The following is a 72,089-nucleotide window of genomic DNA, read 5'->3' on the forward strand; positions in this document are numbered from 1 at the left end:
AGTTTTAAATAGGACAAAACAGGTATTTTAAAGGAAAGGAATTTCTAGGGCGTTACAGATATATCCCGAGGTCGCCCGTTCATCACCTGTCCATATGAATAAGGAACACAATAAATCGTTCATGTCTCTTATGTACATCTTAACAGCAACAACCACATATAAGAAAAGAAGAACACCCAAGCTCTCAACTACAGGTAAACAGGACTAACCTCTCTGCCCAAACCAACTCAACATCTAAGGAAAAATCTTCTCCCTAGCTCAAAGACTCTACAGCTGAAGGCTGAATTCAACCACATGTATACCTTAAGAAGTTAATTACACAACCTATGCCTCTAATGTACATCTTAACACCAACAAGCACATATAAGAAAAGCAGAAAACCAAAGCTCTAAACTACAGGTAAACAGGAGTAACCTCCCTGCCTAAACCAACTCAACATCTAAGGAAAAATCCTTTCCCTAGCTCAAAGACTCTACAGCTGAAGACCGAACAAAGCTACATGTATACCCTAACAAGATAATCACACAACCTATGTGTATGTCACCATGGCGAAGAGCACAAGCTAAGCATAAAACAGCAAAATGGCAAGAATTAAACATGTCCATAAAGAAGCACATAAATATTGCATAAATCACAACATTTAAATCCTCAACATGAACCACAAACTACAGAGAAGGCCACAATATACCACAGCAACAAACTATGAAAATATAGAAAACATGTTGCATACAAGCAAAGTATCATGAAATTAAAAGAACTAACATAATTACACAACCTATGTAGTTATCACCATGGCCAGAAGCGACACAAGCTAAGCATAAAAGAACAAAATGGCAAGAGCTAACCATATTCATAAAGAAGCATATAATATCGCATAAATGACAACATTTAAATCCTCAACATGAACCACAAACTGCACAAATGGTCACAATATTCTATCACAACAACAAACCATGAAAATATGAAAAACATGCTGCACACAAACAAAGTATCATGGATTTAAAAGGACTAAACTGATACATACAGGAACACTTCTTTCTTGAAAGACGAAACAATTGAATCTGATAAAAAAGAAACATACAACATAACATCAGTGTTCACAGGCTGAATCCTCAACATGAACCACAAACACAACATGTAAAATAAACTCCATACTCCACTTAGCCGACCACCAAACCAGAACAGGAGCACCTCAAGAAACCATTTTTTGAACGTATAGAAGGTCAGACAAGGTAACCAAAACTCAGGAAGCTTACCTAGCAGCAAAGGAAAAGAAACCCGCAGTACTTCACCAGCAAACAAAGGCAACATAACTTGCACACCAAAGCAGCTGAAGACAAATTTGGTATATCCATTTATGCAATCCAACTGAAGTAATGAAAGTGTGTACAATGAGCTAGTTTGTTAATTATAGAGTTTAACTTGAAAGCAATTAAACTAAAAATTATACCTCAACCTCAAAATAGAGAAGTTTGTTAATTATGGAGTTTAACTTGAAAGCAATTAAACTAAAAATTATACCCCAACCTTAAGGTATGCTCCCACCTTTTAGAGTGCTCCTTTCTTCCTGCCTTGACTCACTGAACATACACCCTATTTATAAACCCAAAATATATATTTTTTTGATTTTTTTGGGTTTCAAAATTAGCTAAAACGAAAAAAATAAGCTCTGCATACCAAAGCCTTTCAGATGACCACAAAAGCTACTAGAGCAAAAGTCTTTAACATAAATAATAAAGTGATAAGCCATTTTTATCATTACCAATACAAAATCACCCACATAACCAATAGACAAAGGGAGTAACCGCTGGGTTTTAAGCTGACTCCGATAGATCAAACCTACCAAATCACATCCCCAGGTGTTGAATGTCAAACTCAACACAATAAACCTTAAAAAAAAAAAAAGACATTGGTAACTGCTAGCACGCCTTATTAAAATTTGAGTATGGCAGCACAGTCCAAAACAAAAGCAGCCAATAAATTTTAGATTGGATTAGACTAAATCCTCTACCACATAAATTCAATACAATTAGCAAATGAAACCGGCAAGCTAAGTGTTCACTTATTACAAATACAAATGCAGCTTAAAATTAAGCACAATTTCCAATTCATATTATTCCAAACTAAACAAAGTGATTAAAACAAACGACAAATTTGCTCATGACAGTATTTGTATTTGCTCATCCCTAAATATATTGAACAATTTACTTAAAATCAGCACATTATGTGTTCACTAATCATGATCTTTAAATTAAGCACAATTTGCAATGCAAATTATTACAAACTAAAAAAACTAATCTAAAGTAAATCCTCTAGCACAAAAAACCAGCATACAATAAACACCATCAACTTTAAATTTAGCACAATTTGCAATGCAAATTATTACAAACTAAACAAACCAATCTAAACTAAATCCTCTTGAATTTTAACACCATCCGCTAGATTAAAATTGCAATGTAACACAACAAAAATTATTAGAGGAAATTCTTGAATTTTGACACTTAAATATACTGCTTACAACACAATAAAATAATTCTGAATTAATTCTGTTATCAACAAAATTCAGCACTACAAATGAATACAAATTCCTAAAACGTTCCTAATCCTAATACATTCTTATTCCTCTATACATGCAGAACACCATAAGGGAATTCATCTGTACATGTGGAGCACCACAAGGGCAACACCTATGCAATCCAGCCGCCACCTGTACACAACAAAGAAGGCTAAGTTAGCAACCCAAGTAATCAATGGCTAACAGAACACCAGCTAAGCATTTTGGCAGAGAGAAGAATGGGAGCTAACAGATCGCCAACAAGCATAAGGGCAAAATGTACTTATACTTTTTGAGGGGCAAAAAAGTCACTACACTATTACTAAGGGAATTTCATATGGCAAACTTCTCACTTTTAATAGTTATGGATTAATATATGCTCATGAGCGTCATTTGAATATCATACTACATACATTTTAACTCTAATATTGATAGATGTTTATTCGAATTTGATACATAAATGTTTATTTGGAAATTTCTATATTCATACATATATTAATGTATGTTCATTCACATGTTAAAAAATGTTCAAAAATAAATAACCTATTGTTCATTCATCATAAACCTTTGATGATTCAATCTATTTTAAAATATAAGATAATCTTATGGTAATTCATCCACATATAATATCAATACATATTAAGTTGTATTTTGACATACAAGGTTATTATTAATGGCCATTTACATATTAATAGATATTCATTTGGAATTTTGGATTTTGATATATGTTCTTTTTCATATTAATAAATGTTCATTTAAAATTTAATACATGTTCATTTAGATTTTATATGTTTTCATTCTCATATTGAAAGATTTTCATATCTTTATAGTGTGTTCATTTCTGAATTCGTAATTGTTATTCATACATAAATGTTCAATTTTGAATCTTAGATTTCACGTACTTTTGTTTGGAATGTGTTGTTATTATTATTTTCTTAAAAAAACTTGATCTATCTCTTATTGTACAGGATAATCAAGTAAGGCTGCGAAGTTGAAAGCGACATACATATTATGACCAAATTATATTTTCATGGAAAACACACAAATATATTATTAGAGGTATAACAAGGAGGATATTTCAGTTTCATGTTTATAAAATAATTACATGTAGTAAAACTATATAGAAATGCGTTATTATTGTAATTAAATTAAATTTATTTTATATTGGAAATTAAAACAACTAGCTCGTCAAGTTAAGAAAGGCAAGATGGGCATAATATAAAATACACCTATCACTCCTTCTTCTGGGCTATTTGGCTTATGTGTAATCAATGTATTTTCAAGTAAGCGCTTTGGTCCCCTATCACAATCTTTAACTTCTCTACTGATTGGGTTTCTTGAAATACTTAGGCCGGGTTTTTCAAGGTCAGCTTTCCTCCTCCTGTAGGCATCGTTTTCCCTTCCTCGGAATTGAACTTCTTGGTCTAGTTGTCTACGTGGAAGTCCCACTGACCCCCTGCGTTGTTGTCTACTTTTCGATGGTGCTTGAAATTCTCAGGACAATAGTGTGGGTGCCGGTTGGATTTTTAGGTTGGCTCATTCGGATAGGGTTCTTGGTGGATGTGTTAGGGCAGGTAGAAACTCGCTTACTCTTCAGGCGAAACTACAAGCTAGCTTATGGGCTCTTAGGCCTTCTATCCGAAAGGGTTATCTTCGCCTTCTCATCTATACAGATTGTGTTACTCTGGTTTCTCTCTATCAGTTGGCTCGGATTATATTTCTTGTGTTTGGCTGCTTTAAGATATTAGGGAAATTCTTCCACAGTTATCCGTTTGCAGGATTTATAAGGTTGCTTATGATTGAGTTACACCCGCTCATTGGTTGGTTGTGCATGCTCGCTAACAACAATACCTTTGTTGGTCCATTCAAATTTTTATGTGTTGTTATTTTGTGCGTAAAATCCTCTTTAAAAACTAAAACCGAACCGGTTAGGTACCTCCTCAAAGGTTAAAATCAAGACTTCTCTTTTAAGTACGAACTCATGCTCATCTTCCCTTTCTTAACTTGACGAGCTAGTTTGGCTATGGTGGATTAGGGCGTCTTCAATTTCAATTCAAACTCTTCAAATACAATTCTTTTCAATCCCAAAATTTTCCCAATTATTACCAAACAACTGTATACTTGATAAACCCCAAAAATTGTTTTGCAGAAATCAGGCAATTAGTGAAGCTATTTTGAGCTAATCCTTATTCAATTGATCATAGATTTGATAAATTATGTCTCTTCCTTCAATAGAATTTGCGTATTTGACTGGTGATTTTCTTCGTCTATTGAAAGATGGAGACCCTAATTTGAAATTGCCAAATCCCGTTCCTGTTCTTCGCTTCGTTTTCGAGCTCGTTTCGTCTATGGTTTGTTTCTATTCTTTTTCTGTCAATTGAATTGAGTTGAGTTGAGTTATTTTTTTGAAAATTTGAATTATTTTCTAAGTTTAATTTGTGGGTTTTTGATTTTTCAGGTATATGGTACTTTGCCGTTTCAGAAATGTAAAGCGGCGTTGGATGCGGTTGAGTTTTCTGATGTTATTTCAGAGGAAGAGTTAGGTTCTTATTTCGCGGATATTGTTACACAAATGGCTCTTGATGTGAGTACTTGATTTCCATTACTCGTATTTTCACGTCGTAAAGTCTATTATAGATTATGGAAGACTGTACTTTAATCAGGAAACATTGTATGTATTAGCTCGTATAAACTTTCGATTATGACCTGCTTCTTCCTGTTTATTGTTAAATCCTACTCATGTGTGATTACATGTACAATATCCATAACCATTGGTATAAACTATAAAGTATAAACCTGTACTCACCTTTGTTCATCATCTAATTGGATATCTAAAACCTTTAAATACCTACCTATGACTAGGATATCTCATTTACTATTGATCATTTATCAATGTAAAGTATTTCACAAGTATAAACCTAAGAAACCTCATGAACTTTGAGTTTTGTGGCTAAAAGAGTGATGAGTAATATTAATGAGGTTGACATCATATAGGCTTTAGATTAAGGCTCATCAGCTGTCAAGAATGTTGACTTCCATATTTAAGCTTGGATTAGTCTATCTAATTTTTGTGGGTACAAGGTTTTGTTGGGTTGGCAAGCAGTTATGGGCCAAGTGGGTGGGCGAATGAGAGGCGGGTTGAGCTAGATTTGTGGTAGGTGCGGTTTCAAATTTACTAACCTAATGACTATCTATTGTGGGTGTGGTTTTGTATTCATATTCGCCTACTAGGCTACTACCCTTTGAAGTCGTAACAATCCACTTGTGGAATTCCAGAAATTGTATCCACTTGCTGTCCATATCTCCTTTGTTTACCATCCTTTTGATTTTTTAGAGAGAAGAGGGGGATTGTAAGGTGGTACGATCCCTTCTATATTGATTGACCATGCCATATGAAATGGGGTATAAGTTACCTTTTATATTGAATACTCATTGTATGCATTTATCTCTTAGTTTCACTTGCTCTCATGATTGGTTGTTATACATAGAACAGTAAGTATATTTTCTTAGGTGAAATTGATAACATCAGTTATACAACTAGGGTCATTACTATACGCTTGAAATTTTACACTATTTACACACTCCTATGATAATCTTTGATGATTTAGACCTTAGGGAAACCCGAAAAACGTAGTCTTGTGGGATCTTGTTAGATATGTCTCTATATGAAAACATCATTTTTTTTACTAAAAGATAATTATAAGTAAGTGATAATGTAAGACATGGATTGACAAACATGAAACTCCAAACATTAATTAAAACTTAAAAGAATGGAGGAAGTATTAACTAGAGATTATCCCAACTATTTGGGTAATTTCTCTAACCAATCCTTAACTTAATAATAGTTTATATTTCCACATTTTATGTTTTGAACGGTTCTACTTAAAAAATATTTTTTAACCCCTTTGCGTATATTCTGTCTGAAGTCTCTTTATCTATCCACATTTACTTCTCTCCGCCACATCCTCCTAGAACCCAAACTATCTCCAATTTCTAACTCACTTGAACCACCACCTTACTTTTGCTTCCAGCCAATCTCCGCACACCTACCTTCAACCTTGCCTTTGCCTTGCATAGCTTAGACCTTGCAAATCTGACAAAACCCAACAGGAATTTAATTTCTTGAAAGTTGAAGAGAGAGAAAGAAGATCAAAAAAGATAGAGAGAGATAAGGAGATTGAAAGAGTGAAAATATGGGGGAAGATGGAGATGAAGATGAATGATTATGAAGATGGATTTTGGTTAGTTGAATTGAAGATTAAGAGTAGATTAATTAGATTAGGTTGGTTCATTGGTAGGTTGGGGTGAATTCAATTAGGTGAGAAATCTGATCGTAGTTGGTAAATTGTGTGTTAATTGTTTAAATGAGGGTATTTTGTTCAATTTGATAAGGTTTTTTTTTTTTTTTTTTTTTTTTTTTTTTTTTTTTTTACTAAAAGAGGAAATAATTTTTTTTTGTTGCACATAATGTTAAGCGTCCAAGTAAATGTTGCACATAATGTTTAACGGAGGTGGTAGAATAAATGTAGTAATCGGATTGCATTCTTAATATCAAATAATCTTGAGTGAATTAGCATGAAAGACGTACTTGTTCTTTAATTTTGAGAAATAGAGTGTTGTCTTCAATAAACATTGATGGGGATGTTGGAGGAGAATCATAAATCCGCAGAGGGGACAGGAGCGGAGGAAGGGGAGGAGAGAAGAATGAGAGGAGGAAGTGATGTTGGTTGCCCTTCTACAAGGGCAGGTTGGTGGCTTCATGAATCTGGGTAGAGACTCTTCTCATTGTCAAAAAGTTGTTGCAGACTGGCAGTAGGAAGGGGCTGAAAGCGGAAGGGACAATTGATAATTGTTTCGGCACCATTGACACTGGAATGTAAGGGTGGGTGATGGTTACGTGGAAGATACAATGTGGAGATAGAAGAAATTCTTAGAACCTATTTCATCATTTCAAAAATAAAAAATAACCCCATTTAGCCGTTTACAACTCACATGAGACCATGTTGGGAAGATACTTTTATAGTTGAGATTGTCCATATTTGATCGAAAGATGGGATAATCGAATGTGGAATGACTATAATTTGGGGTGATGTTGTCAATTTTCCCACTTTCATATGGCTTCCTATATTCTTTTGATTATGTTAATGCCCATTATGTACAACTGCTCATTGTTTTTCTTATCATTTTGATTTTATTTCTTTAACTGATATCCACAAATGTAATTGCATGCAGCTTACCATGTCCGGAGAAATTCGTGCTCGCCTAATCAAACTGGTTAGTTGTGCATTTGTTGAATTTGCTTTTTTTAATATTGGGCTAGTGATGATATACTCCTCCTTCCAAGCCTTCTAAACATGTCCATTGAACATCATGCAGTTTGGCATTTGATATAGCTCCTCCTTGTTTAAGCCTTTTATGCTCTCTATGGGGTTACCTGAGCTCATAATGCATCTTGTTAAACTCATTTGTTTGAGTTTTTATTAGAGAAAGAAAAGTTGAAAGAATTTTGAGTAGACTTTTTAGGGACTTGGTTAGTCTCGCCGTAATATACTTTTATTTACCTTTCCCATATACTATACCCTTATACCAAAATTTGTGCACTTAACTAGATTTTTATGCTATTAATGTCATTATATACTCTCCCTCTACTATCCTTATGGCCTTAATTCCAGTATAAGAAAAAATAGAATTGGGCACTATAATATGGGGCAAGGGAGTAGTTATTTTACAAACTTGCTGTTGGCTATCTGATGCATCTGCTTTTGGGTTGTCTATGTGATGCTTAAGCTAATTGCATCAAGTGTAACCTCATGTACTGTGTAGCTATGCTTATATTAAATATCCCAGTTGGTTGGAGTTTTGTAGATTACATAATCCCTCTGTATTGTATCACTATGTTCTATTCTTGCATTATTAATTTTGCATTACTAAGGGCTTGTTTGGTAGCATTTTCATTTTCCAGATTTTGGTTTCCTAAAAGTAAATACCATTTTAGTTGTAATAAAAAATAAAACTAAGTTACAGTTATTAAATTAAGTTTATTTTAGGCTGCCTTCAAAAATTAAATTACATAAGCTTGTTAAATTACAACATACAGAATGTGATTGTCGTCATCTGCGCACTTTGTCTTATTCACATGTGTTAAGTTTTTCTTCAACTCGATCCTTGAAGCAAAAGGATGAGTCTGTTCAATCAACGGATCACTGATTCGTTACAGTTGAGAAAGTCTGAGATAGTTTTGAAGCAAAACATCACAGGCAAATTTTTTATGGGGTTTATGTAATTGTAATAGATTATCTTTCTCTTTGTTTTAGTATTTTACATTTTTAGTCGTCAAGATTAGAATTGCAAGGGGGGAGAGAACATGTACAAAATCGCCCTCACCATAAACAACATTTCTGGCCACTTTTAGCAATGATTGCTGGGGTTAATAAAAAAAGGGAAAAAAACCCCAAACCTAATCAAACCACTTAATGTGGTTTTTTGATTTTTGCTTCGGTTTCTTTGTAATTGCTTGGAATTTGTTGTTTTCAACCATTTTACAGAACATGTTTTGTTTCCAAAATGTTAAAAAAACATGGAAGACTAAAGTCTAAACACCAAATATTCCTGAATACCCTCTAAAATGTTTTGTTAGTTACAACTTTTGTTCTATTGGTGTACTTTGCACATAGATGAGTTACATGAATTTTCATCTAAGTTGAGAAGTCCTTTGGCTTAATCGTTGGCCCCCTCTTATTACACATCTGACTTTGAATGTAATTGTCTGTTTGTGCTCTGGCTAGGCAAGGTGGCTCGTGGAGTGCTCACTAGTTCCAGTGAGGTTTTTTCAGGAGCGGTGTGAGGTTTGTTATTGCATTTCTTGTTTCGATTTTGTTGAAGAAGTATATTATGCTATAATTTTTTACTGTTTTATTGCCTATGCTTCAGGAAGAATTCCTCTGGGAGTGTGAAATGGTCAAGATAAAGGCTCAAGAACTAAAATCTAAAGAGGTTTGCAGTTGGGTTATTCTTTTATGTTTTGTCATGCCATCTATCTGTGTTCTTGTCATATATAATTTGTACATACCTTTGTATACATCTGTTTTTTTTTTTTTTTAGTTTTAGTCTGTATGAAAGCAATTCTATTTAGTGTTCTAGCTTACCAGGGTTCATTAGTTTTGATTAGTCCATCTCTCTCTCTTCTTTTAACAATTCTCTTTATTAGATGCAATGAATTTAATATCCACCCACCATTATTTACTTGCTTCTCACTGGGTAGTTGATTGGATTATTAATTCATTATTATGGGAGTTCTAATGTAATTGTTTTCAAAGGTTATCTTGTTTGACTAAATGACTAAGTTTTCAAATTAGCAACCAGTAAAAGTGCTTATAAATCAATTGTTAAAAACAAAAGTACGTATTTGGTGAGACAGTTACTCAGAAAACAAAAATTGAAGCCTGGTGTTCTTTTATAATACTCTATACCATTAAGTTTGATTTTGGCAAAAAGTACTCAACTCTCTCTCTCTCCTTTTTTTTGGTTAGTAATATCTCTTACTGGGATTAAAGGCTTTATTTTTTTTTAATTTTTTAATTTAATTTAATTTAATTTTTATTTATTTAAATTTTTGTTTTTGTCAGCAACATCTCTTATTTAATTGTTGTGTTTGTTGTTTCAGGTTAGAGTAAATACTCGTCTGTTATATCAGCAGACAAAGTTCAACCTCCTTCGAGAAGAGAGTGAGGGCTACGCCAAGCTGGTATGTATCCTGAGAAAAAAAAAAAAACATCAACTGTGATGATGTCGATTATGGGCTTCATTGGTCAGAGTTTCTGATAATAATTAGTCCAAGCAATGTACTGTGAATGAGTTTGTTTTTTTGATTCAATTTACTTTTTTTATAAAGGTAAAATTCGAATGCTGAAATTAGATTAGTTGTGTCAAATGAAAAAACCACTACTCTGCTCCTTGTTTTATCCATGTCTTCAGACATTTTCATAATCTTCTTGTCACTATTTTACTTGGATTTTTTATTTTTATTTTTGTTATTTAAATTAAGGACCCTCTTTCTCATTGTCCATATTGATTGCAATTCTCATCAATTTGGAAGGAAAGAGAAGACGTTGTTAAAGACCTTTACTTGAATGTTTGTTTCATGTGATTTCTTTTTGTGCATTGAAGCAATTATTTGCTGCATGATCTGCCCTGTGTGAGATTGTTTGAATTATCAAAGTTGCTGAGGATTATGTCTTGAGAATGTTGTAATTGCATGACAGTTAGCATGTTCATCATTTGTGTTTCTCACTGCTGCTTATGCTATATGCTCTAGGTAACCCTTCTTTGTGAGGGTTCAGGGGATCCTAACTCATCGTCCTCAAAGATTGGCACTATTAAGGTTGAATTCTTTCCCTTTTTGTGATATTGGCAGTGTTATTATATTTCTGCTTGAGCTGACCATGTTAATTTTGCAGTCCTTGATTGGTCACTTTGATTTGGATCCAAATCGTGTTTTTGATATTGTAAGTTGGTGCTGATTTTCACCTGAAATAGGCCTATGCATATGGTTTTCTATGTTTTGCATTTTTGATTAATTCTATTGTTCATCTTTTTAGGTCATGGAGTGTTTTGAATTACAGCCTGACAATAAACTTTTCTTGGATCTTATTCCAATTTTCCCTAAGGTGTCTAATAAGTCGTTATATTTTGGTTGGTTAGTGTTGGTTTTCTGTTTGTGGTCAAGGCTTACCAATTACCATGTTGCCAACTTTTTGCAGTCACATGCTTCTCAAATTCTAGGTTTCAAATTTCAATATTACCAGCGTATGGAAGTTCAAAATCCTGTACCTTTTGGACTGTATCGGCTTGCTGCTTTGCTTGTCAAAGAAAACCTTGTTGATCTTGATAGCATGTGAGTATTTGTGTCCTAAGCTGAGTATTCCAATGGTACTTTTATGTTTGCTTGTGCCTTTTCTTCTTTGTCTCCTGTTTTAAAAGATCACTGTTGTACTTTTTGCAACTAATGCCCTTTTGGCCTTTATGCATAATAGGGGTTAAAAAAGAAATGAAAAAGGCATTATTAGTCTAAATGAGGAGAAAATAATTGACTTAAGTGTCTCTTACTTTTATTCAGGAAAAGAGCGTAATGTGTATCTTCTTGTTATTTTTTTTGTCTGGTTGCAATTGTTGCCCAACAAATTGCATTGTACATAGATTGTTGACTTTTTCTTGAAGCAGAGTGAGGATGAAACTTTCCTTGCAAAATTTCTAGTTATACTACCTTGGTTTAGTAGTAATCGCAACAATTTGACTTTTGCACTATTCATATGCTTACTTTGACTATAGTTCGTAATAATAGCTAAATTTAAAGATACAATTAAATAATGTGATGTAGTTTGCATACAGCAGTATACAAACGCTTGTAGACTTTAATAAAGACTGCACTCAAACAAATATAGACTTGGGAGCATGATTGGTGTGGAATTATTTGTAACACTTTTTTAGTGCCTATATTGAATTTCGATTTTGCTATTACAGTTTTGTCTGTAATGACTCTATTATGTTGGTTTATGCACATTTAATGATTAACTCTATGCATCTTACTCTGAGATTCCTCTACTACTTTCAGTAGAGGTTGTCTGTGGTATGTAATTATTGGGATGCCAAATTATAGTCATGTAGTAGTCCTTCTCTCTTCTGCATTGTGAGTATGTGATTTTAATTTAGGATGGATGTATCTCGTCTCCCTATCTCTTTTGTCAATAATGACTAAAAAAAGGTACTGTTAGATAGTCAGGATAATCACTTTGGAAATTTTCGGTTATTATGTTCTGCTTTTGGCTTTTTTTTATTTGTTTTATTTCAAGTCCCTGTTCGCTGCTTTGAGGTCTCTCACTCTGGATATAATGTATTAATTCAGCTGGATGATGTATAATCAACAATTTAATATTTGCAGATATGCACATTTAATTCCCAAGGATGAGGAAGCATTTGAAACTTTCAATGCTATTACAACGAAGCACCTTGATGAGGTTTGTTATCAGATTATTAACATGAGTGGACACCCCCCCCAACCACAAACAACAACTAAAGAAAAACAAATCTGCAATTTGTAATGGGCTATTGCCTATTAGTTATCAGCAAATGAGGAAAGTTGGTAAATGTGATAGGGATATTACTTTCCTGGAAATTATAGAAGCGAATCAAATGGAAGGTTTACTTGGTCCTTTAGTTTGTGACAGATAGAATGTATTGTTCTAGTATGTTTCATCCTTAGACATATAGTTCCTTTTTCATTTTTGTTCTACTCACTTTGCTTTAATTTATTTTTCATACTTCATTTACTATCTCACATCTCTTACCCCACAATAATCACCTTTCCACATTCTCTCTTACTTTATTCACCTTTTTCTTACGCCATCCACTATATACATTCTTTTTCTGTTACTTTATTCTACTTCATCTTACACCCATTCACCTTTTTCAATAATTTTTTAGCTTGAACATGAAAGAATGAAGGTAGAACAAATCTAATAGGGACAAGCTGCAATGCCTTTTCTCTTAATAACCTTTCTATAAACACATAATATGTTTTGTACTATTTACTTTTTGGACAAGCAGGACAAATCTGTAGGCATTGGTTTAGAGGGAATTTTACCTATGGACAAGTTTTTTGCATCAAACCTTGCCTGAATGATTTGGCATTGGTTTAGAGGGAATTTTACCTATGGACAAGTTTTTTACCCATTATAAGGTGTTAGATGCCTTTGTTCGTAATCTTTGAAGCCTCTAGCATTTTGAATTTTACCAAATGTAGAAAGAATGGATAAAAGGATTTTGATTTGCAGTTTTTTCCTTCGGTATACCTAGCTCTCACCGTGACATATAGCATGAACCTTGGACTTGTTACTTTTATCTTACACAATCAGTTAGTTGAAGTTGGTGTAGTCACAACTTAAAATTAAGCTACTTGTTGCACATATGGTTAGTGATTTATCCTTTGTAGTTTGCCGTTAAAAAATTAATTTTGATATGTTTAAGTTTTATCTTAGAAAAAGGTGAGATGATACTAAATAGTATGTGTTATGTGTTAAGGGATATTAAATAAATGATCATATAGTGATTAACAACGAACACTTTAGAAGGAATGTTTTTGTGAGCGCTTAAATATTAGTTTGTTCACTTTTAGGCCATGTTCTGTTCACCTTATGAAAAAAAAATTTCGGTAAAAATAATTACAGTTCAATAAAAGTAAGTAAAAATAATTTTTTTTCTGTAAAAATCAGTAATTTCAAAGTACACATATAATTTTATTCAGTTTAGTAAAAATAATTTAAGCAAAAATAAGGTGAAGAGAACTGGGCATTAATCAACCAAATCCACAATCTTGTTATTTATATTCACCTTTATTCACCAAACCCCGCTATCTTGTTTTTTTTATTCACCTTCCTAAATCTTGTGCAAAAGTCAAATGGGACTTCTACTTGGGGATGGAAGGATGAATTTTATTTATTGCACTGGTGATTTACACTCTAAAAATGAAGATGTTGGTTATGATCTCTAAATTGAGTTGTTTCGATTTTTTTCTTTTAGACTTTGCTGCGTTATCTAGGATGTGTTTCATTGTGTTGGCTCATTGTATCAGGCTAACAAGATTGGAAAAATAAACCTAGCTGCAACGGGAAAGGATCTTATGGATGATGAAAAGCAAGGAGATGTGACTGTAGATCTGTATGTCGCTTTAGAAATGGAAAATCAAGCTGTCAATGAATCTGTTTCAGAGCTCGAGGACTGCCAAACACTAGGCTTGCTTACTGGTTTCCTTCTTGTGGATGATTGGTATGCGACTTATCATTACCTCCCTAATGGAAAGAGGGAAACATGCTTGTCGTTTCCCTACTTCGACATTTTTTTCATCGTTCCTTGCACTTAAGTTTGTTACAAGTTACTAGTTTGTTGTTTGCTTTGTTGTGCTATTGTTATGGTTCAATTGTGATTTTAGCTTAATGTGGTAGGTATGATTTGTCTTTTTGCTAACCATATGAGCCCCAAACATAGGCCTTTTGGTTTTGTAATTTTTTTTATTCCAGGTTGCTATTAGATCAATTGTCTCTTTAGCAAAAATACACAAATGTCCCATTTCAAAATAGGTTAATGAAAATATAAAAAAATTAAATTAATGGTTTGCATAAAAAATATTTATATTTATAAACCATAATTGCCATGTCCTAGTACCTTTGGTCAAATATAAGATAGTCTGCTTGCCCTAAGCTTTTTGAATTGCCATATTAGACACTCGGATCCATATCTGAGTCTCCATAGGATAGTGATTACATATTCCCTATCTTACGGCAAGATCTTTATTTGGGTGAGATTTATTGTTTAATGAAGTATTACTTCTATTGCATTTGGGAGGAGACATTTACTATGCATAATGCATTTTCTTACTGTTCCCCTTCTCATGGAGGGCCAAATCAATATGGCTGTCATATTTCTTCTTCTGTTGTAGACTATGTCAAGTGAGTAAACTAGTGGCACAATTGTAGCATGTGCAAACACACTAAATTTCATGGAAAAAGGATAAAAGGTGGCTTATGTAAAACAATGACTGGATATGCTTGGTAATAATTTGGAAAGGGGTTTTGTATCTAGTTATCTACTGTATAGGTTGGTGGAGGCATGGAGTGACTTTTTCTTGAGGAGTTTGATCTCAATGGATATAGTGAGATGATTATACTTTATTTTAAAGTGATGTTCTCTCTTTTGAAAATTTAGTGTTCACTTGGGTATTAGGGATAGGAAGGCTCCTCAAGCTTCTATTATTTATTTATGTTGATAAGCAGTAGTATTGACAAGATCCTGCTGAAAGTGTACATTATATATGGTATTAGATTGCTTGCAAGCCATTATAATATTTAAAGAGGAGAGAAGTATACTGATCTCTTAGGTTCGAGGACTTAGAGGTTCTTAATTACTGAATCGTGGAGGATGGGTAAATAGTGCTTAATAAGGTATAGACTTGTCAATCGGGTCAGTTTCTCAGGTCGGGTCACTTTGGGTTCAGGTCAAGAAATGCTCTACCCCTAACCCATTGTTTTCGGGTTTGGGTTAACCCAATGGGTTTAAGAACTAATTTTTATTTAATTCATTTTTTGCTTATTATTAGAAATATATGATTTTTCAAGCTATATTTGCGGTTTATTTTTCAATTTTGTTAATCGACATTTTCACCATTTATCATTTTTTTCTATTAATTTCTACTACATAATTTAAACCATCAGATTTGTCACCAAAGGAAGAAGCCAACATTAAATATGTGGAGAATAATCTCATGATATAATTTCTTTATATCACTTAATTATCTCTTCAATTATATAATTAACATTGTTAATATAGGTGTATATAATCTTTTTGATTGTGTAAATAATTTCCTTATATAGTTGGTTATTATCTCTCTTACCTAACTTAAAGCATTACGTTATCTTCACTATCTTTGTAGTACATAATATGTAGAGCTTATCAATGCAATACAATTCAACCTTAACATATAAAATAATGATTTAGTGTAAAGGACGTTGGCTGTATAAAATTCAAACTTAACACCATCTGATAGCGGTCAGTGGAGGTTGGTGTGGGCTATGTGGTTGGTGATGTGGTTTGTATTATGCAAATGCAGGTTGTGTAGGTTGGTTGGTTAGTGTGGCTGTGTGGATGGTGGTTGGTATTGATCTAAGAGAGAGAGAAGAGTGTCTTTAAAAAAAAAAAAAAAAAAAAAAAAAAGAGAGAGAGATAAGAGAGAAATGAATGTCGAATGGTAGATGGATGATCAAAATCAATCAAAGAACAAGATATTCATTTTCCAATAAATGTAAATCTTAAATTTTTTTTTAAATAAAAACCCCACAAAAACGGATCAGCGGCTCAGGTCGGGTTTGCCCAACAAATTACGGGTTAAATGTGTTCAAGCAAAGTCGAATTATGGGTAAAAAATGTTTAAAACCCACAAAAAGCGGGTCGGGTCGAGATGGAAAGATAACATCATATTTTGGTAGAGCTTGCTTGAGCTTGTTGCATATCTGGTATCAAGATTTAGCTTCAGTGTGTCAAGAGTCATCTTCTGAGTGGAACTTCAGTTTTCTTGATTATATATATATTACAATGTAGCTTGAGGGTTTCATGTATATTGTCTTTTCCTTATGTTGGTGATACCCCTCTTGGTGTGTTATCATGACATCAATTATTTAGTTAAATATATACAAGTAAAATATGCATATTGAAGCACTTACTGATAATTTTCTCAACTTTTTTTTTTTTTTTTAATTTGTTGCTTGAATGAGCCCATATCAGATAACCCACTTCTGGCCTTCTGGCTTCCTTAACAGCATTGGTTCCTTTATTGTTGTATTACAGGTATCATGCAAATATCTTGTTTGAGCGCCTCTCACCTCTTAATCCAGTGGCATATGCTCAGATTTGTGATGAGCTGTTCAGGTACACAAAGACATGTATCTTGTTTCTGTTGTTTGAGATTGGATACTTTTGATAATTTCATATACTGTCTCCATCTGCTGTTGCTGTGTTTAATATAACATTTTATGCGCTTAGTACTTCAGTAGACATGAATACATAAAGTCTCTGCTGATTGCTGAACATAATGCACACATGGCAAATTTTCCGGCATACCAGTTTTGACACGAGCCGGCTTATCAGTTTTGACATGAGCTGACTTAGACCCTGGTTCAGGGTATACAGCTTAGACCCTTGTAATAACACCTTAGTGTCAACACGCACAAATGAAATGCGTCCTTGTGTTTTGACCTACAACAGGTGCTGGTAAATGCCAGCCGCCTCCGGCAAGAAGAACGTCGCAGCACCACAAAGCTGTTTGTGAACAGGCAATTGATGAGAAGACTGGAGTTATAAACAAAAAAGTTGACCAAGATTTCTTTTAATTTAACCTTACCAGGATTTAAAAGTTAATCTGACCCCTAAGTTATTTTTTTTTTATTTTTATTTTTATAATTTGGTAAAACCTGACCCCAAAATTAAAAGTTGTAATTTTATTTTGAATTCTAATGTGCTAGTCAGTTGAAATTGGTATTGGTTGTTAAGATCCATGGCAGATATTTCTGTATACCTTCTTGGTAGCCCCACTTTGCTGCTCCCATTGTTTTCCTTTTACTTGTTTCTATCTCTAGCATGATTTTAAATCTTGGATGCAGTCACATGTCACAATCATGGTATTGGTCACATAACCACTTCCGCGGGCAATGTGGATGGAATGTGGCTATTGCGGCCTAATATTTCGGTCATGGAAAGCTTAAAATCCTTTACAATACGGTTATGATGCGGTGATGTGGCTGAGATTTCATAAGATGATCCCTAGGGGCTGGACATACCTATGAATGTGGAGACATCAGCCCTCTACAGTCTGACATTTGGTTTTAGATTGTATCTCATGCTTTGACTTTTATCAGAAATCATTTGTATGTTAGTGGCTCTTTAACTGATAAAGGTTGTGATCTCAAGGCCGTAATTTCTTCATGTAGGCTAATGGAACATAATTATTAAAAAAATGTGCACTCTTATATGTGTGTTCTCAATCTGCCTTAGTGTAAGTTAATTTCATACATCACTTATATGTAGTCTTAATCTTTTCCTAGCAGTGTCTATGAAGCATTAGATATTAAGTCATCTCAAAAAGGAAAAAGGCTTTTTATCTGTAGATTTCAATGATAGTATGATGCTATTAGTTATGTTATTGGTGGGCTAGTATTATTAGTATGTTTTACATAATTATTAAAATCATCATCGTCATTAGCACCACCATTATAATAGGTACTCGTATGACGGTGGTAGTAGTGGACTTTGGGCAATAGTAGTAGTAAGTGAGTAGTTCATGTTTCAAAAGTTTTGGAGACATCTTTTATATTTTTGAAATTAACTTATAAAGATTAAGTACTCAACCTGCTAAAGTGCTAATTTTTTTAGGTCTTAATCCATTTGTCACTTTTACTGACTTTGTACATTTAATGTATTTTAGGTTGATTGGAAAATCAATTTCCTCAGCGTACGATATTGTCCACAAAATGCATCTTGAGAGCTTCATGAATGGTCCAAGACTGTTGGAGAATGCAGATTCTTCAAAAAGCTCTCTTATTCTGCTACCTAAAGAGCTTTTTGAGATGCTTACCTGTGCTGGACCTTATCTGTATCGTGATACTTTATTGCTGCAGAAGGTTAGTGTTTTGTTTGCTTTTGTTCTTCAAGGTCCTTTTTGTTGTTAAAGCTTACTAACAATATGCTGCATATGTGTTCTGTGAAGATCTGTAGAATTTTAAAGAGTTATTACCTATCAGCTCTTGAACTCATTAGCAAAGGAGATGGAGCTCCTGGACCTGTTGTTGATTTTAACATTAATCCTCGCTTGCATCTAAGAGAAGCAAGGTCAAGAATTGAGGAAGCGCTGGGATCTTGTCTGCTTCCTTCGTTGCAGTTGGTACCTGCAAATCCTGCCATTGGCCATGCAATTTGGGAAGTGATGAGTCTTCTTCCTTATGAGGTGTGGATTATATAAGTAGCCTAAGCTGTTTTTGATTATTTGGCATTCTTTTGACTTATAATGAATAAGGTTGAATTATGTAGACAAGTGATACCTTTGTTTTGATTAGGCAAGATATCGTCTCTATGGTGAGTGGGAAAAGGATGATGAACGGATACCTATGATTTTGGCAACAAGACAAACAGCTAAGGTGTGCCCAATTACATGTTTGAAAATTATCAACCCAAAACAATAATGTATGTCTAATTCAAATTTTGATTTGTATTTCTAGTTGGACACAAGGAGGATCTTGAAACGGCTAGCAAAGGAAAATCTAAAACAGCTTGGTCGTATGGTTGCTAAGCTTGCTCATGCCAATCCCATGACTGTTCTCCGAACAATTGTTCAACAGGTGCCTCATTATCTTTTTCTAGCAGCATATGTACTCATTTAAATTACATACAGTATATTTTTTGGGGAGAGTTTCACTCATAATGCTCTTGCAGATTGAGGCCTACCGAGATATGATCATGCCAGTTGTAGACGCATTCAAATATTTGACACAGGTGTGGTTGATCAACTAAGGCCATATTATTTTTTATTTTATTTTTGCATACCCTCCTTAAGGTTGTTATCGTCTTTCTGAGAGCAGAATTTGGAGCTTTGTGCTGTGTGGGTTATGTGGAGGGGTTACTAAACTTTTGATTTTGGATGACTATATTCTTAACCGTAAGACCAATACATAATACTGAAACAGTTGGAAGTTAAGATCAATTTAACAAATTACTTTTAATTTTATGACATCATACAAATTTTCTTTTTGAGTCCTTAAGCAATAGCACATGGATTACTTAGGTGTGTTAGAATTAGCTCTAAAACTAAGTTTGAAGTTACTACTTTGATAAATCATTAAATGGTTTTAGTTAGCAATCTCAAAAGTCCAACACGGTTAGTGCAACATGAAAACAGGAAATATTTTTATTTTGCTTGTGAAGGGGCAATGTAGACGATCAAGAAGTGGTTCTTTCAAGGGGGAAGCAGTTTAGTCTGTGACCAACCCGTGGCTAACCACGACCTACCTGCGGCCAACATTTGTGTGGATGTGGCTTTGGCATGGAGATGAGTTTTCTTATGGATGAATTTCTTGCTTGTTTGTTATTAAGTTTCCATAGTTTTGTTTATTTAGGACTAAAGTAGTTATATTGTATTTAATTGTAATTAATTTAGGAAGATAATATTTAGTTTCTTAACATCCTTTGAATTCTAGGTCTACCACAGACTTTAGAATGCATAAGACTTGTTGAAGGGTTAGGTCTTAATGCCCTACAAAAAGGGATCATGGGTCTTTTCTTTTCAATGCACATCAACAAAGGGAGATTAACAACCCTCTTAGGCTTCTAGATTAGGGGCCGTTGGGTTAGGGGTAATTATAAAGGGAAAAGGAATGAACAAGGCTAATTCCCTTTATTGTTGTTTGTAATCCAATTTTAATCATTCCCTTTACCCTCTTCATTCCTTCAAAGTTCTGTACTTTGATTCCCCACACCCCCCATGCTATTTCCATTCCCTTACTTAAACCACCACATACCATCACCACCACTCACACACCGTCACCACCACTGTTCACCAACACTGCACATCCACCACCACAACTCACTGACACTACAAGTCCCACCATCATCACCCTGCTGGCACCACTTACCCAAAACCTATCTCGAAACTAGCCCTCCAACCAACCCAAAACCACCCCCGTCGTCCCAAAAACTTGTCCTCACCTGCAAACCACCCTTATCCATCCCATAAACCACCCCTTCCCTTAATAACATACTCGCCCACTCGAAATCAACCCTCACCCATCTAGAATATGCAAAGCCCTAAAATTCGAAAATAAAATTCAATGGAAGTGTACCTAAAATTATGATTTTAGATGTTTAATTTCAACCATGAAAACTCTAGTTCTAGAGTTTTCGTGGTCGAACTTGACCATTAAAATCCCAAATATAATGTAATGAACTGGAATTCACACCACCACAATTATACTAATTAACACAAATTAAGGCAAACCTTGTTTATTAATTGATAAAGATTTGAATTACAGATTTAAGGGAAGGTAAGTATAGCTTTAGGCTATAACTCTCATGGTAGCTTGAGGCTATTAATCTCACCAAGGGTTCACTCAATTTCTGGATGGTTGCTACTAATACAATTACCTTACATACTTAAGCTACTCTCAAGCAATTACAATTTCCTAATATTAATTAAAGTTGTCATCTAGTAAAAAGCATAACAAAGACATAGCATCAAAGTGTATAACTCCATAGTGCTTTGTCTTCCTTGTCTTCTTTCCCAATTCGGCTTGCCACCCAAAAGCTACTGCTCTTCATGTCTCTCCCCATTCTGGTCTTGCTGGTTGACTTTGTCTGTTCCTCCCTCTTTACCGTTGTGAGTGTACTGCTCTTCATGTTTCTCCCCATTCTGGTCTTGCTGGTTGACTTTGTCTGTTCCTCCCTCTTTACCGTTGTGAGTGTTGTTGACCTTGGCCTGCGCTGATAGCCTGATACACTATGATCAGTGTTTGGGCCCTCCTTGAGTGATGGACCGTATGAATTATTGGGTCCATAACATATGACAATGGTGGTGGTAAGTTGAATAGAGAGAAGAACGGGGCGGTGGCGTGGTAAAATGAAGGAGAGTGGCAGCGGTAAAGAAGGGGTGGCGACTATTAAGGTCGGTGTGTGGTGGTGGGTGGTGGTTATGAAAGTGAATGTGTACATGGTGTTGCAAGGATGAGAGAAGGAAGATATAATAAATTACCAAACATCTGATATCAAAGGGAGTTACATTCCATTCTCTTCCATCCCTTTCTTTAACTCATTCTCTTTTCCTTTGGTTAACCAATCGCCACCTTAGTGGTCTTCGGTGGCACGGGTTGCAATAAGTGTTGCTGATAATTGTAATTGATTTGTGATCGTTGGTGGTTTTATCCCCTATTAGTTTGTGTTTTTTCCCTACTACTTCTGAGGGGATTTTCACATTAAAGGTTATTTGTCATCATCTTTTATATTACACACATTAATTTGTTATATATTGCCTATTATTTGTGTTTTCACTTCCACTGTTCTCAACACAAATTACAAGGGCACTAAGCATTGTAAGCAAATCACGTGCTTTTCAAAATAGACAAGTATGATAATTAAATTGAAGGATACATTATGAATTAATCAGTATGATCAATAAAATAAGGATAAGAAGAATTGAAACAGAGAGGCGATTTAATTTGAAAATAAATGAATTGATAAGGGCCCTAAGAAATTATGAGTTGTGGTCTAGAATTCATCATTCGAATGAGCCGTGAAATTTCTTGGAGGAACTTGAGGTATTGTGAAACCAGGGTTTATCCGATTGAAAATGTGTTGAACTCTGTTAACTGATAGATTTTAAAATTGACATGGGGGTTGATCCTTATACGGATATAGGAAAACTAGTTTAAATGTGCTCTTGAAAAATGTTGCTTTCCAAGCTCTTTTGCTCACAGTCCTCACTCACGCAATGTATATCCCCTCTTTCAGCTAGTTTGCGCTCAGACGTGGAGTGCAGACCTGCCCACAGGACTGTTTCTTGTGTTGGGTGTAGGTCTGTCACATATCAGCTTTACAAAGCACTGGGCATAGGTTTTTATTTTTTTAATTTGTTTTCTGTTTTGATTTATTTATTTATTTATTTTTATTTTTATTTTTTAAAATTATAATCTAATATATATATATAAAGTAGGCATTTTTGGGAAGCATTTAGGGTGCCACATAAGCAAAAGTATTATTTTGACCAATGAAAAATTAGATTTATATTTTATTATAGAATCGAAAAATTCATTCGCCATAGGCATTTTTCACAAGCATTTGGGGTGCGACATAAGCAAAAGTATTATATTGACTAATGGAAAATTAGATTTATATTTTATTATAGAATTAAAAATTCATTCGCCATATGCATTTTTCGAAAGCATTTGGGGTGCCACATAAGCAAAAGTATTATTTTGACTAATGGAAAATTAAATTTAAATTTTATTATAGATTTAAAAAATTCATTCGCCATCTATGCAAAAGTAATGAATGAGATTTAAGAATTATTTGAAAACAACAAACAGTAATTTATAGTTTAAATTATTTGAAAAAACTAAAAATTATCTTTGATGTTAGGATTTAAATTATTTAAAAAACATATTAAAAATTATCTTTTGATATTAGTGATATTTTCATAATTTATTTCAATAAATCCAAGTAAATAATGATCGAGAAAAATTAATCAAATCATTTTAAAAATTAATTAAAAAAAAAAAAAAAAAAAAAAAAAAAAAAAAAAAAAAAAACTACCTTACATTTATGTAAAGAAAATTAGAATAGCAAAAAAAATAAAAATTGTTAGATATTAAGATATTACAAGAAATATACATAAAACTGTAGTTTAATCTATTTCAGCCCTCATAAAAAGTAGAAGTATTGGGTATTTCGGTGAAATGGACAGACTTTTTAGCAATTCTTTGGCCCCCCCTTTTTTATTTTTTTAATTTGAATCAATTTAAGTAGGTCTCCCTCTTTTTTATTTTTAATTTTTTTAACGGCATAGTTTTACCTTCCTTCCCCCCCCCCCCCCCCCCACCCCCGAGTTTTGGGTGGTTGACTTGAATTTGTTGCATTAATTATATGTGGGTTTGTTGGGGAAATAAAAATTACTACCTCTGTTATTATTTGCAACTTTGGAGGGTTGCACGGACTTCTAGGCAAAATTTGTTTGTGAGTGTTAAATTGAGAGAGAAAGATAGAGATGCATGTGATGAGGGGGGAGAGAGAGAATGACAACTGAAAGGGAAAGAAAACTTTTGTTGCAATATTGCAAATAAATATGATGCATTCATTTTTGGCAAGTGTTGCAAATAATATGAAACGGAGGTAGTATATAAAAAAGAGACAGTGGCTTAATAGTTGATTTAATAGTATTCCTAGGGACCATAAGAGGAGTGATACACTGGAAAAATGTAGAGTTTTGCATTAAAAAAAAGGGCCTCCTTTGGAAACTATTGCATATTAAAAAAACGAGTAAAGTTGAATCATCAGACATTATGCACGGACGAGGGAGAGAGAATTTCTTGGTGTCTACAATTGAAATCTTGTAGATTGATCTGTACTTGGGTGTCTGTTATGAGAATAATGCTCTTTCCTATTCAATTTATTTTGTGACATCCTTGATTTGATCTACACTTGGCTGTCACTGTCTGTAAAACATGGGGATATATTACAATTTAGGTTGGGTTAGATATTTGGTTGTCTTCCTGTTGAGGTAATAAAGTTGTATTTCTATACATTTACTGCTGCTCTTCTGGTTTTATATCTTTTCAAATTATTTTCTTGCAGTTGGAGTATGATGTCTTGGAATATGTTGTGATAGAGAGACTGGCGCAAAGTGGTCGTGAAAAGCTTAAAGACGATGGGCTTAACTTGTCAGATTGGCTTCAATCTTTGGCTTCATTTTGGGGACATCTGTATGTGGGCTTTTTGCCTTTTTTTTTTTTTTTTTCGTGTGTGTGTGTGTATATTCTGTTTCCGAAAGTTCCACTCGATTTTGGTTTTGGGTTGAAGTAAATTTGACTCACTTTTTCTTTATTCATTTTTTGTCAAACCCCTTTTACTACCTTACCTCTCTTTCCTGCACTATTTACCCCCTTCTACTCTCTGTCACTTATTTTATCCAACTTTTTTTGTTGCATCCACCTCATGGTTTGAAAATGCGGTTTCGGTCGCGATCACGGAAACGGTCACGGTAATTCGGTAACGGACTTGATGCGTTGGTCGCGGACTTCATCGCGGTTGTCGCGCAATAATTTTATTTTATTTCATTTTTAAGTTTTATGTATATTACTGTTCAAAAAAAAAAAGTTTTATGTATATTAAAAAAAATTAAATTAAAAAATGGACTTTTCCTAAATAAAAATACAAGTAAATAAAATATGGACTTATTTCTAGACTTAAGCATAGTAGCTGACTATAATAAGGGGGTTGGGGGTCACGTGGGAAAGAAATAAAAGGGGGTGGGGGGAAGAGAAGGGGTAGTCAGGTGGTGGGGTCAAGATAAAAATTAAAGAGGAACTAAAGAATATTCTAGGCTAACAGCTGTCATACTTTATTATTAAAAAAAATAAAAAGAAATCTCTTTTATTTAGCAGAAACAGTCGACTTTCATGGAGATGCTGTAAATCCTCGCCGGAAAAGTGGTTCTATAGTTTAAAGTTTGGATTTTTCTTTGAATCTCGGTAAATAACGTTTGATGCGGCCGATTTTCTGTTCAAAACGGCCATACCGGCCAAAATCTCGGGGTTTCAAAAAACAGCGTTATGAATCGGGAAATATCGGATCGGCAACTTTGAAATCCGTTACATCTCGGCCGATTCGCGACGTAACGGCCGAATTTTTCCACCATGATCCACCTGCTTTTTACTCAATTCTCTTAGTATTTTTCCTTTTTCTTACACCCATTCACTTTTAATAAAATTTCCTAGAAGCAAGAGTCTACATTACATAGTCAAATATTCATAAATGGAGGGAGTATTATATTGTTTATGTGCATATTTCTGAAAATTCTGATTTCTAGGTTTCTTAGTAGTGTTTGATAGGAGTTCTATTCAAATATACTTTTTGCTGGAAATATTCGTATGATTTATTAATGAAAGCTTGCCCCCTGTTAATCCGCTATAAATCATAAGACTGTATTAGTGACTATGACTGACACAGCTGGAAGTTACTTTGGGTATAATAGTTTTATTACTAGAAACATGTTTCAGCATCCCAAATCTCGTGTAAATGCCCTGGCTGATTGTTATAGACTAAGATTAGTCTATTACACTGATATCCTTTCAATGCTTGCTTCTAGGCATATCTGAAGTGTAAGATCACACAGCTATTTTGATAAATAATTTCCTTGCAGAGGGTATCAGGGTGATAATTTGTGGCTTGGCAAGAGAGCTTCCTTATTACTTGTTATGGCTTCTCAAACTTCCCACTAGGTGTTTTTGGCTTGCTGCTATGTGATTAATGTCTGAAGTGGGGTCAATGGAATTTCTGGGCTTCTCTTTCTTAATGGTCTACTTTTTAAATTAAGTCCATGTTATGATCAGGTTTCAAGATGTCAGATCTATTTGAGGAATTGAAATATTGCTATATTTCTGGACTGTATGAGCTGTAGTGTTTCCGCTGAATGAGATTAAATGAAGCTTATGTAGATACTTTGAGATTTGTCACTGCTGGAACTAAATACTTGATGGAGCCGTTTTTAGTGAGTGGGTGGAGTTGTGCTGGTAAATTTTTTTTGCCAAATTTGGAGTGGACTCAAAATATAAAACCAACATCTGCTCTCCATCATGTTTCTGTGGTTTGTAGTTTTGGCCTCTTTTTTTCCGCCAAAAAATCTCGTTGGTTAAGTCCCAAGAGAGAACTTGCTTTTGTTTAAGGGCATTTTTTTTAAAAAAGTGGCACTCAGACTAGATGTGCGGAGAAGTGGTTGGTCTGTTCAATGTCTTACATATGGTGGTAATTTGCGAAAATCATTCTTCATTGCGTTTCTGAAAGTTTTAAGGTATCCCAGCTGTAAGTGTGCCAGCCTAGGAATGGAAAGTTTGTTTTGGATTCATTACTTCATAAGGGTTCAGTAGGCTGGCTAGTGGTGAGTTTATTTCTTCTATTTAAAGGCACCTTATTTGGCTGGTTGACTTTGTATCTTTTTGGGAAATGGTGTGTTTGTGTAACTTTCTTCTGCAAGTGGGTGGCACTTCACAAGAGGCTTCCATGTATTGGTGTATCAACAAACTCTCTGACCATATTCGAGTTTCTAGATCATTTGAAGGAAGCTCATAGGAATAAGTCCTAACATTCTTCTTTGAGCTTGACTTGTGAAATCATGGGGTAGATGATCTGCCTACTTTTACAATAGACATGAAGTCCTTCTGAAGCGAAGAAAGGAGTGAAATGGAATAATTCAGTAATTAAAGTGCCCTTTAATTTTTCTTTTTACTAGTTCTATATTAAACCTCCGTTACTTCCTGGTTTGACAAGCTGTTCCTAAAACCCTAAATCTATGAGTGATAAGAGCCAATAACTTTGGATGTCAAAGATTTAAGGTCTGTTTCGCTTAGTTGGTCTATTGTTGTATGCCCTGGCTGTGTGGTGTGTGTGTTGCTCTTGGTTGAGAAGATATACAGAAGTGCTATACCAGTTGGTTTTGTGATTATTACTATTCTTCTTCTGTTCTCCATTACCATGGCATGTAGATTAACTCCATCAAAGTAGGAGCTGATTTGTGTTTTGAGGAAGCAATTATTATTGAATTTTGGAAGGATTGGGATTTTTGGATCTGTCAACAAAACAAAATTTAGATTGTTGAAGTGCGATGATATATTCATACAACACTGACTGCAAGAGAACAACTGGGGAGGTTAACTATCCGTTCACTATTATATATTTTGGGGAAAACCCTTTCCACGTTGGAATCCTTGTTTCATTTGGAAATCCTGGTGAAATTTTCTTAACATTGTGTCTTTTTGACATAAATAAATGGATAATATGTGGCGTCTTGTTTGTTTTGTTGCTAGTTTTGTAATGTCTACTTTTTATAATTCGGCAAAAAGTGTTACTAGAATTATTTTCTACATTGGCAAGTGTAAATATATAAAGTGTAAAGAACTAATGTAGCTGAGGTAATATTTACCATCAAAGTACACCATATGATGAATTCTTTGAATCATGTTCCTTTATACTATTTTGGGCTATATTTGGTGAAATTCTTTATTTAATACATCCTCTGTTTCACAAATATTGAAGGTTGTACTTTAGACAATATTCTACAGTCCTCTTTTAACTAAATATTGGGATTTACATTCAAGGAAAATCAGTCATGCGAGGTCTTGTCGAATTACTCGCAAGTATCAACTTTTTATAATTTTTATCATTATGTATTTAAATATTAGAGGTTAGATGTGTTTTGGGAAGCTTGATTTTCCGATGTTGGAATGTTATGAGAATTAAAGAAGTATTTCTTTGTCATTGAACAAAATTCTGAATTTTGTTAATGCAGTTTATTATTTAACTGGAAAAACATTTGATTAAATTGCTGACTTACCGAAGTTAAGCTATTACTTAACAAAAGACTTTTCCTTATAACAGTATAGCTGGGCTTTTTCTGCATATATATGTTATATCAGCCTCATCTATCTGTTGAGGCTTTTTTGATGCACTCTCTAACAGAATGCTTTGTTTTTCTTACTTTTACATCATTAGCACCTACTAAGTTGTAGTTATAGGATCTAATTTTTTGTTATTACCATGCTTTTTTTTTTTTTTTTCCAATGCCTAAATTTGTTCCTGATTTGTTGATTGTTACAGATGCAAGAAGTACCCTTCAATGGAGCTGAGAGGTCTGTTTCAATACCTTGTCAATCAACTGAAAAGGGGTAAAGGAATTGAACTACTTCTACTGCAGGTATACTATGTTTTAAAGAAGTCTGTGGACATGAATAAAATTAAAGAGACTTTTTTCATACATCTAGTAATGCTCTTTCTAGGAGTTGATACAACAAATGGCAAATGTTCAATACACGGAAAACATGACTGAGGAGCAGCTGGATTCCATGGCAGGTGGAGAGACTTTGCGATATCTGGCCACTTCTTATGGCATTAGCCGAAACAATAAGGTGATGATTCTAGAGATGGTTTTTCTATTTGAGATAAAACAAGTGTAATCTGTTAAAGTATTACTAAGAGTGTAAGCTGTTTTGGTAGAAGAAAAACTGAACACATGTGAACTTTTAATATAGTAAGGCTTTTTAAGAATTCTTGTTTGAGGCAGTGATTAATTTTATGTTATTATTATACTTCGTATAAATTAATAGTTGAACAAAAAAGAATAATTGTAAACTTGAAAGGGGGTGCTTTTGTAATTTTTTCCCATGATAATGCTTAGAGCTGGTGGTTTAGGAGCCATTATTATGCAAAGAATTCAGGTAGATTCATTTGCATCCCATATCTGGACCTTAGTTACGGTTTAATATGTGATATGGTTCATTCGAAAGCTGTTTATACGGTGATTTTGCTTTATAAGATTGTATTAACTAAATTTATTATGAATATCGAAGAAAATTCAATTCCTGGATGTTTTGTAGTCCTACAGTAAATTTGTAATGGATTAACTAACCAATAACTTGTATTTATATAGGTTGTTCTGTTGTATCTTTGGGTGGGTCTGGTTTCTCTTATTTTAACTTGTAGCTCTTTGCAAAGCTAATGCCGTCTTGTTAATTTTGACCTGTTGAAGTTACTACCAAGTACACTGATTGGCTCTTTGACTTTTAACTTTTGTTTTATTGGTTTTTGTTCTAGTCGGCTTATCCTTTTGGTTTTTCAAAAAATATATGCACTGAAAAGAGTCGCCTGTTTACCTGATAGGTTGTGATAGGGGGGTAGGGTTTTTGGCCATGTTATTCGTACAAAATTAGAATTGTCAGACATGTATACATCTTCGAGTGCTAAGGCGCAGGTATTTGTGGTGAAATGTAGAGCTATGAAGCATGGGTATGATGACTTTATGTCGTTTCCCATATCAGGCACGGGAGTGGGATGGGTACAAGTCGGGTGCACTGGAAATGTGTGCCCAGGATGTCTCTTGAACAAGGGGAAAAATTAGATACTGCATGTTGGATAAAAGTGGGTCAAGGCTTTAGATTAACTTTTCTAATTCGAATTATAAATATTGTGGTAGGTTGGTATTGTCTTCCCACCCCAGACTTTATTATGAAGGAGTATTTCTTGTAAGTATTATAATAGTGATCACCAAAGAAGTAAAAAAATATATGTGAGAAACAGATATGACGGAGATCCCTCTATGACAAGGGCCTGTATTGAGCCACTAACATTGAACCCAATGCCTGAATTGCTGTCCTGATAATAGGTTAGTTCTTTGCATTTGGTCAGAACTCAATATTTTTAAACCTCTGCTCGTTCAAGTTTCCACCAAAGGGGGCTTTGTGTTACAATGTTATTCTATCTTTGGATGTATATTCTTGATTCTAGCGATCAGTCTGTAGAATGTTTTTATCAATGATCTTCTCACTTGTCTTAAATTTGGTGCTTTCACCTGATATTATTTGTTAGGAGTCTCTTTCTGTTCTGTTGACAGTCTCCCTTTTTATTCCCATTCTGTTTTGTTGTTTTGTTATTGCTTGCTTTTGAGCTAACTTGGATGGTTTTTACTTTGTATGTCCCATTCTTTCTGCCACCAATCAATCTGGTTATTCTAGCAAAGTGTAATTTTATCCACTTGGGGACTTATTGGAGATACTGATGTGTTTTCGTGGTGACGATCACATATCTTGCAGGCACTAGTCAAATCTACAAACCGACTAAGGGATTCCTTAGTTCCAAAGGAAGAACCAAAGCTGGCTATTCCTCTTTTGGTGCTAATTGCACAGCACCGTTCTCTGTAAGCCATTCTTCTCTGCAGTGAAGTATTTTCTCTACGTTCCTTTGTTAGGCTGTGTGTTTACTGTTAGTACCTGGGTTGGTGTTTTCTTTAGCAGCGACACTGTACCAAATGTATCTTTAGTTGGGCACTCATTGGGTTTTGACCGTCTGCTAGTTATTTCTATCTTGTACAAGGTTTACATGTCCTTGCTAAATTGTTTTTATTTTTTTATTTTTTTAATTTTTTTTATTAGGAAATTCTCAATGGTAACCATGTGGTTTTGCATATTCTCAATGGGAACAAAATATTTGACAAATTCTCTTAAACAACCTTACTTGTTATAAGTTTCACAAATATAACAATATTTTTACAATCAGCAACTAATTAGCTTAATTAAAAAAATTAGCCTCATAATTAACATAAAAAAAAAAAAAAAAAAACCGCACCTCGCTCCCACGTTGCTCCCACCGTCCACCGCGCGCCAACACATACTACCCCTGAAACCCCACGCCGACGCCGGCAACACCTCACCTCAACACCGAATCACACTACCCAGAAGCAATTTGCAGCTCCAACTCCCTCCACTTAACACCACAATCACCCCCACCTCACTGTTCTCACCATTCGCCCACGCAAGCAGCGGCGCTGCTCCACCATGGCTGAAAGCCTCCGGACGACAAACTGCCACCGATTCGAATAGTGCAGCCCCTCAATGTATAATTAACAAAAAGCCCCAATTTGATTTACTTTTAAAGCGGGAGCTTTTCATCTTGTTCAACGGCTGCGATTCATTCTAGATATCCAAGGGCTGAGATTCTTGATGGTAGTTGATGATGAGGCCTATTGATGGTGATTAACGGTGCTGATGAATATGATGATTGATTGGTGATGAAGATAAAAAAGGGGAGCAGTCGAGAAGTGAAAAAGGGGCTGATTACTTTTGTTTTTTATTTCTTTTTTGGTTAATTATTTGGTTTTTATTTGGGATAATGTTAATTATTAGGCTAATTATTTTTTATTTAAGCTAATTACTTGTTAAATACAAAAATATTGTCATGTTAGAGACGCTTATCAAAAGTAATGCTATTTGAGAGAATTTGTAAAAAAATTTGTTACCATTGATAATGTGCAATTTTGCATAGCTATCAATGAGATTGATTTACATAGCTATCAATGCTTATCATAAGTAATGCTATTTAAGCTTCTTTTTTTTTTTCTTTTTTTTTTTCTGCCTTATTTATTTATATGTTAAATCTTGTGATGATTGATTTACGTGGGTGTATATGTTTTACTTTTGCAGGGTTGTTACCAATGCAGATGCACCTTATATAAAAATGCTTAGTGAGCAATTTGACAGGTGCCATGGGGTACTCCTTCAGTATGTGGATTTTCTTTGTAATGCTGTCAGTCCAGTAACTGCATATGCACAACTAGTACCTACTCTTGATGATCTTGTTCATCTATACCATCTTGATCCAGAGGTACGTTCACTCTTCAAGATGACGAGGGCAGGGGATTTCAATAACTGGTCAATTATTACTGTTTTATATAGTTTTATAAATAATTAATACATTGTTTTACATGTTGTAGGTTATCTTCTTGATCTATCGACCAGTTATGAGGCTTTTCAAGTGTAAAAATAGCTGTGTCTCTTGGCCTTTATGTGATCGTGATGTGCCAAGTGATGCTGGCGAACTGGTTTTGGATCTTGGACCTCCACGCAATCCAGTGAGGTATTACTTTCTCATTGCCTGTATCATTTGGTTTCCAGTTGACCAGTTGTGTGCATTTCAAACGTGTGATGTCTTTTTTCTCATTGTTGACAATTGTGCCCTCTCTAGTGCTATGAGGTTCCGATCAACACCTTTGATCCTCACGCCAGAATGCCATCCTTTTTTTTTTTTTTTTTTTTTTTTAATTTATATGTTTTGTATATTTTGAAAATCCAGTGCATCAATTGATTGTAAATTCTGCAGGTGGTCTTTTCTTCTCGATACAGTTAGAACTATGTTGCCAGCTAAAGCATGGAACAGCCTCTCCCCAGATTTGTATGCAACTTTTTGGGGTCTGACATTATATGACCTTTATGTTCCTCGGAGTCGCTATGAGTCTGAGATTGCAAAACAGCATGCTTCCCTAAAGGCTCTGGAAGAGCTCTCTGATAATTCAGGCTCTGCAATCGCCAAAAGGAAGAAAGATAAAGAAAGGATTCAAGAGTCATTGGATCGTCTCACAAGTGAGCTCCAAAAACATGAAGAGAATGTCGCTTCTGTGCAAAGGAGGCTTGCAAATGAAAAAGATAACTGGTTGAGTTCTTGTCCTGATACATTGAAGATAAACATGGAGTTTCTACAACGATGTATTTTTCCACGCTGTATTTTCAGCATGCCAGATGCCGTTTATTGTGCAAAGTTTGTCCATACTCTTCACTCCTTGGGCACACCTTTTTTCAACACAGTCAACCATCTCGATGTTTTAATCTGCAAAACTTTACATCCAATGATATGCTGCTGTACTGACTATGAGGCTGGTAGACTTGGCAGATTTTTGTTTGAAACACTAAAAATTGCGTACCATTGGAAGGTAGCTATTTTACTATAATTACATAATTTTGTTGTTTGCTCCCGATTTGGATTTTAATATGTTGGCTGTTTGGTTTCAGAGTGATGAATCAGTCTATGAACGTGAATGTGGTAACATGCCCGGGTTTGCAGTTTATTATAGATACCCCAATAGTCAGCGGGTTACCTATGGCCAGTTCATTAAGGTGAATTTCAATCTGGGGCTGTGATGGGTTCTTGTTTTATTTCAGTATTCTTAGATTTTGGCTTGAGAGAATTTGCTTATGTTGACGCACATGTGTTCACGAACCAATGCACTGGACACTTGTGTTTTTAGTTGAACTAGTTGTGGATATGTCTTCCTCAACACCCCTCCTCCCTCACCTGCACCTGTTTTTTTGTGTGTGAAAGTGTGAGGGTTACATAAAAGAAATTCCTAAAACACAGGCTACAGGGTGTGACTTATATAAAATAGATGTATATATGATAATGTCAAACAAAGTAATTTTAATAAGTTCCGACAGGCTCACAAATGCATATAATGTAAGTTTAAATAAGGTTAGACAAGTCAATCAAGTAGAAGTAAGAACTCCCTTAACAAATGAGTAGTTGTTTAAATAGAGGAGGATAGGGGGGGGGGGGGGGGTGGGGTGGGAGAGAGAGAGAGATAGAGAGAGAGAGAGAGAGAGATCATGTTGAATAATGTGGAGAGTTTTGAATTAGTGATTTTTTTTAATAATTTTTTTATTTACAGTTTTTTTTACCAAACCCTCGAGTTATTAGCTTATTGTCTTTATACCCTTGGAAATTTAAAATTTTCCATATACGATATTCCCCCGAGTTTTTACAAAAATGCATTATATAATTATAACGACTTCGAGTGGAGTTTGTTTGGTTATGCCTTGAAACCACCCCAGATCCCTTATCTCACCCTCAGATCTCCTTCCCGCACCCCTTCATTAATAGTATGATTGATTTTGGGGTGGGGGAAGGAGATCTGGCTGGTTTCGGTGGTGCGGGAAAGGAGGGAGAGGGTAGTTTCGGGGGTAGTGAAAAGTAGGGAGAGGGTAGTTTCGGGGGTAGTGGAAGGTAAGGGAATGTAAGTGAGGTGGTTTGGGGCATAATTTATTCTAATGACGAACAGAGCCATTAAGGGTCAGAGCCATTAAGGGTATATAATGCATTATTTTTTAAAAAACTCGGGGGTATATGGTGCATTTGAATAAATTCAAAGGTATATGATGAATAAACTGAAAACTCGGGGGTATATGAAGAAAAAATCGTTTTATGTATTTATTATTTTTTTCTAATTTTGAATATTGTGAAGAGTCTAAAATTATTAAGTCTAAAGCATGTAAGAGTTGTACCTATCTTTTTTTATTGCTTATTCCATGTATATAATACAATCAAGCTTCATCTTCTAATCCTCACATTTCTCCTTTTATTTTTCTTTAAGCTATGTCAATCCATAGCATATTTTTTTATTATGACGTCTTCTATTTGGTGATGGGCAGTGACTAATGTTTCCATGAAAAGCCACTAACCATTGTGTATGGTAACTATTTCCTTACTTTATAATGGGACAGGATACTCATTTGCATTTTCTTAATGTGAAGGTGCATTGGAAATGGAGTCAAAGAATCACCCGGCTGTTGATACAGTGCTTGGAATCTGCAGAATATATGGAAATTCGAAATGCACTCATCGTGTTGACAAAAATAACAAGTGTATTTCCAGTCACTAGGAAAAGTGGAATTAACATTGAGAAACGAGTAACAAGATCTTTGAACATTTCTGAATTTGTGAAGCTGATGTTTGTACAAATACATTTTAAAGTGTATTTTTCTTGCCATTTCTATAGGTAGCAAAAATTAAAGGTGAAGAGAGAGAAGATTTGAAGGTTCTAGCCACTGGTGTTGCAGCTGCTTTAGCTGCTAGAAAGGTAAATAAATTGGGCAGTGCAATGGAGTAGCTCATAGTCACTCATTATCTTAAATAATTGTAATTTATACAAAGTACATTCGGTTTCAGCCGTCATGGGTTACTGAAGATGAGTTTGGGATGGGATATCTTGAACTGAAACCTGCACCGTCTGTCGCACCAAAGTCTTCCACAGGTAATGGTTCTTCTCAAAGTGAACCTACTGGGGGAAGAGTTTCCTCTGAAGCTCAGCCGTTGGATTCAGGGAATTCCCTGAAAGATCAAGCATTCCGAGTGAAGATTGCAGATGTCAAGTCAGAAAGACCTGAAAATGTTTCAGGAAATGCTAAGAAAGGTGGTTCACTTGCGAATGGGTCAGATGTGCAGCCAACGGGCGCGCAGGTAGGAGTATCACGATCACTAGATAGTCAAAAGCAGGTAGATGAGCCTTCAAACAAGACTGTGGATGAAAACAATGCCAAAGGAGTGTTAAAGTTATCTACCGACAGTGAGGTATTGCCTATATTCTCCCTTAATCGTTACACCAGTCCTTGGTATCCACTTAAACTGGAAATGAAGTATTAACTTGAAGCAGAAACATTTATTAGTGGCTTTCTGTAACCTTAGTTACCTTAATCTTTCAAAAAGTATCCCACTTAAAGCCTGGCATCTTGGTAAAAGAACCCGTTCAAATTATTGTCTAGCTTCCTTTGTATGCACTTTCTAATTGGTCTCTTAGTCCTAAGAAAGCCAAGATTATTACCTCATTTCTATGGTAGCATTCCCATACATTAAGTGTTTCTAGAGCTTACCTTAGTTGACATCATGGTTTTTAGAATTGTGATTTGAAACTTTGAATCTTATGATTCTATGTTCTCAAAATATGCATCAATTGCCTGATCCCGATTCAAGTAGTATTGTATAATTTTAACATGGATTTTTTGACTTTTACCAAAAAAAAAAAAAAAAAAAAAAAAAAAATCACAAAATTGTTTTTTACTACCAAAAAATTTAAAAGTTTTATTTTACCACCAAAAAAAAAAAAATTTAAATTGTTTTTTACCACCTGCCGTAAAAAACCTAACGGAATTTTTTAAATTCTTCGATTTTCGTGCCAAACACATGGTCTTTAGGGGTTTTGGGGGGCATTTTGGTCCTTTGGATCTCATTTGAGGTTAGAATTGACAAAAAATGATTGGAAATGCTTTCTTTTGCGTGTTTAAAAATACCTCGATTTTTGTGAAACACACAAAATGAGGCATTTTCGATCAACTTCAAATTGGACTCAAAGAGCCAAAATGCCTAAATGTTTTGCGCACGAAAATCGAAGAATATTTTTTTAAACCGTTAGATTTAATTATTTTCTTGAAGATAGGTGGTAAAAAACAATTTTTAGAAATTTTTTAGGTGGTAAAATAAAACTTCTAAAATTTTTGGTAGTAAAAAACAATTTTGTGAATATTTTGGTGGTAAAAGTCAAAAAAACCTTTTAACATTATAGAGTCTTAGGATCCTATGATTTTATGATTCAATTCTACAATAACAACCTGTGATGAAATCACTTCTACATGTTATTAACTAATTAGTTTCTTGTATGATTACATGATCTAGAATTTAATTGTAACAAATTCAAAGCTACGAAATACTAGCAAGCCATGTATATTATTCTATACCTTTAATACCTTAACATAAAGAGTTGATGTTGTCGGTGCTAAAAATATGAAATAAGAAAGATAGAGCGGCTAACAGAAAGAAAGTTTTTGGGAAAGACGTGCATACTTAATAATCAATGGTATAATGATATTTTTAACAAATACATAATACGTTCTGATTTTAAATAGCTTTAGCAATCCGATGTATAGTCCTGATTCTGACAACTTTGCAAGGCATACAATTAAACTAGATTCAATGAGTTAGTATGTTATGTCCTGAACACTAGCAGTTGTTATGGTAGAAACAAAATTCTCTTGTTGCAGAGCACTCCTTGCGAGTCGTGTCCTGAACTCTAGCAGTTGGTATGTGTGTGTGTTTGCATCCCTTTGGTAAAACTGCTACTTATAGATTTTAGTTTATCCATAAACTTGTTTTTGATTCACTAAACAAATCACTTCCTTATGGCTGCAAGCCTGCAAATTCATTTTTTCCTTGAGTTATGGGAAATATCTACCTGTCGCAACTATCATGCTTTGTTTGGGAGCATTTGGGTTAGATCATTAATAAGATATCTGTTTAAGAAGTCTTCTAGGATTAACAATATCTTTGGTCAATTAAGGCGTTCAACATTGGATTTTCTTGTCTTGTTTAAGTCTTAGGTCACAAATTCTGCACAGATCCTGATCTATCATCCCTCAATTGTCAAAAAAGAGAAAAATTAATGTCTGATTTGGATTATGTTTGTACAGCAAAAAACTGCTGCTAAACGTACCTCAGCTGGAGCTGGTTCAAAGCAACTTAAACAAGAGCTTAAAGATGAGGCAAAGTCAGCCAAGGTTGCTAGCAGAACAGGTGGTGCTTCTGCAAGTGATAGAGATCATGGAAGCCATCTTATAGAAGGGAGGCAAACTGGGCAAGCTGCTGTTTTGTCTGCATCTGTTATAAATGGTAATTCAGCTCCTTCATCTAAAGGCTTGGCATCTTCCACTAGAGTTGACTTAGAAGCTAGTGAATTGCGGGGAGAAGTTGGATCCACAAAATCCTCTAATTTAAGGGGTTCTTTGAGGGATGATGGCACAGATCAATCTGATTTTCCTCGGCCTTCACATGCCCGTTCAGCTCACTCTCCGAAGCATGATACTGGTGGGAGGGCTGTAGAAAGACAACAAAAAAGAACTAGTCCTGCAGAAGAATCAGATAGGCTTCATAAACGGAGGAAAGGTGATTCTGATGTGAGAGATACGGATGTTGATGTTCGATTAGCTGATCGGGAGAAAATAGTTGAGCAAAAAGTAATCGACAAATCCTACTCTTCAGAGTTGGATAAGTCCGGGACTGAGGAATCAGCTTTAGGTTGGGTTGCTGATAAACATGTTGATAGGACAAAGGAGAAAAATAGTGAAAAATATGAGAGGGACTACAGAGATAGATCCGAGCGCAGTGATAAACTCCGGGGTGATGATATTTCTGAAAAGGCAATAGACAGATCAATGGAACGGTATGGAAGAGAGCGCTCTGTCGACAAAGTACCAGATCGGAGGATTGAAAGGGGTTTTGATGGCCTTAATGACAAAACCAGGGATGAAAGAAGCAAGGATGATAGAGTTAAATTGCGTTACAATGAAGTATCTGGTGATAAATCTCATAGTGATGATCGGTTTCATTGTCAGAATTTGCCACCTCCACCCCCTTTACCACCTCATGTGGTTCCGCAATCTGTAAATGCTAATCGAAGAGATGATGATGCTGAAAGAAGATTGCCAACCACTAGGCATGCCCAAAGGCTTTCCCCTAAACATGATGAAAAAGAACGTAGACGGTCAGAGGAAAGCCTGTTGACTGTGCAAGATGATTCCAGGCGTAGAAGAGAAGACGAATTTAGAGATAGAAAGCGTGAAGAACGGGAGATTTCTTCGATGAAGGTATGTAATGACAATCAATCATTTGCTGTTACTAAAGTCTCAATTGACCAATTATTGCAATGAGTTTTAGCTAATTAATAAAATTGATATTCCACATTGACCATTTATATTTGGAAATCTCATTATGTAAATGTTATAAAATGTTGGTATTTAGAATGTATAAATTGAGATGAATCTAAAAAGATCCCACATGTATATTTTTCTGTATGTATAAATCACAATAGACGGTCAAAGAAGTTCGTGAATAGTGTATAGTCAACATGGAGCAATAATTGTGGAACAGAGGTAGCATCATCAGCTAAACTAGACTATTGTGGCCTTTCTATATGCTTAATGTTATGTGTTGCTATAGTGGGGATGGCTGCTTGCTATCGATGAACTTGTGATGTGTCAAAAACATGCTTGCACAATTATAATATTATAGGTTTACTTGATCTGTAATACAGCCATAAAATTTTCTTTTTTTGTTACTTGATTTGTAATACAGCCATAAAATTTGCTGTAACCTGTAAGGCACATGTGTAGACGTGTAGTTGCCTATATCTTTCATTAATCATTTTTCTTTTATTTATCTATATATTTTTTTTCTTTTTCTTTTTTTTTTCCCTTCAATCTTTGGAGAAGTGACAAAAGGGAAAATATGAGTGACAATTAAAAGAAAACTGGGAAAAATCAAGTGAAATTAATTTCAATCATAAAAGATACATATGGTCAACAAACCTTTTTATACTACCATGCTTGGTTTTAAAAAGCGCTAGGCGCAAAGGGTCCTCGGAGCCTAGGCGCGAGGCACAAAGCGGAGGCGCGTGCCTCTTGGATACGAGGCGCACCTTAAGTGCCCAAAACCTTATAAATTACTTCTTTACCAAGATATAAGCCTTAAATAATCAAAGTAACATATTATAAATGCATAAATTAACAAAGGCTAGGAAGCTCGGACTCGGGTACGGGTGTCAGACTCGGGTATGGGTCCAAGTGTCAGACTCGAAATATTATAAAATTAAGGATCCGCGGACACGTTTTAAAAGAGTCTAAATTTTGAATTTGGACTCGGGGACACGACAATTTAAAAATTTACAGAGTTTAAGGTAAGTAAAATTAGGTCAAAGTAAATTGTTTACAAAAAATAATAAAAATAAAAAGGTCAAAGTACAAGTATAAGTACAATATTTATTATTCAGCTGTAAAAAAAGAAAAACAGTAAAAAAACAAAAGAAATACAGTAAATAAATCACGTGAGTCTCCCACCCACCCCCACACTAACTTACTATTTCAATTTTCAAGACTACCTACCCCACCACTCCCATTAAAAAAATGAATAAAAGAAATCAGAAATGGCAGTTGAATGGTCGAAAACTCAAAGAACCAATTTCCCGTTGCCGGCAAAGAAATTCGGCAAGTTCTTGGTGTCGGAGTGCTCGTTTTTCACTTTCGATCAAGAAACCTAAGGTTTAAGCTCTTGGTTTAGTGAATCTGCCCTTCTATTTTTAGGGTTTATGATTGACGAGTCTACTTTTTCACCCAAGGATCCGACCCGGATTCCGTGTCCGCACCCGGGTCGCGTCGTGTCGACACCGGTACGGCTGGGTGGTTGGCCGAGTCCGAGCTTCGCAGAACAAAGGAACTACAAGATACCCTTAAAAGGCGCTAATGGCATGAAACTCTTTAACTAAAAAGTAAATCACACATTCAACATAAAAAGTAAATCAAGTAGAAAGAAAAGCAAACATAGTAGGTCTTCAAGCGTGTTATATGGCATACTAAGACACTAGTAATCCATCTCCTCATCCGATGAATCATCATACACATCCTCCTCTTCTTGATAAGAGCATAATCTCCACTAACATCCTCTTCCATCTCATCATCATAGTTCTCATTATCATCATCATCATCATCATCTATCACAATTGAATGACGTGGTTTAGAAGTGGAGCCACTAGCAATTCCCTTTCCTTTATCAACTTTTGATGCTCCTCTAGTAGCATAGAAAGGTTCATTAGCTCCGGAGGCTTTACTAACAGTACTCCAAGTCAAGTCCTCCCCTTCAAATACAAAATCATTCTCCTCCTCCTCTTCTTCCATTCTTCCAAGTAGCCACTCATTGCTTTCATCAATTTCATTTAAGACAATGGGATCAATAGTGTCTTTCCTCTTGTATCACCGTTGCAATGCTCGATTATACTTGACATTGACTTTGTGCCAATCGATTCCTCTTTTTAGAATGAAGCTGTAAAAATAGAATAATATACGCTATATAATGTAATAAAATAAAAACATATTAGGTAAATCAATAAAAAAGAAGGTACAAACCTGTTGAAAAACACCCCAATTTCTTTCACAACCTGTAGCACTATAAGTGAGGCTTAGAATTTTGATGGCAAACTTTTGGAGATTAGGCGTTGTTGCACCATAAGCCGACCACCAATCCGCCGGAGATTTGGTCTTCCTTTGCCTAATTGCCATTGTACGACCAAAGAGACCGGTAGCATTCTTAAATTCATCCAACTCTGCAAGCATTTTATCTTGAGTTTCCACAACCGAAACTAGCCTTTCAATACAATCATACAAACCTTTCAAAACTTCCTCACAATTTACATTTGCGGAATGATCACAATGAAGTTTTGGATTTAGATAAAAACTCACTGCATGCAAAGGATGATGAAGTTGACTATTCCACCTTTTATCAATGATCTCAAATACCTTAATGTAGTGCTCTTCTCTTAATTCAAAAGTCTTCGCTATAGCCTCTTTAGCTCTATCCATGGCTTCATAAATGTATCCTATTGGAGGCTTTTTCTCCCCATCAACAAGTCTAAGCACCTTAACAAGGGGACTTGTTAGCTTAAGAGCATACACCACATTCTTCCAAAAGGTTGCTTGCAAAATATAAGTTGTAATTCTCTTTCCTCCCGCTTCCTTTTGCCACTTGGAAGCACTCCATTCTTGAGAAACTTCTCAAGTTGCCTTTTTGCTTGTGAAATTGAGCTAGTGTAATGAAAGATGTTGCAAACCTAGTAATTGATGGCCTATGCAAATTTCTTTGTTGTGTGAACTTTCTCATCAAGTTCACAAGAGAGGTATGACTATAAATATAGCCATTGATGAACATGCACTTCTTTAGTGCATTCAAAACTCGGTAGTTTGCCAATGTCTTCTAACATCAAATCAATACAATGAGCAGCACAAGGAGTCCAATAAAGATGAGGTCTCTTAGATTCAAGTTTTTTTCCTACCACAAAAAGAAAAAAAAAAGTAATAAATAAAAACTCACGAAGCAAAACAATTAGTAAAATTTAATTGAACATATCACAAGAGTGACAAGACTATTTACTAATTCATACCGGCTTTGACATAATTGGATGCATTGTCCGTCACCACTTGAACAACATTTTCCTCTCCAATTTCATCCACCATCTTATCTAGAAGTTTATACAATAACTCTGCATCTTTCACAACATTTGAAACATGTAAGGATCTTATGAACACGGAACCCTTAGGAGAATTGACAAGAAAGTTTATAATATCCTTTTGGACAACCGAATCACACCATCCATCTGATAAAATTGAACAACCTTTACTTGCCCACTCTTTCTTGTTCTCCTCTACTTGCATCTCAACATCTTTCACTTCTTTGTTCAAGATAGGAACTCTAAGCTCATACATACTTGGTGGTTTTAATCCGGGACCATATTGACCAATAGTTTCAATCATTGCTCCAAAGCTATCATAGGTAGCCGCATTGAATGGAATTCCTGCATCATAAAACCACTTACCAATTGTCCTACAAGTTTTCTCCCTTAACTCCTTATCACAAGCACCAAAAATTCCTTTCCTTTCCTTCCTAGCTTTCATTTCTTCTTTAGGAGCTGAAGTGATAAACATATCCAAAGGATCTTTGTGCCTAGGTTTTTTAACAACTTTTTCATGTTTTGTGACAACATCTTCCTCTTCTTCATCAACATCATCCGTTTCAAGTTGGGACATGCTCGGCATCATTTGACTATCCACTTTTGCTTGAGCTTTGTTTAGCATAAAAGTCTTAACTTCCTCTCTCACATGTTCGGGACATTTAGGACATTTAGTGACATTTCTAAAGCCACCAACTAAGTGTTGTTTTAAACGATGTGCCCCACCCTTTTGTCACTTTACCACAAAAACTACAATGCCAATTAACTCTATTATTAGGTTCCAGTTTTCCATATTTTCTAGCCGTGTCAAGATCGGAAGATCCAGTGGAAGGAAGGGACTCTTCATTCATGTTCCTAGAATCAGAAAACAGTAACAACATAAATATAAACAGAGAAAAACAAGAAAGAAAAGAACTGAAAAAACAGAGCAAGTAGAAACTGGAAAGAAGGAAAAAAAAAAAAACAGACAAACAGAACCCAGAAAAAAAAAAAAAAAAACAAAACAAAACAAAAACAAAAACGACAACAGACTACAGAGAACACGAAAAAACGAAAAAAAATCAAAAAGAACAGCAAGCTAACCTGGTTTCCGGCGAGATCCACCAAAGACCGGTTGTTTCCGGCGAGAATCGGCTGGTTACCGGCGAGACTCGGCTTGTTTCCGGCGAGAATCGGCTGAGACCCAACGAGAATTGGCTGCTTACGGTGGCTAGGGTTTTACTTTTCAAAAGATTTGTTTTCTCTCTCTTTGATTTCTTCTATTAAAGCCTGTTTTTTTTTTTTTAATAAGTTAAAGCAGCACGTGTCTCAAAGCCTCAAGGAAGAAGCTCTGAAGCGCGCGCCTCCTGGACTTCACCACGCTACAGAGCTGAGAGGCGCTTTGGAGGACGCCTCGCTTCGCCTCGCGCCTCAAGTGCGCCTAGGCGCGCTTTTTAAAACTAAGCTACCATGTTACTGGATTTTTTTAGATTACCTACAACAAAGCCTTAGTCCCAAAAATGATTTTGGGTCGCTAACATGAATCGTCATAAAGAACCATCCGATGCATTATTGACCTATTCAATACAGGAGATTATTTTAATTGACCTATCAATTTTTCCTACGTGTGAAATAACAAGCTATTTGGTGTATTCAATAGCATGGCTCTGGTGTTTATCATTGAGACTGTCATTAAGCAGCCTATTGCATAACAATATGTGAAGAATTAATTATTGGATACATAATGTTAAATGAGTTGTTCAGGACAAGACTTATGTTTCTACTTTTTTAAATTTCAAAAATAGTGATAACGGGATGTTTTTATCGAATTCATCTTTCTATGTACTTGTCCAATCTGTTTTTTGTGCATCTCGGCTACTTCTGTTAGTTTCACTATTTAGGGTTTTTGTTGGTGCTATATCTGGTTAGTGGGTGTTTTGACATTGTCACTTGAATGAGTTAGTTTCTACATTTTCATGCAAACTTGAATGGGCTAATGACTAAGTTGTGGGGTTTTAGTATGACATTTATTCTTTTTTGTGCAATTTCTGGCAAACATAATGGATTCACTAACATTACTGATTTCTAAAATATTTATTGAAATGAAATGAGCTTATTAGGAAATCATAAAGACCATAAGTCCATAACAATGTTACGCATTGATTAATGTGGAACTTAAGAGATGTAAATTATATGTACTGAAGAGGATTTCTGCAATGCTGGCGTTTTGTTACGTCCTGGTTTTTCATATCAACTGTTTTTTGTGTCATATCATATTGGCAATTTGGCTAATGTTGAATGACTAATTGTTTAATTGTCATTCCATAATGGTATTTTTGGCCATTAGCTATTAGATATGAATACTAGGTCGAATTTAGTTTTTGTGGCCTTGTAGAAAGGCATTTGACACATTGAAAAGACAGTAAAATGAGTCCCTCTGCTGCTAAATTTTCTTTTCAAGGTTATTTTTATGTGCGCCTCATTGTTTCCTACTACGAAATGACCTAATATTTTCATTGTTGAAGGTAGAGGAGAGAGAAAGGGAGAAGGAGAAAGAAAGAGAGCGGGACAGGGATAGAGCAAACCTTTTGAAAGAGGAAATAGATTCAACTGCAGCCTCAAAAAGACGGAAACTTAAAAGGGAGCATATTCCTGGTGGGGAACCTGGTGAGTATTCCCCGGTTACTCCACCACCCCCAATTTCCATGGGCATTGCACAAGCGTATGATGCCAGGGAAAGAGGAGATCGAAAAGGTACAATGGTTCAGCGTCCAGCATACTTTGAGGAACCAGGTATGAGGATGCATGTGAAAGAACCACCAAGCAAGATGGTACGACGTGATGTTGACCCGTATCCTTTTTTTGAGTCTTCCGCTTTGATTTACAAATGTTACCAGATTTTATACGTAATTCTTTGTGCACTCTCATAGTCTCATGTTAGTCTTTTCGAATATAATCCCCACTTTATGTTATTTGTGCTAGGGCTTCACGTGGAAATTAAGAATGTTAATAAAAGTGAATAGTAAATTGTAAGAGTGAGGGAGAGAGAGAGGGAGAGGGAGAGGGAGAGAGAGAGAGAGAGAGAGAGAGAGAGGAGGGGGGGGGGGGGGAGGAGGTAGGGGGAGAGAGATTTAAGACATCAAGTGAGAACTGTTTTTGAACGCACTGGAAATTTTAATAGTAGTGACTTTTTGGAAATTCATTTTAGTAAAGCCTTAAGAAACATTAAGGGGAAGAGTATGTTAGGGATGAAGTGTTTTAGCCATTATACAAATAAATTAATTAATAAGGTAGAAACTCATACTCCTTTATAAAGTAGAATTTATTGCGAAAATCTGTCTTTTCTTTGCTTGCCCTAGTCTCGTTGCAGCTATTATGACTGCAATTATATTATAAATTTACTAGGGAGCCCAATCAGAAGAATGAAGAACTGTAAAAGCTTGCTGACTGCTGAAGAACTTAGTTTTCTCTTTGAAGGTTTGGGATGCCAGTTCTAATTCTATTGTGCTCTAGTGTTTGTTCTACTAATCTGTAAAAAAATTACTGCGTTTCTATGGATAATTACTGCATTCTTTATCCTCTGACTTAGGGATTTTAATGAAGCGAGCTGAAACTCAAGTTCTACTCACTAGGTTGAAATTATGAAGCTTGTCTCAAATTTGATTTTTCAACTCAGATTTAGCTCAAACTCAACTCTAGGTCAACTAGAAAAAGAATGTTTACATTCTGTTGCTAAAAAATTATGAAAATATTTCATGTATGTTAAAAATGCATAATTTTAAAATATTTATGTAATTTGAATCAATATTTAAATTATTTAAAAAATTTATCACATTGATTTTGTTTGCCTTAATAATAGAAATCAAAGATCAATAAGCAGTGCTAGACGACCATTCTGAAATAATTGAGGGCAGTGATCATCATGCAGCTTCTTGTTTACACCATAAAATCACGAGGCATTAACCTCACACTGGTATAAACTATAAAATGTAGGTAGTTTACCTATTGCAATTTATTGTAGATTGAGTTAATGATAAAATGTGTAGGTTATTTGAGTATGTCAGAAGTTTTTGCTGCTGTGCCATTGTGACTATATCACAATGATGCATATATTAGCAAATTCTGTATGTGGTAGGTACCTGTGAAAGTATAGTTCTATGAGGTGTGGCTACCATATACTTCCTCCATTGTACAGATATTGCACCATATTGACTTTTTCACTGTTCACATGCCCTTGTTTATCCATTTATTGTGATTTATACGCAAGGAGAATTGTAGAAGTATATTGTTAGATTTGTCTGAATTTATACTTTCAAAATATCAATTTTGTTATATGCTTATTGTGAATTAAACTTATTAATCGTCAAAGTTGTGTGTTTGGAACCGTAAAACACTACATGGCACAATATTGTAGAACGGAGAAAGTAAAATTTTGAGCATGCTGCTTTTTGAAACAAATACTTTTTTTTTTTTTTTTTTTAAACATTTGAGCAAATACTTTGTATCACTATCTAATAAGAAATGCAACGATAATTGTTTAGATGGTGCTTGTCTTAACTATACTATTGCTTTCTGTATTTTTATTGATCTATGTGATCCTTTAGCTGTATACTGTTTTATACCTTAATGAGCATGTGACAGAATGTACGAACGTGATTGGGAGGATGAGAAAAGACTCAGAGCAGAAGCAAAACGCAGACACAGGAAATGATTTCAAGCGATCAGAATGTCTGTTTTCATTGTGTTGCTGATTGAGACCAAGTGTCAGTAATTTCTTGTTTTATCAGATCACCTCCTGCGATGTTGAGGATTTATCCAGTGTTTAAATTCTAGTAAGAATCTGCATCTTCAGTTTGACTTAAATGTAGAGAAATCTCTTATGTGAACAGTATTGTAACTGGATCTATAAGTTGTTAGAGCAATGTTCTGATACTAATTACAATTGTAACATAGGGGGATTTGGAATTTCCCGAAATTGAAGTTTATGAATGATCATTGAAATTCAGCTAATGGGGATGAAGCAAAGTTGGATTCTCTTGCCATTGCTTGAGAACTGCTGTGCTAGTGCATGTGTTAACCTCCATATTGCACAAGGGAAGAGGACATATTTAGGACATATTGGAGTTTGATCCTGTGGTAGATTTTTATTTAAAAAAAATTCTGTTCTATTAGCTATTTAGTCACAAATTACTCCAATAGAAATATGTTTCCTGTTTTGTATATACATGTATATTTAAAAACCGGCAATTTTGATATTATTTATGGCTTATCTTATTGCCTCTATATATAAGTGTTCATACATTCTGAAATAATAATTAGCTGTTTTGTTATTTCATTATAGTTTCTCTGTTATTACTTTTTACTCTTTTCTTTAGTACTTTTTCCAATTACTTTCAACATTAATTTGGTAAGAGTTTGAATGTTGAAATGCTCTCCTCACCCTTCCTCCCCTATCTCTCCTCACCCTTCCTTCCCCTCTAACTGAACTTAAACAACAACCACAATCAAAACCACACCTACCAAAGCTATCCCTTCAACCATAGCCACCGGCCAACAACTAACATTCGTTGACGCTTCAGAAAATTCCCCCATACTTTCACCGTTCTTTTAATATTGCACCACTTGCCTTTTAAGGAAACTTCACAAATATTGCACCATTTTCATTTCAGGATAAGAAATATTTATGTTCACACTGCAAATACCCAACATATCCTTTACTTTTTCATACTTATTCTTTATATCTTAACATTACATGGACACTTTTGTGTTTTTACCTTTCTATCTCTTCCTTTTTCTCACTATTAAAATCATTATGCCCAACTCGTATGATGCAAAAATTAAAAAAAAAAACAGAGGAAGTATTAAACATGGCCCTGCCTCTCCTTGTCTTACTCTCATTTAAAAATTCTGTCATACTAAGCATGGCCATGACCCTACCTTTTTAAAGTCAGCATCATGTATGTATTAATAAAAATAAAAAGCATGTTAACAACCATATATCCGATTCCTGGAAGTTTCTGCCTTCCTTTTTTCATAATAGTTAACCACCAAGTACCAAACTACAATCTATTCGGATCCCAAATGTTTTCTGTTTCGAGGAAATTACAAGATCTGAAGCACAATCTTCTCTCTAGGTGTGTTACTCATAACCAACAGTGGGGTATTGAATGGCAAGATTTGCAGAGTTCGGTGATTCTAGTTCTTTAAACTTACTGGATTCGAATGATCGGAGTTCCCTTCTTATGCTTCGAGAGGATAAGGTTTCTCATGTTCGGACCTCCTTCCTATTTTGGAAACAGCGCTGTAAGACTCGATGGGATGCTTTGGGGGAATCCCATTCCCGGCTTCTTTTTAGATCGGTGCAAGCACGTCGCCGAAGGAATAAAATAATGAGTCTACGAGATGAGAATGATACTTGGATTTTGGACCACTCTGGGATATCTACACTTTTGGAGCAACATTTTTCATTAATTTATAACTGCCAAGATACTTCTCCTACGCCTGCTCATTTGGGAAAGCCTGGATATCCCAACTCTATCAGCTTCAAATCATCAGTTTCTTTTGACCCCTTTTCCTTCTTATGAAATTAAGGATGTTGTGTCCATATTGGTGATGATAAATCGCCTAGCCCTGACGGTTTCACGGCTAATTTCTTTAAGTATCACTAGGCCCCCAGATCATAGAGGCTATTCAGTATTTCTTTGCACATGGATACTTATTAAAAGAGTGGGATCGTACCTTTTTGGTTCTACTTCCTAAGGTGGAACATCCGGAAACGCCCTCACAGTTTCGTCAGATGGGTTTATGTAATGTGCTTTACAAATGCATTGTGAAATGCTTGACGAAAATGCTGCAACGGGTCTTACCTTCTCTGATTTCGGATTCCCAAACGGCCTTTGTTCCGGGTGAATTAATGGCGGACGACAATCTGCTGGCACATGAATTGTTGTCTTATATGTCCACTTCTTCTTCTTCTAAGGTGTGTTCAGCAGCCTTGAAACTAGATATGAATAAAGACTATGACAGGGTGAATTGGGATTTTCTCTAGGATATACTCCGCCGATTTGGGTTTCCTCTGTATTAGGTCCACATTTTGTAGCACTGTATAACTATGGTATCGTATCAGAATTTAGTTAATGGTGCTCCCACCTGTCCTTTTCATCCTTTTAGACACCCAAATGTGTCTCCCCAAACCAAACCCAGTGATGAATATCTTTCACGTTATTTGACTATCGGAACGAAGTGAAAGTGTGAAAAGTCTAGTGATGAGGATGTTTTTATTAAAATATCTCTTCTTTTTGTTTTTGAAAATATTTCTTTTCTTACCCTATATATGAAAAACGTCTAGTCCGGTTTAGTTTGGTTCATGATAAGGGTCCAATAATGGTGTAGTTAGATGGGGTTGAAAAGACCTTTCCAACGATATATTATAAGCCCAATTCCGATGAATAATGAGGAAGTTATGGCCAAAATACTAAATTGGGCCCAAACCGGATTTTACCTACGACCCAATGATCATGTGGAGGGTCCAAAGGTTTAATCCTATTCCTAAACTAATTAGGATTAATTAAAAGCTTCTATGAGTTTCTAAAAGATCTTAATTATCCTTTTTTAAAAGATAAAATCAAATAATTTGAAATTGAATAAAACTTTCCTTTTTTAAGTCCTAATTCTATTTGAATTTAAAGATGTTCAAAGACAGTTAAATATTATTTTTGTGCCTCATAATATTTATCCAAATCTTATATGGTTGGATAGATCTTGAAATTATCTTTCCAATGATATATTATAATATTAATTCCGAGCTATAACGAAAAAGATATGAATGGAATACGAAACTCTATTCAAAACTGACACCCTTCCACTATTTTGGCCATATCTTTTTATCTACAAAATATTTTAATCTGATTCCAATTGGGTTGGAAAGTAGACTTCAAGAGCTTTCCAACGACATGTTATATGACTTATTTGGACTTCTGGATCAAAAGATATGATAAAAAAAATCCCCAATAAAGCTGTCCCAGCGCCAAGCGACAACCAAACGACAGGTCTGTCACCTGGCGCTGCTACCTGTTGCTTGGCACTGCTCCTGTCATCTGGCGCTAAATCCTGTCGTTGACGACAGAAGGTCTTTTATTCTGAATGGGACTCGAACTCCTTTCTTTCGATTTCCGGGCTATTTTTCTATAAATAGGGGTCGTATCTCCCCGTTTTTATTCGTTGACAACAATCATCTCTCTCTATTCTTTCTTTAAAGCTAGAAGCTTTCTCTCTCTTCTAAACCATCCCTCATACAAAATTCCACATTCATGAGTTCTACACACACCTAGCTATGTTCAAAGTTGCCTTCGCCCTAGACGTGAAAGGTTTAATATTTCTGAGGGTTTGGTCCCAAATCTCTGTTTCAATTATTTAATTTAATTGTTTTGTTTATTATTTTCCTTGAAGTTACTGACGTGTGTATTTTTTTATTCAAAAGAGATACAAGGCATCCAATTAAGTAATTTAATTGTTATTCTTTTGATATAGAAAACATGCTTTGATTATTTTGATTCTTAGTATCATGTTAGGATGTCTTTTTGCTTCCTAGTATCATGTTTAGGGTTAACTAAAATTTCTAATATCATGTATATTTTATTATGATGCTTCCTATTTCTTTCCTAATATCATGTTAGGGCTAATTGATCTTTATTGTTTAGTGACATGCTAGGGTTTGTTATTAATCTTGTTAGTATCATGCCTAGGATCTTGCTAATATTATGCTTTAATGAGATTGAGATTATTATGATGATGATTGTTATTATGTTGCTTGATATATTTTTATTGTTATTGTTTGATCACGCCTTTTATGGATGTTTAAAGGGAATTTGTACTTGTAATCACGCTCAATAAGATAATTAATAATCTTGTTTAGGCTAATATGATTATAATTCAAGTGATCGCCAATAACAGTTTTGTTTGTGCATTAAATTCAACCAACATAGATAAACAGGTTTAGGGTTAACCTATTGATTGCATGTTAGTCAGAAAACGCACATGAATACGAGAAGAATAAAGTAGAGGCCTATTTAGGGCAAGTTCAATCTCTTTTAGGTTGGATTTTTACCTTCATCCCCGAACTTTCAGTCATGGTTTCAGACCTATAGGAGTTGACGATCTCATGGATCGTTAAGGGGTGTTTACCGGGGTGATCAGATGATAAACTTACAAAAATCCTTTGTCCGATTTATTTCCAACACTCCTGATGATTACCGGGCCTATTTAACGTCTAGCCTTCTACAGGATCGCTTTTCTATAGGTGGCTATTTAGGTCTCCCGATTGATTTATGCCGCAGTAAATGCAATGACTTTCAGTTTATGGTGGACAAGGTAGTTCGACGCCTGTCGTCCTCTGCCTCTGTTAACTTGTTATCAGCGGCTAAATTGGTAATTATTAATTCGATTTTAGTGGCCTCTTTCAACCATATTTTCTCAGTGTTCAAGGTTCCTTCTACTATTTGTGACCGAATTGATTCTCTTCTCTCCCGGTTTTGGTGGAAATCTGGTAAAGATTCTAAGGGTTTGGCATTGACTTCTTCAGCTGCGGTGCATCTCCCTAAAGGGTTAGGTGGTCTAGATATTCGCCATCTTCGTTCTTTCAATTCAGCTTTACTAGCCAAGCAATCCTGGCGTCTTATGCAGCATCCTCAGCTCCTAGTGTATCGGGTCCTTAAAGCTAAGTATTTGACTTTACTTTCTTCTAAACCAATTTTTACTTATTCTCGGCCTTCGTAGGGTAGTCGAGGTTTACTGGAGGGTGGCTCAGTTTTCTTCAAGGGCATTGCTTGAAAGGTTTGGTCGGGAGATAATATTAGTATTCTGAATGACTACTTGGTGCCTAACGTTGAAGTTGCTTTTAAAGATTATATTCCTGAGACAGATAGGCCTACCTTTGTGTCGGAGTTGTTATTATCGTCTTCTTCTACCTAGAATTCTTCTCTAGTTCGGTATCTTTTCCCTCAACCCGTTGCTTTGGCTATTCTTGGTTTAGAATGTCCTAAGTAGAATACTGATGATTTCGTTTATTGGAAATACACTTGGGATGGCTCCTTTACCACTTAATCATCTTACTCCTGTTTACTTTCTCAGCATTTGTCTATAGAGGTTAGTTCACTTCCCGCTGCATGGTGGAAACGACTGTTGAGTTTGCCAATTCTCCCGAAGTGGAAGTTGGTTGCCTGGAAAATTTTACGTAATGCTATTCCAACTGCTACTTTGCTTATGCTTAAGGGCCTTCCTATTGATCCGACTTGTGTTTTCAGTGTCCTGGCATAAGAATTGGTAGAGCATTTATTTCAGGAATGCCAATTCACCAAAATGCTTTAGGGATCTGTTTTCTGGGGTCATCTTCCCAGTCCTTCTTTTACTCTTTTTCCTTTGTGGTTCGCGGATCTTGTGTTTAGTTATGCTGCTACTAGGGACTAGTGTCATTAGGATATGCTCTTCGGGTTATGTTGGGCAATTTGGTTGACAAGGACTAATGTTAGATTTCACTCGGAGGTTTATTCCCCCCGGTCTGTTCTTGATTTAGCTTCTAGTTGGAGTGCTAGAAGTAAGGAGGGTCGCAAGTTGGCAGCTGTCCCAATCTCTACTCCACCGGGGTTCTTTTCTCGTCCCTCGGTTCATGTTCTTCGTGGTAAGTTGTAGGGCGTTTGTGATGTTTCCCTGCTCTTTGATGGTGCATGGGAGCAGGGGAGTCATAATGCTGGGGTAGGTTGGTGCTTTTGAGGCTTTGTTTCTTCTCAATATATAGATGGTGGTGCAAGCGCTTTCATGGCTATTTCTGTGCTTCATTCGTAGTTATTAGCTTGTTTTTGGGGCCTTAAGCATGTTTCTCAGCAGGGGTTTACTCAGATTATGCTGCTTACTGACTGTATGGCTATTCCCCCAATTGCTTATGGATCCCAGGCTTAAGGATATTTCGCTGGTTTGGATACTAGATGAGATTTGAGATATTCTTTCCTCTTTTATCACCTGTCATATTCGGAAGGTTAAAAGGTCTTCAGTTGCTGTTGCTCATTCCCTAGTCGGTGCTGCTTGTCATAGGGATTTGTTTTGTTTTGTTTTTTAGTTTTTTTTCTTTTTTTAGTTACCTTTTTAAAAAAAAAAAATGAAAAATAAAAAATAAATAAAAACTATAATCTACAGACCCTAAAACTACCCTTTGCATTTATGTGTTTTTTATTCTCTAAACGATAGCATGACGGAGCTGCTAGGCTTAAAGGATTATTGAGGATAACTCCATGGTGTACTAGCGTATTAAGTCAAATTCGTTTCAAAAAATTCGCAACGTTTTCACTTTTTGTATTATTCACACTCCTTACATTAACCATGTTTTTTTTAGAACATATATGAAAGCAAATGTTAGCATGTAAGATGCTGTTGAGAACATATATGAAAGCAAAATAATTATTAAAATTTAATATTAAGGTGACTAAGAATAATTAATTGAAGAAAAGTGTATTTTCATGAAAAATAATATGGCAAAAGAGCTTTGCTTGGGGAATAATCAAGAATGATTTAAGGTAGGGAAATAAGATGATCAAATCTTTGTGAGATGGAAAATAGGAATTAAGGAACTAAGGAATTTGAGGAAGATAACTAAAATACAAAACGAACAAAATAATTAACCCAAAATTAGCATATGGTGGCAAAAAATATTGAGCATATCTGTGCTCATATTTTCGGACCTCCACTTATGGTATTAGGAAAATATTCGCTAGATTTTAAGGATTAAAAATGATTGTGTAAATAATATATTTTGTATAAAATAATTAATTAGAAAATTACCAATTATTTACTAATTAATTTAACTAAGAAATCAAATTTTCTACACTTAGAAAATCCGAAAATCCTAGCTAATTAATTAGGAAAATCCGACCCTTTTAAATTAAATAAGAAAATATAATTTTACTTCATTAAAATATCTAAAATATATAACCCGGTTTTGGAAATAAAATAAATGGATAATAAATCTTATCCAAAATAACAATTAAGTTTTAAAAATGTTGTTGGCGCCAAAATTCGAATATCATTTTGGCTCCAAAATACAAATAGCAAAATAAAGTACTTAAAGTACCCTTTTCAGAAAATACTAATTAATAAATTAATTAGAAAATACATTTCAAAAATACGAGATATTTGCAAAACCCTGTATTTTTATACGTATTTTAATTTAAATTGGTATTTCATAAAGTATTTAATTAATTCGAAATGAATTATTTATGGTATTTTATTTATTTTAAAGGAATTTATTTTAATCAAAATACTATTTTTATTTATTTAATAGTTTTAAAATATTTAATTTCATGATTTGGAAACTTTCCCTACTAGAAAATCCATGCTTTTTGGACGCTTTTAAAGCGTTTTTTCGACGCTAAAAAGCATCGAAAATTTCTTTCTCGACTTTGTAAAAAAGTGTCGAGAAAATGTGAGTCGAGAAAATTAGGGGTAGTCAAAAAGCGTCGTAAATCTCGGCGCTTTATTATGTCCAAATTTTTATACGGAGCGTCAAATTTTGCATTAGTTGGCGCACTTTATCAACTTTAGCGACTCTTTTCTTTGTCTAGATTCTTAAAATTGGCAACGCTTTTTGTGTCCTAAGTTTCATATGTTTGATATTTAATATTTTGACGACACTTTTTTCTGTCTATATTTTCTATGTTGGAGACGCTTTTTCTTGTCCATATTCTTCACAAAAATATCTAGAATATATTATCCAAAAAAATTTCACACTGAAAACTGTTAAAAGTATACTAGTATTATATATATATATATATATATATATATATATATATATAGAATCAAGATCATGTGAAAACCAAATCTTATAATAGGAATTAGGAACTAGGAACTCATCGTGACCGTTGATCGCTCTCAATCCAATGGATGATGCTTCACCTGCCTTTTTCAATTTCATTAAGGGTATTTTCGTAATTTCGTCCATTGAATGATCTCCCTTTTTTTCAGGCGCCTTTTCGTTTTCTATCTCTCTCTTCTTCCGCATTTTCTCTCTCTACGTTCGAATTCTCTCATTGGCGATTTTTATCTTCCAAAGAACCTCTACTACGATATTTATCTTTTGTTCTTCGCACATTAATTTCCTTCAAATTTTGATCTTGGATCTTCGTTTCATGATAATTCTGATCAAGTAAGACATTTGATTCGTTTTTCTTTGTTCTCTTTATTCATTTAGGGTTTTGGTTTTTGAAATCTCGATTTTTTGAGTTTGAAATAATTAGGGTTTTTGTTATTTTTTGTTTGATTTATTTGTACTTTTGCGTTTTTTTAATCAGGTTAATGATTACTCATTATTTTGGTAATTTTATGTTCAATTTTCATTTTTGGTGATAGTAATTTGTTTGATTTTGATGTGATTCGAAATTTTCTCTATTTTTTCATATGAGGTCTTCATTTTTATCTATTTGAATTTAGAGTTTTATTTTTTTTTATTTTGTTTGATTTCTCTAATTAGTGGTATGTTGTTGTAGTCTGGTCACATCCTTAGTCCTTTGGTAATATATGAAGGCTAGGATTTGACAGAAAAATATAGTCCTAAGCATTCAATTAGTAGTCCTATAGCAGCTTAGCAAATTGGCTTCAAATATGCTTATAATAGAGTCATAGCATATGAGCATACTGTGGAGCTCAAAGTTATGTTAGCCAAAACTCTGTAGTTAAACCCAAAAGGTTGTATGACTTTGGGACAATTTCAATACTGATTCAGAATAGATAATTAAAGAAACGTTAAGTCATTAATAGAGAAGGAAATTGTGTTAGCCTATTCACAATTTAATCTTCTTACATTATCGGAGTGCCATATTAGGAGTCATGAAAGTAGTATATTATTGGTGTAATGTTGTTGCCTTTGCTTGTTATTCATTGAATCATGAGAGATTTTTGCCATTTAATTGCTTATAGATTTTTGTTTTACTTTTGAGGTAATTATTTTGTACTTCGAGTAATTATTTTGTACTTCGAGTATTTAATATGCAATAGCCTATTAGCTCAATAGGCATAGCATTGTGCAAATGCACGCAGATGTGGGTTCGATTCCCACATAGGTTCACCTATACGGGTTCTTATGCCTACATTGAGTAGGGGTATGCTATGACACTATGACAGTGAAATAAGAGTGTCAATCGTGTAATGAAAGATGATGAATAGTCTTTGATAATGGAAACACCTTTCAGTGCATTTGTGTTCAATGACAGGAACTCTTGTGCTTTAATATTCTAGGATGGAGTAAACTTTTAAGGTATCATGGATATATATTGCAACTCTTTTCAATAATGTGCTATTTATAACTAGATTCCTAATACTGTTGTATTTGGTTTAGTTAGCTTATGTGTTAATAAAACGATAAATTTCTAATACATTCTTTAAAAAAAGTTATAGAAGTTTTGGGGTAAAAAACAATTTTTGTTTTTTTATTTTTTATTTTTTATTTTTTGTGGTAAAAGTAAAAAAAAAAATAATAATAATAATAATTTTATTTTTAGTCATCTATTACTTAAGCAAAAATTTTGATGCAGCAGCTGTAATACTTAATAAATGGAAACTGTGATAGGGAACTTTGATAATTGACAGTTGGATGAAACCTGCTTGATCTGTCATTTGTTCTCATGATATTTCACATTAGTCCATGTCCCATTTGTCTGATATTACTAATGCATGTATGTAAATCCTTTTTTTGTCAAATTAAGTGTAGAATATGTGTCATGTGAAATTATAGATTGATAAATTTTGGTAGAACAAAATGCTACATTTTCAGTTATAGATTGATTAAAATTGCAAGAACAAAATGATGCTAGTATCTCAATACTACCTCTAACACTGATTTTTTGTGCTTATTTTTGAGGTGCATGTTTACTATAAAGTAATGTTTGAGGCCTTTGAACAGCTTAGCTACCTGAACAACTAAGAACTATCTAAACCCCCCAAGTGAGTGTACATATACTTTATAGATTACTTTATTTACCTTTTAGATACATGAATGTTGAATCATATAGGAATTTATCAGATTGTATTGTCTCTGTTTCTTTTCATTATTCTTTGATAAGCTTACAACAATTGAACTTCTCGTATACAATGGTAGAGCATTATACTATACAGATTTTATTTTATTTACTTTTAAGATTTTTTTATTTACTTTTGAGTCATTTTTCTTTACTTCAAATGCTTAATTTATATTAGCCTACTAGCTCAATAGGTAGAGCATTGTACCAATGCACAAAAGATGTGGGTTCGAATCCCATGTAGGTTCTTCTAATACTTCGAAACACTTCGAACCATTTGATTATTGTAAATACACTTTTGAGATTTTTTTATTTACTTTTTGAGTTTTTCTAATTTACTTTTGAGTAAATATTATTTACTTTAAGGTTAATATTGGAGAGGAACCAACAACATTCTGTTTTATGGCATTGACAACATTTGAGGCATCAGATTCCAGCATTATGTTTGTGAAACTAAAACGTCTGGCAATGTGGATTCCATAGCGCACAGCAAGTGCTTCTGCCATCTCAGAGTTGGCAGCCCTTGTTCTCTTTGCTGCACACATAAGAAGGTTGCCATTAAAGTCTCGCAACACCAAACCAAGTCCCACTAGGTTGCCATCTGCAAACTAAGCATCAATGTTGACTTTTGTGACCCCTACAGGCGGGCATGATCACTTGCTCAAGACTAGGATTGTTAAGGTTGCACGTATACAGTTGCCGAGGTTGTAGTTATATGTTTTATTAGATTTCTTCTTTTTTTTTTTGTTTACTTTTGATATAGTTTTATTTACTTTTAATTTGAAAACCTCTATTTCGAACTCAATATATTTATGTCAAAAAAAAAAAAAAAAAATTGACTCATCTTGTAAGGATATGAAAGTCAATGATTCGGAGTTTTTGTGCTATAACAAAGTTTAGTTACTCATTATCATTTCAAGATAATTTTATTATTCATATAATTTAAAGCTAATTTGATTTAATTCAATGATATTTTGTTTTACTTTTAGCATTATTTATTCACTTTTGAGTAATTATGATTTACTTTTGGCATATATTAATTTACTTTTTTTTTTAGTTTTTCTACTTTATAGAGATTTTGATAACCTTAGAGTGTTTTGTAATAACTTTTTAATAACTTTAGAGTGTTTTGTAATTATTTTTTAAGATAACCTATGTAGAAATCAAACCTAAACCTCTATGCATCCGCATAGTGCTCTACCATTTGAGCTAATAGGTTTACTTTTTTTTTGGACACAAAGCAAACAAGCAAATTTATTAAAGAAGACTTGAAATGTCAAGAACCACTACATCCGATAAACCATCGGGCACCTCTACGATTCACATTCTCATTTCAACATAACATTTACTCAAATGTGTTAATATGTGAGCAACCTCATTTCTCTCGTTTGTTGCTCTTGAGATGATGGTACAGTTTATTAGCATTGTCCATCTCCAATATAATTCTATGGAGACCTGCTTCAATTGCGATTTGCAAAGCATTCCTAGCAGCTAGCGCCTCACTAACATCAATTACAAATTTTTCCTGCAACCTGCAACAAGTAGCCTGTCACGAATAATGCCCCCAGACCAAATGAAATATCCTCAAAGCAGGATGCATCGGTATTCAACTTGAACACCCCAATTTCAGAAGTTTCCATCACTGTATAGCAGCTATATGAGCATACAACATGCGATCAGGTTGCATAATAGCTTTCTCATGCTCACCAATTATGCCCATAGCTCTCCGGATTGTATCTAAGTACCCACATCTTTCTTACATAAGAGAAGCCCAGAGATACTTCCAAGCCTGCAAATTACACATATTGGATGAAGAGGCAACTATATATTAGCAATTTTCAACTATATTAGCTCAAATAACACTTGAACTAATAGGTTGTAGCACTTGTATACACATATCGATAATCCAACTATGTTTACTTTCATTAACTTATGAGTCTAACTGGTTTACTTTTATTAACTTTCAATCTACTTTTTAATCAAGAGAAAAAACAAACTTTTAAGACTAATTGATTTACTTTTAACCAACTTCTATCTACTTACAGAATTAGAAAATTACAAGAAGCAATATTCATTTTTAATCAGCATAAGATCCTATCCTTCAAACATAGCAGCAAATTCATATAGACTATGCATCACTTCTTTTCACCTCAGTAAAGACTCTAGCAGCACATGACTTATAGTCATACCTAGTGAAACCTGTAGCTAGAATTATAGGATCGTGTGTTGATGGCTCATGAATGACGTTATTCCTGATAGTCCAAGAGGACCAACATAAGTTTGCAAACATTGAAATCTCATCCCCAAGTAGTCTCTCTGCCACCCAGCTTAGGCAATCCTGAAAAGAAGAGTTGGGAGCTTCTGTAATCAATTCTAAAAATCCACTTACACCCAAATTAGGCTAGCATATGCTTACTTTAAGAGAGGATTAGTTTACTTTTAGATACATATAGTTTACTTTTATGAGATATATACTTTCATTGACATAGGTATGAGACCCAGCACAAGAACATTGTACTTGAAGAAAGAAGTAAATAGCTTAAATTAGCAACTAGGCTTGCAAACCTTTAAACCAGCCACTAAAACAAGCTCACAGAGGGAAAATATTTACTCTTACCTGATTAGAAAATAAAGCAAAGTGTAAAGACCTAAATAAAGATACATAAGTGTGAAGAGGACATTGATTATTTAGTTATTAATCCCAAACCACTCATCCCTATGTGATTTCCTATCACCACAAGAAACAAAATTGCACCTGCCACATCCATAAAAGGACCATATATATCTATTTTTGAAATTGAATAAATAATAGGATTCATTGAGGCATTTTGTCAAACACTTAGTGTGCATTAAGAAATCAACAACAATAATTGAATAATCAAAATTAATTGCAATTTGATTTAAAATTGTAGAAAAACAAGAAATATTAAAATTGAAATTAAATTCAGCTATTTAAAAAAAGACATAAAACATCTTACCTCAGAAGCTGCTTCAATGGAGTATCAAAAGCTCGAAATTCCCTTTAATGGAGAATACAGATGATTAGCTTCAATGAAGCAAAGCAAATTGTTAACGAAATTACAAATGAATGCTCCAAATTGATAGGATATATGATGCGATAAACGTAGAAAAAAAAAATTAAACCCTAAAAATCGAATTATACCAAATTTTCAATAATTACCTCTATAGTTGAGAAATTGTGCAATTAGTTCAGCAAATTATTGAAGAATTGTTTAAATTGTAGCAAAATTCATGACTTTTGAGCTGATGATTGAGGTGAGAAAGCTTGAAAAACGTGAGAGAGAAAATGCTGTCAGCGAGAAAGAGGAGAGAGAAACACAAGTTTTTTTTTTGGCTAATTTTCTGATTTAATCATGACACAATTGCAGCCATCCACTTTGTTTTAATCTGACGGTTGAAATGAGTTCCTAGTTCCTGTTATAGGAGAGGTTCTCATTATAACCTGGTCCTATATATATATATATATATATATATATATATATATATATATATATATATATATATATATATATAACACAACAAAATTAGGCTAACATTTTTTATTTCATATAAATATATTACAGTATATGTACAATATCTCATAGTAATGAGTTTTCTATTATCACATATATAATTTCAACTTATAATTCAATCATGACTAGTTGTAGTGGAATAAATCTACTCAGTGCTTCACAAAAAATCTTTAATTAATCTTTAATTTGCCGCTCCTTGATCTGCTTACAAGAGGGCATAAAGCAAAGTTTAGATTGTGATCAATATCTGCTGCAATCTTAAATTAATCTCCAATGTAGCCGCTCCTTAATATGCTCACTTTCCTATGATGTTTCTGGATCCTTAGGTAGGAATTAGTGGTTTAGTGTGGCTTAGGAAGACAGACAAAAGAAGTATCGTGGATCAACATCAACAGTACCATTATTAATTAATAGCTTACCAACTTAAGTTAAATGCAAGAATATCTAGAATCCATACTCCATGCTCACAAAATCACAAGCCTATTGATTAATATCTTACCTACTTAAGAACTAAGAATGTGATCGACTTAAATGCTGAGAGCTGCAATCAAGGTACTAACTATCTGTGTCAACCTATGATTATATTAAATAGAGTAAGATAAAAATTAACACTAACATTAAGTTAACCCTGCAAGACCACTAATATGAGTAAAAGCTAAAAATCGCTAACGAAAAAAGCATTAAAAGTTTGATACATGTTATGAGAAATGATAAGAGACATCCTGAACCAGTATACATTAAAATTTCCACATCTAATCAGCCATACACATTAGTAGGTAATACTTACACGTAACTACTAGATCAATACATCTTCATATACAAAAGGACTCAAATGTACAGATTATTGTATAAACAAAAGCACTTAAATTTCAATTGCAAAAAATGTTACCACTAGTACACTCTAATTTATCTAATAACATAACACATGAAGAGACAAGAAGTGAAAATAAGATAGATTCAATGGGGAGACTGGAAATAATTTAACAATCCAATCAACCAATTACTTTGGTCCTGCTATGATTTACTACTTGGCAAAAAAAAATAGAATCAGTAACATTTCAATTTGGTCTAGTTATGGTCCTAATTTCAGAGACATTGACCTACCCAGCCAAAACGTTGTGGGTATCATCAAATGAATTTTGTAGGTGAGGCCTTTACCTGAAGACAAATATTGAGTACTTTTGTGAATTCGATAAAATAAAATTAATAACAAAATTCTCAATTCGCTAAAACAAACAAACTTAAACCAAAATGAATAGAATTCAGAAATTACATTCTCAAATAATAGAAAAAAGAATACACAGAGTATACAAGCAGTAAGTTAGATGCAAGAAATTACTCGAAAGTAAAGGCGAGGATGAGCAACATTTGGGTTCGTGTGTAAACAATCGATTGTTTAGCTGTTGTTCACAATCACAACTTTCTTTATCCCTTCTTCCTCCATGATCATTAAAATGGAGATCTAGAACATAGAAGTACAGAAGTTAAGTAGAGTATCAATAAAAGTAGCATGAATTTTCTCAATTTAGTTTAAAAAGGGATAGAGCCTTGCAGGAAATAGCATAAACAGAAGTGGCTGGATAGTTAACTTGTATGTCCAAGAGTGATAGATAAGGAATAGTACAAGTAGAAACTAATGGAAGAAATGATCAGCAACCATTCATCAAATTTGATTGTATACAAAACTAATTAGATATATTGCATGGTTCACGATTCAACTAAACATATATGATCTATATCTCCTGTCTAACTCACATGTCATGAGCTTGTTTTCCACTTAGATATAAGAATGAAACCAATTCTTATCCACCCTTAATTACTTAATCATGCAATAAAATCTTACTTAATTGTGTTTATCGTACTCAATAGTTGTCCTAATAATAATTATATTTTCACGATTACTGTTAATAAACATGTATGCTAGACACATCAAACTTTCCCAACTATTACTCTAATTAATATATCTGTAAAAAAATAATATGATAATGTCCATAGAAATTAAAAAGAGATAAGGATACCAACGATTCTAGTGAGACCACTGCATTTTGTTTTACCATCACATAAGATAATCAACCCAAAACATTACGTTTTCAAAATACCCAACATCAAAATTTGAATTTCAATGAGAAGAGAGATGAAGAACCTCTAGAGAGCTTCAATCCAATTCCAATGACAAAGACAACAATCATAAAGTCCTGTTTATCATTTTCAAACATGAAATCAAATCAATTTAAGTTTGGTATCTCCATAATATATACGTTTAAGTGTAAACTAAAACATAGTTACATAAATTCAATAAAAAGCAGAATTTGAATAAGGAAAAATTGGAATTTGGTACCTCAAAAATGGGTTGTTGAATTTCGGTACCCGTTTAAAACTTTATTTTATTTTGGTACCCATTAAACTTTAAAACTACAGCTTTTGGTACCTCCATCCATGTTCCGTTAAGTTTTCCGTTAGTGGGGTTCTGCCACCTTCCAGCCACCCCTTAGCCACCTTCTAGCCACCCCTTAGCCACGTAGCAACCACACACGCAATCATCTCGTCTCGCCACCACACCACAGCCACAAAAACTACCCCCTTGCACGTAGCCACCTTGTCTCGCCACCACACCACAGCCGCAAAATCTACCCCCTTGCACGTAGCCACCTCGTCTCGCCACCATACCACCGCCACCTAAACTATCCCCTTGCACGCAACCACACACCGCCGCACAGCTGCCCTCCAAAACAGCCACCAACACTACTCCTCCCTTGCATGCAGTTACGCAGCCACCTCCAATTCGCCTCTACACCACCGCCACCACAACTACCCCCTTGCACGCAGCCACCGCATCCCAGTCACCAAAGCCACCGAACATACTCCAGCTGTCACCACCACTATTCGAAACTCCCATTCACCTTCAATTCGCGCATCACCCGCAAAACCAACGTGAAACAACCCAGAAAACCGGGTTGTTTAAAAACCCTAAACGGGTTTTGTTTTTCGAGTTGTTTCAAGTGGGTTTTAGCGTTTCAAGGGGCGGCGAAAAGGGGAGGGTGGTTGTTTAAGGGGAGGGAGGAGGACGTCGAACAGGGGAGGGGTTGTTTTCGGTGAACGGTGGTTGTTTTGGGGGCAATTATGGGGCAGTGTGTGGTGGTTTAGCAATTGTTGTGGCTGAAATTGGAGGAGGGAGGAGGTGGGATCGCCGGTGCCGGAGGAATATTTGGGCACCGACAGCTGGCACGGGGAGGGGGGAGGGTGGCTGACGGGGAGCGTGGAGGGGAGGTCGTGGGTGGTTGTTTTTTTTTTTTTAATTTTTTTAAGTTTAATTTATTATTTATTTTAAATTTTTTATTTAATTTTTTAAATTAAATTATTAGATAATTAGATAATGGGCCCCACTAACGGAAAAATTAACGGAACATGGACGAAGGTACCAAAACCTATATTTTATGACTTTGATAGGTACCAAAATAAAATAAAGTTTTAAATAGGTACCAAAATTCATCAGCCCCCATTTTCGAAGTACCAAAATTCAATTTTTCCTTTGAATAAACTCTATGCAAATTCATTATCCAAAATTTGCCTTTTTTAATAATCTTGAGCCATCAATCCACCCAAATAAACAATTAAACCCAAAATTAACATATAACAATAGAATGTGGAAGAACAAATAAAAGAGATTTTCATAAATTATGTTACCCTGAGCTATAACTCCAATAGCAAGAAGATGGAAAATACATTGAGATGACTGGACAAGATCTGTAAGTGTAGAGGAAAAAAAATTAGAAAATGAAAAGATAGAAAAGAATAACATTGCAAGGCAAACAAACAAAAAGATGAAAGAATCTGTGATACCATATAGATCGAGTCATTGAGTAGCCTCAGTAGATTGGGAAATTTTTCGACAGCATTGCAAGGTTAAATTATAACCGTATATTTAAACTCCCTAAAATCTATATTTTCAAGAATCAGACCCGTATATCTAAAATTATAACCATTATTAATGAAAACTAAATATCTAAAAACTATCTATAAAACTCAATTCAATGAAATAAAATTAAATCTGCAAAAGAAAACCTCAATGTTATCGGCACAGGGAAGACAAAATTGATTACAATTGAATATATGTAGACAAATTTCAACGGCCATGTTTATGAGAAACGCAAGTAAAAGTAAAGTTTGCATTAGAACCAGGCCATGATTCCATAAATCTCTTTACAGAATTCGGAATGAAGAAGAGATGATTATTTAGGGTTAGTAAGGTGAGGAGTAAGGTGTTTTCCTGATCTTAATTAGGCGGTTTCATTTTCCCCCAATTTTTTTTCCTTGGGCTGAGTTAATTTTATTCACGTGGGGCACATGCCAGTGTTCACGACACTTTTTTGCGCCAAAATTATGTATGACAAAGAAAGCGTCGAGAAAACACTCCTTTTGTAGTAGTGTTTACAATTTTAAAAACTCGATCATCTTTTCTCAAAACTTCAAATTCCTCAATCTGGTTGTTATAATCCATAACTTATCTTTAAGGCAATTCATCAAATAACTCAATTGATTCTTCCATCACTAATAACTTCTCTATATTAATTAACTTTGTCGTCAATCCCTTAGAGTAAAATCCTTTAAGTAACCATCCAAACAATCATTCCTTAACTAACTTCAATAAATCCCTTCATAAAGTATTATTCTTCAAAATAAACTTCGATTTAAACAAATCCCTTTTATCTCAATACTATTTCTTATAATTCCTTTCACTTCAATTGACTCAAAATCCTTTAACTTTTGTATTAAGTTTCTTCAAAATTCAACCATCAATAATTTAAATAACCATCACAATATTCATCCTCACAATATGGATACTTCCCACCTTTAGGTAAAAATAATCATAGATTAATGCTAATCTCAATTCATACCACAATTCATATTTCCCAAAAATACATCCTTACTCCAACACGAATCTTTAACTCATTATTACCACAAATAATATTTCCTTGCTCAACGTAAATCATATTCCAAAAATTAGTAAAGACTTGGATAACACAAATTCTCCTAATATTCATGATAACAAACCAAAATAACTCCTCATTTCACATGGCAATCATCGAATCCTTTAAACTCAAAATAACAACTCAACCATATTAAACACATGTAAATTTGTATGATTCAAATACTTTCCACATATTACATAGTTAATTATACCATATAAGATCAAAGAAATTAGTCAATAGACTATATCGAACTCATATAAAATTCACACTTAAATAGATAAACCAATACAACAACTTATTGAAATTCACAATCATATATTCAAAATACGATTTTAAAAAGAAATATTTCACAAAAACACATCTATTTTCCATATTTATTTACCAATTTCAACATTAGGAACACTCATTATATAATTCTCACTCCACCAATAATCTTGGAATTCATATATTTCATCATAGAAACCATGTAAATATCATATATACACACAATTTTATGATGTGCACATGAAAATAATTATTTTCAACTTCCACTTGATATAAGCAAATATGTATCTTCCACCTTGAAATTAAAATTCCATAAAACTTCAACATGCACTCAAAATTCGAACAATTATGTTTCTCATGAAAACTTCACATGAACTTTGAAAATTCAAATGCTATCATAATTCAACTTTTATTAATGAGAGTCGCATAGAAGGATTCAAAAAGCTTGAACAATTAAAACTCTAACAACATAGAGAACATGTTGATTCATTTAGAGCTTTCATGTTCACAATTATTCGTTATGAAAACACGCTCTTAGGAACATTCTTTCCATTGCTACTGGTTCCAACTTGTGGTCCACTAGATTGAAATGGCTTGAATGTGTTCTTACTCTCTTGAACTTTCCCTGCCTTGAAATCAGATTCATTCTTGGAGCACTCATATTTACGGTATCCTAGCTTTTGACAATAATGACAACTCACTAGGTTACCTTCACAATATTTCCAAAGATGGTTCTTCTCGCACATTCTATAAAAAATACTATCTCTTGGGTTTCTCACTGTTTCCTTGTGTTGGGTTTCGATAAGTCTAACTCACCACGGAACAAAACCCGACCCAAAGACCCGCTCACAATTAATATAACTAAATGACATAAATAACAAGAAAGAGAAAAAGATGATCTTACCCTTTTCGCGTGCTTCGCTCACACCCGGAGCTCTTACTTCAAAGCCAAGTCTTGCAAGTGCAGAGACCTCCTACAATATCCACCCGCAACTCGACCCGATCAGTCTTTTACTCGGAGTTTATCCGAGTCGGACCAAAACACTACTCGAGTATTATATGAACTTAAAGGTTTTCTCTCAAGTGGAGATGCCTTATTGAGTTCCTACTCAAGTGAACAATCCCAAGGTATTTCTTGGCTATTTATAAGGAGTGCTTCCTTGTGAATTCCTCTCATCTTTCAATGTGGGACCTTTTCATAAAAAGATCCCACATGGAAAGAATGTTGAATTCAATTCCTAGTTAAATAAACCAAGGAATCACTAAGTAACAAGTGTCACATGGTTAGGTGAGGACCACTTCCTCACTTGCTCCCAAAGGAAACTCACATCCATTGTAAGAGAACCATGTGGCACCCAACCTTGAGCCCCAAGATCGGTTCGGTTGGGCCGCCACCCTTCGGCCCGCGTCCATGACCCGTCACCCAAGTCCGCGGCTCACTGTCACATGCCGCTGCCAACGTGGCGCGCTGGCACGCTGCCACATGGAGTGCTTCCATGTGGCGCGCTTCCCTGGCCTTTCGTGTGGCTAGGGTTTTTACTTGTTACTTGAAGCATTTTCCCGTCTCGCCAATTCCTAAATTTTGGCTCAACTTTTGAGATTCAGTACCGACACTTTAAGCTCGAAATCTGACGTCTTTGTTCATAATACTCGAGTGACTCATTAATTCCTTTCGGATTAATTCGTTGTATTGTATCATTAGTTGCTTGGGTGTGACCCAAAGGGTTCAGTTAAGATTAAGTTATAATATTAATTATGGATTAATATTACTAATCGGAAGCGGCCTCTAACTAGGCATTCCAATCACTTGACCTCACTAAATAATTAGATTTCTAATAATTCTGAACCCTCTATCGGAATAATACACTTGTTCGAAGGACACCATTCCTATCAATCTCCCACTTGTCCATCCGGACAAGTGTGGTTTTTGTGTATAGCCTATTTCCTATGTCACTTAATGTCTCTTCATGAAGTATAAGGTAAGATTATTCGTCATCCTTATTACGTCCTGAAGTGTTTCTCAAAATCTGAGTTCGACTGTTAATAAGCAGATGATTTCTAAAAATCTATCTGAGCACGACCATGCAATTTCACAGTCTCGCTCTTCGAGAGGCCTTGTAAACAACAAAGACATGTTCCTTATTGTTAGTAGGGGGACATTCCCAGTCTTGTAATGTCAGCTTCTCTTACTAAGAGGACCTAGCCGCCCGAGTATTACCGTTATAATCCCCATGTATGACAGACGTTTGACGAACATCAAAGCAGACTAGTAATCAAACAAGAGAACTCACAATACTCATGGTCGAGGAAAGAGGTTCCGATAGCCATAATGAGAAGTGTACTTATGAAGATTTTTAAATCTCTTAAAGTATTCTCATAGGTCGATCCGGTATGGTTCTAAACTAATACCCGTGCAAATGATTTATGACAATTATGTCCTTGTAGCACAAGAAACGGTGCTATAAATCAAACTACACACTAATCTCAAGTGGTCATTAATCGTCTATTACTTAAATGACCTCGATTAGGGATAATTTTCGATTACAATATTCAATGTTCACTTAATAGGTGTTTCTTTATCCAAGACTGGTCTTGATACCCTATTTTTAATATTCTCAAAGTCAAATGGACTCATAATTTAATTCTGAACTATAATTAAATAGTTTTGTGGCATAATTAGAAAAATTTTATTCCACTATGAAACTTTACATCGTTTCATCTTATGATAAATGGTTTTACCAAATGTTTTAAGAGTAATACTCTTTATAAAACATTTATAGAAATCACACCTATATTTAATATGCTTGATTTCTTTCGTGCAATTGTGGGAATGTTGTCATTCACTTATTGCATAGGTTTAGTTATGATTACTTTGCAAATCTTAGCATCTTCATTATCTACCACTTTTATAATAAGATGATAAAATTCGAGAGTGTTATGGATTATATGTGATTTAGGATTTATTGTCCAAGTGATGACTCCCACTCATTTTCATGATCGAGATCTTCAACTTGACAACCTACAATCATCAAGGTTCAATAACGAACTTTCCATTTAAAATCTTCCTTATTATTGCCTTTAAGGCAACAATATTCTCAACATATATTTTAGTAAACTTCCTGATGATGCTTTGCTTGGGTTTCACTCCAAACGGCTCACAACGATTTAGGATACCCTAATCACTTGTGATCATGAAAATTTACCTTAAATTTCCGCACATTATACATGGATGCACATCCATGTTACCATTCTCAAGCAACGATGCTTCTTAGCTCGTGCTTATAAATGGCTTTCTTGTTAAGGATCTGATCCTTGTTAAGGTTTATGCTTGCAACATTAATGCTTAAATTATATTTGTCTCCATGCCTCAAGAACCTATCCTCTTACTTATTCAAGTACTTTGGATGTTCTTGATCATAATCTAACTTAGATTCAAGTTGATTGATACTTCACATTCTTTTAGCAAGTAAGTTGTGTGACGATTCCATATCGTAGCATTCATGATGGATTTAATTGTAGAATGATTATTCTCAATCTTATTCCATCCATGTGACATTTTAGCTCATCCAATTTCACTGAGTCTTGCTAAACTATTTGCTATGTGATGCGGTTGAAAGTCTCTACTAGAGTCTTTGTCGTTTGACTTAGTATTTAGCCTAGCTTATACTTAGTTCAAACATTTACTTAGTTTTATACATATGGGTCAAAAGCCTTTTAAAGTCCTTCATGTTTAACATGGTAAATTTCTTTACTCATTTTAAACATTTATTTAAGTCTATACCATAGATCTTAATTCCCAATATGTACTAAGTATTGTCTTTAGCTTGGTCTATTATCGAAAACACTTTCAAATCTGAGCATTGAGCATTTGATAGTTATTTCACAATAGAGCTCATAAACTTCTTGTTGGACCATATAAGATTGACTTTTGCTCCCACTAAACTTCTTATCCATAAGTATTTCTATGTTTCTCCATAAGCCAATCCTTTGATTAACTTTATGAGAAAATACGTTCCAATTCCTTTATGCAATGCTTCCTTCAATCCCATCATGGATTTCCTGAGCCTGCTTTCAAATCTAGCATTATTTAGATTTTCAAAACCCTTAGACTATTTTCATAGTCACTTCCAAAATCTTATTTTAGGAAGGCAGTTTTGGTATCTATTTTGCCATATTACATATGTGCAATATTACTAGAATAATCGCGAAAAGACTTGAGCATTCCGATTGGTGAATAGGTTTTTATCAACTCCGTGAATTTAATTATATCCTTTTCAACCAATCTAGCTATGTATACATATACATTTCCACATTTGTTAGTTTTCTCATTGAAAACTTATTTGCGATCGATAGGTCTTTCACCCTTCATGCAAATTAATCAAGTTTTAAACATGATTTTCAAACATGGAGTCTATTTCGGATTTTATAGCTTCTAACCATTATTCGGAATTTGGATTTGTCGTAGTTAATTTACAAGACATTATTCCCTTACCATTTAATAGTAAATAGTATGCTTGTAAGTCTTAGGTTTATTTCTAACTTAATAGAAATTTATAGGATTCAATCTAAACCTTTGGTGAATTCTATACCTATACGAGGTAATTGCATCAAACACTAAGTTTCAAGGCACTTTTAAAGCCCTTTGATTATCAATCCAACATTTCTGATATTTTGTGAGTAATGAATTCTCTTTTAAGGCACTTGTAAAGTCCTTTTGAGTATTCTTGATCAAGCATTCTCATGAAGCCCTTTTAAGGTCTTCTGAGATTCTCAATTCTAGTTTGTTGCTAATCTCGATGGTCATCAAGTTCATTTTCGTCCCACTTGTCGTTTTGAAAATGTGTTACTTTTTAGAAAGACACCACTTAGACCAACAAACATTATGTTCTCAATTAGGTTGTGGAGGTAATGCCCATAGTCTTACTTTTATGCTTACAAAGAGACAGTATATTGTCTTTGGGTAAAAGTTCGTTGTGAAACAAACAGTTAGCTCCCACTTGAGCTATCTTAGCCTTTAATGAGCCATTGAGCTCCCACTGAGCCACCTAGCTTCCATTGAGCTAGTGGGCTCCCACTGAGCCAGTGAGCTCCCACTTAGGCTAAGAGTCTTAGACATATAGTTGAAAATACGTTTAGAAGTTATTTATATCCAAAACTGAATATGGCGTCCTTTCTTAGCTTCGACATTTTATTTAGTGTAACATTAGTCATTTGTGCAAATCTTTAAGAATTTTATAGGAAGGGATGTGATCCATCATCGTTCGAGTCCTTTTCAAATGACATCGAGGTCTCCGTGAAGACATACTGTGTTCTTTGCAGAGTTATTTATGAAAATTTCCATTCATAACTTTGTGATGGTCACGCTTGGCTCAAGAAAACATCGCTCGATCTAATCTAGACGTTTTGATATCTTGCCAAGTCGATTCCGTACTTCACTGAACTCTTGAGCTACTTAAGTCAAGTTTGTTCACATTTGATGAATATAGCCATATTCTTTCAAATTCTTTGTGAAACGTTGAAGTAACTGAATCCTCTTTAGCTTTCGGAGTCAATTGTCTATACCAAGAACAATAGCTCTTTGCTTTGCCGGTTTCAACAAGTAAGACTTGCTTGTCTTAGAACGATTCCGAATCGATCAACTATCAAGAGCCTATCTAATAGAGCCTTAAGTACGTTCTTGTCGATGTGACATTGCTAAAGATGTTCGGAACACAAATCATGCCCATGACTTGAACTTTGTGAGTTTATCATGTTAGGGAAATGTTTGTTTATAATAATGCATTCTTGACTCATGGCTTAGATAACCATGTATCTAAATAAATTCACAACTATTGCTATTTACTTTGAATGTGAGTCTTTCCGTGTGTACACTACTACAAAATAGTCCAAAGAGACCATCTCAAAATGGCCAAGCCGCCCAAAAGACCATTTTAGGTGTGGTCTCTAGCTAAGAGGTTTCTTTGGCCAAAGAGACCATTCCATCAAAAATGGTCTCTTGTTTTAAAAAGAGAGACCACTTATATAAAATAGGTGGTCTGAATTTTGTAAATTGAGACCACTTATTTAAAATAGGTGGTTTTAGTTTTTGAAAACCCGAGACCACTTATTTAAAGTAGATGGTCTCAGTTTTTGAAAACGTGAGATCACCTATTTTAAATAGGTGGTCTCTTTCTTTCTTTTTTTAAAAAAAAGAAAAATATATTTTTATTTTAATACATTTAATTTCAATTAAACAGAAGTACAATTCCT

General features: G+C 34.6%; 1 protein-coding gene, 2 long non-coding RNA genes and 1 pseudogene across 8 annotated transcripts; 1 reads left to right on the plus strand and 3 right to left on the minus strand.

Moving 5' to 3' along the window:
- Nucleotides 1-4,463: 4,463 nt before the first annotated feature.
- LOC145562392 (THO complex subunit 2-like) lies at nt 4,464-47,332 on the plus strand. 4 transcript variants are annotated; one of them, XM_081622657.1, is made up of 33 exons: nt 4,467-4,905; nt 5,013-5,138; nt 7,787-7,828; nt 9,340-9,399; nt 9,485-9,547; nt 10,218-10,298; nt 10,869-10,934; nt 11,011-11,058; nt 11,152-11,220; nt 11,314-11,447; nt 12,492-12,567; nt 14,181-14,374; nt 16,946-17,026; nt 18,579-18,774; nt 18,861-19,097; nt 19,207-19,287; nt 19,369-19,488; nt 19,583-19,642; nt 24,485-24,612; nt 28,502-28,598; nt 28,681-28,809; nt 30,490-30,593; nt 31,876-32,056; nt 32,166-32,308; nt 32,552-33,158; nt 33,238-33,342; nt 34,753-34,908; nt 34,998-35,078; nt 35,168-35,252; nt 35,322-35,569; nt 37,459-38,631; nt 44,543-44,868; nt 46,659-47,332. In XM_081622657.1, exons 1-33 carry the CDS (start codon nt 4,771-4,773, stop codon nt 46,726-46,728), a joined length of 5,502 nt encoding a protein of 1,833 aa, XP_081478783.1. In that variant the 5' UTR covers nt 4,467-4,770; the 3' UTR covers nt 46,729-47,332. The 4 variants fall into 4 exon arrangements, with proteins under 4 accessions (XP_081478784.1, XP_081478782.1, XP_081478783.1 ...); XM_081622656.1 differs by lacking the exon at nt 46,659-47,332 and adding an exon at nt 45,886-46,649 and having other exon boundaries at nt 4,466-4,905; nt 35,168-35,569; XM_081622655.1 differs by having other exon boundaries at nt 4,469-4,905; nt 35,168-35,569.
- Nucleotides 40,256-41,692, minus strand: LOC145562904 (uncharacterized; annotated as a pseudogene).
- An 11,037-nt stretch (nt 47,333-58,369) lies between the features above and the next one.
- On the minus strand, nt 58,370-60,504 carry LOC145562393 (uncharacterized). 3 transcript variants are annotated; one of them, XR_014094366.1, is made up of 4 exons: nt 60,255-60,504; nt 60,052-60,093; nt 59,263-59,411; nt 58,370-58,862 (listed from the first exon to the last, which is right to left on the minus strand). It is a non-coding gene; the product is annotated as an uncharacterized LOC145562393 (long non-coding RNA). The 3 variants fall into 3 exon arrangements; XR_014094365.1 differs by having other exon boundaries at nt 60,052-60,119; XR_014094367.1 differs by lacking the exons at nt 60,052-60,093; nt 60,255-60,504 and adding an exon at nt 59,490-60,036.
- Nucleotides 60,505-61,691: 1,187 nt separating this feature from the next.
- LOC145563871 (uncharacterized) lies at nt 61,692-63,772 on the minus strand. Its single transcript, XR_014094646.1, has 3 exons — nt 62,945-63,772; nt 62,750-62,801; nt 61,692-62,068 (listed from the first exon to the last, which is right to left on the minus strand). It is a non-coding gene; the product is annotated as an uncharacterized LOC145563871 (long non-coding RNA).
- Nucleotides 63,773-72,089: the final 8,317 nt, after the last annotated feature.

This window comes from Chenopodium album, chromosome 10 (genome assembly GCF_948465745.1).
Source record: "Chenopodium album chromosome 10, dcCheAlbu1.1, whole genome shotgun sequence".
Taxonomy (NCBI): Eukaryota; Viridiplantae; Streptophyta; class Magnoliopsida; order Caryophyllales; family Amaranthaceae; genus Chenopodium; species Chenopodium album.

Bases quoted from the DNA above. Each gene is read 5' to 3' on its own strand.
- LOC145562392 (XM_081622655.1), top strand. From the start codon at position 4,771: ATGTCTCTTCCTTCAATAGAATTTGCGTATTTGACTGGTGATTTTCTT. The intron at 19,098-19,206 runs GTGTGGATTATA...TGTTTTGATTAG, and splicing joins TGAGTCTTCTTCCTTATGAG to GCAAGATATCGTCTCTATGG. The intron at 33,343-34,752 runs GTGAATTTCAAT...CTTAATGTGAAG, and splicing joins CCTATGGCCAGTTCATTAAG to GTGCATTGGAAATGGAGTCA.